We start from the raw sequence: 60,948 nt of genomic DNA, 5'->3' as shown, positions 1-60,948 counted from the left end.
GGGGATCTGCGTGGGGAGGACTCAGCTCAGCAGGACTCCTGCTGTGAGGCCAGAAGGCTTGGGTGCCAGCAGCTTCGGGCCTCTGGGAGGTCTTCTGCCCTGTCCTCGGGGCTGCAGGCCTGGGGGCCAGCAGGGGACTGGCTGGGCCCCCCTGCAGCTCCTGTCGCCAAGGAGGAGCGTGTGTGGCTGGAAGAAAGGCCACATGGCCGACAGTGGCGGAGCCAGGCCTGAACCAGACTCACATCCCAGTTGGGCCATCGTGTGGGTCTCGGGGCAGCCGTGTCCCCTGAGCAATGCAAGGATGGGGGCAGTGCCAGATGGAGAGGCGGCGGCTCCAGGCCTGGGTTCTGTGAAAAGGTGATGCTTTATTATCAAAATCCGCCCCAGCACCCCCCGAGGCTGCACGTCAAGCACATGGATCTGTGGCCGGCTCTCCGGAAGGACAGCCCTGTGTCACCTGAGAGCCACGGGGCCGGATGCAGTGGTGGTGGTGGTGGCCGTGGCCGGTGTGTGCCTTCACCGGGGGAGGCCCTGTGGTGGGCTGGGCCCTGGGGTGCCCTGCGTGTCGGGAGGCCCAGTGTCGTAGCCCAGCTTCCTCATGTCCTTGGTCACCACGTTGAAGAGGAGAGTGACAAAGCCCTGGGAGTGGACGCGGGTCACTAGGGAGAGGACGCCAGCCATCAGCCAGGTTGCTATGGGGATGGCTCAGCCTCCATGGTCTCTCCTGCCTGGCCCACACCCCCCACCAGGAGGTACAGGGGCCGCACCTGGACAGACAGTGGGGTGAGGGGGTGTGGGGGGTAGGAGGGTGAGTGCTGTTCCACCGAGAGGCCTGGGGCTGCTCCCACAGTCCGCCCAAGTGCCTGGCTGTTCCTTGGCTTGCATCCTGTCCCTCCCATGGCAGGGACGGGGGTTGGGGAGGGTGATGGTGAGGAGACCAAGCCTTACCTTCCCGGCCTTCCCCCTGAGCCACCACCTTGGGGTCTGTGTACTCGGGCCGCCGTCCCATGAACCAGCTGGTTAGACAGGAGAACCTGGGTGAGCAGATCCTCGACCTGGCTGTCCCTCACACCCGAGACCTAGGCTCCCTCCTGGCTTTAGAAACCAGCAGCCCTCCTCCACCCCTGCCCCAGGGCTGGGTCCTGGGCCGAACCTTCCCACGCCAGCTCCCCCTGCCGTGTGTGGCATCACGGAGGCCCGGCAGGCTTCTACTAGGCCTGTGCTGTTCTTGGCCCCCCCATCACAATCACCCACAGCTTTGAGGGAGATGTGGGGCTGGGGGCACAGAGGGGACAGCGGCTGGGTGCGGGCAGCGTGACCCCCTCCGTCCTCCCAGGGAAGGAGGGCCCTGTCCCGGAGTTCAGCATTGGCATCCTTGGGGTGGGTAGAGAGGTCAGCTCTGTGCTCTCCACTTCCCTCTCCATAGTGTGGAATCCAGGACAAGTCACTTGCCACCTCCGAATCCCTGAACCCCAGTTCCTCTCATGTGTACCCAACGGTACTGAGCTCACGGGGCTCCCGGTGAAGGCACTTGGTCAACTACCAGGTGAAACATCAATCCTACCATTTACAGTTCTCACTCTGAGATTCACGATCCTCTGACCCACAGTCACAGGGGAGGGCTGTGGCACTGGGGGCCCCCAACAGGCCCGCTGTCAACCTGCCCCTCCCAGGGGCCCCACTCTGTAACCACCCCCCTTTCAGAGGCTAAGGGCAGTGCAGACACTTGCCTGAGGCCACAGGCAGCCAGAGCCAGGGCAGCTCCTTCTAGAGCAGCAGCCTCGCCTCCAGCGCACCCACTCGAGCCGGAAACAATCTAGGTGCACATTCCTGGCTGGGTGGGCCCGGCAGACTTGGGTGTGCACCCGTCCAGGGGAGGCCGGGAAGGCAGCTGCGGGCAGGGGGCTCCCCGCGGGCACAGAGGCCCCTCTGTGGTCTGTGGAGGTCCCCGCAGTCCAAGAGCAGGCTCTGCCCTGTCTTCTTCTAAAGTGGCTGACCTGGGAGAGCTGGCAGGGCAAGGCCACCCTCCCAATGAGTGCCTGGCACCCTCCCTAACCAGGAGGTCCTTGGCTCCACGCTGCAATCTCCCCTTGGCTCAGGCCACCCTGAGCCGCCCCTGGTCCCTAGCTGAGCCCTCCAACGAGGGTACCAGTGCCCACTGGTGCTGCCCAGGGGTGGGGTTCTGGCCCCGGTCTGTACTGGACAAAGCAGTGACTGTCCCCTGCTGTCTGCAGGCTGCATGGACAGCCACTAAGGAGGCTCACCTCCAGAGACAGAGGGGGATTGGAAGTTAGGGTTCCAGCCAGGTCGGGGTGACGGGCCACCACCTCTCTGCCTCAGTTTCTCCATCCAAGGAGTGGAGCTCTCCAAGTCACGGGCATAGGAAGCAGTCACTGTGAGCCAGGCACCCCACAGTGGTGCCCCGGCCAGCACAGCGGGGTGGGCTAAAGCCCCAAACCCTCCCATACCCACTGATGGGCACAGCCCTGTTTTCCTAACAGCCCAGCGGGGTGGGTGTTGTCCCCTCAAGCTGACACTGGCTCAAGGCACCTTCCCATTACGCTGGCCTCTGGAGGGGCTTTTGGGGGTGGTGGGATTCCCCCCCTTCCAGGCCTCCGAACTCAGGCTTCCTGGGCCCAGGCCCAATGCAGTCCCTGTGCCCAGCAGACCCCTGGCTGAGCCTCACTCCAACACCTTGGGTGGTCCTCCACTTGCCCACATCTAGCTGTGAGCAGAGGGCCCATTCCTGGCTGACCACATGAGGAGCAGTGGTGGCTTGTAGCCGAGCCAAGCTGACAGGAGCTTCTGTACCCAACCTTGGGACAGCCAGCCAGCCAGGGCCGGGCTGGCGGGCCCTTTAAGCTCAGACTCGGATGTAGTAAGGGGCAAGAGGCTCCCTGCCTCCCTGGGGTCTCCCCACCTTCGCCTTGCTTGCCACCCCTTGGGCCTTGCTTGTGATGCTTGCAAAGCCTGGAATGTTCCTTCCCCAGATTGCCCACACTGGCCCTCACTTCTGCTCGACTTTCTGCTCAGATGTGAAGCATTTTCAAACAGATGGAAATTGCCCGTCAGGATTATTATTACAGTTCTGTTTGGCTCTTATTGCCGTATCCTCCTGTGTCCCACCTCTTTAATATCCTATTATGTGACAGGCTTATCCCCATCTGACAAGACTATTGGCTCTGACACCAAGGTTGGTAACAGGACCTAGGGTAAAGGTGTGCAGCCTCAGGCAGCTCCAACAGCGGCTGAAGGGAGCCCTGTGGCCCTGAGAAGCCCCATAGCACCCGTGTCCACGTGTCCCCAAAGACAGTGGCTGGAAGATCCCATAGGGTGACCTGGCGAATATGCCATTGCTCTGCAATGGTGACGTGCAGAAAACTCACCTCGTAAACTTTTGCAGCTTAGATGTGGATTCTGGGACAAACATGGGGATGGTCCTTTTGTGCCTGAAACAAATGTTCTCATGGACAGATGTGCTGAGTAGCAGGAGAGAGATGGAACTTCCCGAGACTCCAGCTAGCAGGAGCACTCAATCAGGCAGGGCCAAGTCCGAGCCAAGGACAGCCTCCCAGGCAGGAGTGCTGTGTGCAGGGGGTGAGGTGGAGGAAACCGGGCCCACCTCGCACAGCCCAGAGTTCGGGGGAGTCTAGTGGCTTTTAAAGGGTCTGGAGGATGCTGAGGTGTCCAAATCCTCTACCATCTGTGATGTGGGCAAAGTCCCTGACCATTCCCTGGACTACTTCCCCTCCTCCCCCAAGTGCGGCCACCTGCCCCCATCTGCCCTCATTTTTTTAAAAATTTATTTATTTATTTATGATAGTCACACAGAGAGAGAGAGAGGCAGAGACACAGGCAGAGGGAGAAGCAGGCTCCATGCACCGGGAGCCCGACGTGGGATTCGATCCCGGGTCTCCAGGATCGTGCCCTGGGCCAAAGGCAGGCGCTAAGCTAAATTGCTGCGCCACCTAGGGATCCCTCCCATCTGCCCTCAGAGCCTGGAGTCCCGCCCCTCTCCGCCCGAGCCCTCCTCTCCACTCGCCTTCCCTCACATCTTGCACTTTCCATCTCAGCAACAATACTCAGGGCATCTGGCTGTTCCTCCATCTCCCTCCACCTTCTCCAGACAAACTCCTGACCTCTGTGCCTCAGATACCCTGTGTCTACACTGGTCACTGTGCTTCGCACAAAACAGCCGCATCTCTCCATCTGTGGGGGCTCCCAAGGAAGGGCCCAGGTGGTCACACAGGATGCCAGCAGGGCCGGGCACACAGGGGCACTTGGGGGGCGGGGGGCTCGTTCGTGGGACAGAGCCGGGGAGACACAAGAGGAGCAGACTGAGCATCTGAACCATAATCGCAGACCACCTATGCACTCTGCAGCTGGACCCAGTGCTCCCTCCTGGGGCCTCTGACACCCCCCCACCCAGCCTGCCCCCCAAGCTGAGCTGCCCAGGCCCCTGGGGACCACAGTGCACTCCCAGCCCCGCTGGGGGTGCCCTGGTCCTAAGCCAGATGGCCCAGCAAGGGCTGGACTGTGGCTCAGGGGCCAGGTCAGAGCCACCACCTACCTGCCAGGTGAGAAAGGCACGTGCACTGCCCCGTAGCCTCGGACCACATCATTCCCAAACACATCTGGTCCATACACACTGAGCACAATCTGTGGCCCTTGGGAAAAACAAGACAGGGGGTCAGCAGGTAGGGAAACTCGGGGGAAGGCAGGGTACAGAACAGGGATGGCCTAGGGGCGATGGGCTGCACAAGGGGTGGACGTGGGACACCCCCCTTCTCCCTGGAGGGCTTCTGCTGATCCAGAATCTGGGGAGGTGGGTGGGGATAGCAGTTGGGGGCACATCCTGCCAGCTAGGCCCCCTGCTCAGCCCGGATGCCCAGGGAGTCACAGGGCCAGGATGCTGTGCTGATCCTGTACCTTGACAAATGCAGGGAGTACCCACCCCCGAGGGCACTCTGCTCCTCTATTCAAGGCACAGGGACCCAGCTGGGAAGTGAGCAAAGGGCCACCTCTTGGGAGCCTCCTTTCTGATGGGGTGGGGAGGGGGTCAGTTTCCAGCGCCTACTGCATGGGCTTGTGGGCCAGAGCGGCTGACTTCGGGGTTCTGTGGGAGAGGTCAGAGGGGAAAACAGACCTCCCATGCACTTTCCCTTAAGTTATCACACCAATCACACGCGTTCCCCGTAAACACTGAGGTATATCAGGTCCTTTCCTCTGGGTCAGTCCTCTGAGCATAGGGGAGAAACCACTTCCCAGGTGACAGGTGAGGCGGGGGAGGCCCAGGAAGCCATCCTGCCAGGCTGACCCTGCGGTCTAGGACATGCCTCAGGCAATCCCCTCCCCTCCTAGCCTCCTGGTTCCCTCCCCCCTAAGACTTGGAGATTAGCGACTGCTGCAGAGGGGGTGCTCAGCAAGTGTCAGGGACAACAGGTGTGTGTCCTTCCCATCACTCCCCCTCCCCCAGAGGCAGCCACTGTTTTGACTTGATGAAAGCACTGCTTTTAACGCTTCCCTGCCAAAGAATGCATCCCAAACACAGATTTGGTTTTATCCTTTTTAAAGGAAAGATTTTATGTATTTAATTTTGAGAGTGAGAAAGAGCAAGTGAGCTAGCAGGGGGAAGGGCAGAGGGAGAGAATCCCAAGCAGACTCCACACTGATTGTGGAGCCCAATGCGGGGCTTGGTCTCAGGACCCTGAGATCATGACAGCAGACACTTAAGCTAATGAGCCACCTAGGTGCTCTGGTTTTACCTATTGAAAAAAAAAAAAAAACTTTATACAGATGGAATCATACAGTCTGTGTACTGGTATCCAGCTTCTTTAGTTCAATGTTTGGGAGATTCATTCGAATTGTGTTGTGTATGAGATGTCACTTTTTTTTCAGTGCTAGAGAACATGCTAGCTATGGACAGACCACGAGGACATGGTTCACTCCTGTGCCGATGGACATGTGGGTAGTTTCTCCTTGGGGGGCCCCCGGATGGTGAGACTATGAGCTCTCTGCCACTCTGCTGAAGCTCTTGCCCCATGTGTGCACGTTTCTGCTGGGCATGCCTATCCACACAGGGTATGCATACATTCGGTCTGAAAACAGAACATGGAGCTGTCTCCCAAAGGGCTCAGGGGGCGCCTGGGTGGGCTCAGTCAGTTAAGTGTCTGCCTTTGGCTCAGGTCATGATCTCAGGGTCCTGGGATTGAGCCCCATATCTGGCTCTGCACTTAGCACTGACTCTGCTTGTCCCTCTCCCTCTGCTCTTCTGCTCTCTCAACAAAAAAAAAAAAAAAAAAAAAAAAGTCATCCCTTACTTGATATCATGGCTCTAGTGTTCTATGCTCTCTTCCTAAAGTTTTCCTGCCATCCACCTGGAACTGACTTTGGTGGATGTATGGTACAAAGCAGGGCACAGGGTTTCACGTCCTGTGCATATCCCGTGGTCCCAGCACCGTTTATCAACAGGATCCGCTTTCCCTTCATGCCTCCCAGTGCCCTTTCTCAGGAATCACCTGTCTACACAGGCTTAGGTCTGGCTCAGAGCTCTCTTTGGATCATTTGCCTATCCTTGGGCCTAAACTACATTGTCTTCGTTATTCTGCTTTATAACTCATCTGAAGTTCAATATGTAGTACATGTTACATTTTGATATTATTGTGAAGAATTTCTTTTTAAAATATCACTTTTAGGGGCACCTGGGGGCAGTCCCTGCTCAGCAGGGAGCCTGCTTCTCCCTCTGCCCCTCACCCTACTCGTGCTCTCTCTCAAATAAATGAAATCTTAAAAATAAAATACCATTTTGAATCACTTTTTATGGACAAGAGAATACATATCCTATTCATTTTTATACAAAAAGCCACTGGTTTTTTACTATTTCATATCGGGCATTCATGCCAATTTATTATTTCTAGTAACTTATCTGTAGGTTATTCTGCAAATTCGACACACATAATGCCACCTATGAAAAGCAACAGTTTTATTCTTCCTAATTCCTATGCTTTTGTTTGTGGTGGTGGCAACAAGGAAATCTTTCACCATTTCACTTAGAAAAGGTGATGTTTGCTCTAAGTTTTTTGTAGACAGTCTTTATCCAATTAAGAAAGTCTCTTTCTACGAGTGCTTGGGTGGCTCAGTTGGTTGGGGTCCAACTCTTAATCTCAGCTTAGGTCTTGATCTTGGGGTCATGAGATAAGGCCCTGAGTTAAAAAATAAAAAAGTTTCCTCTATTCCTAGTTTTCTAAGTGTTTATCATGGATAGATGTTGAGTTTTATCATGGTTGCTTCATTATGGGGATGATTATGACTTGCCTTCTTTTAAAGCACTGAATCACGTTGGTTGATTTCAGATATTATATAAGCTTTGTACCTCTGGAATAAACCATTCTTGTTCCATCCCTTTTACACCCTGCTAGATGTGGCTTATGATTATTTAGTTTGGGGGGTTTTGCAACCATGTTCCAAGGTCTGGAATGATCCAGAGCTGGGCTGCTCCCACTTCTCCCTTCCTCCCAGGGTGCAGCAAGCACTTCGAGGTCTTGAACCATTTTCCTGATTCTTGTGCCTCGAGCCCAGAGCAGCTGTCAAAAGCCTCGATCAACCTCTGGATCACCTCTGGTGGAGTCAGCTAATTCTCCAAGGGGCAATGTGAGTGAGATCACATCTCTAGATTTCTGTTTTCTCCTAGATCTTGGCTGGGTAAATCTCCAATACTTTGCTGGCTCTCTGATGCCTTCAAATAGTTGTGTTTGTTTTCACTTTTTATTTTTGAATATTTTATTTATTTATTTGAGAAAGAGTGAGAGCCAGAGAGATCACAGAGGGTGGGGAGGAGGAAGCAACAGACTCACCGCTGAGCAGAGAGCCCAATGTGGGGCTCAATCCCAGAATCCTGAGATCGTGACCTGAGCTGGAGGCAAATGCTTAACTGACTGAGCCATCCAGGTGCCCGTGTTTTTACTTTTTAATACTATATTCGCCTCTCCTAGGCTTCCTCAGCAGCAGGAGACTGGGCCATAATCTAGTCCTGCTCCAGGAAACCTACGGAAGCATTCTGACTTGTGGATAATGACAAGATGGCAGTCTCAGCCCAGGAGGACCTCCAGGCAGCCCGTTCCAGACCCCCCACGCCCAGTAAGCCTAGGCCCCAAACTACATGCCGCAGAAAGGTCCAGACTATGAAATCAGATGGACCTGAAATCCAATCCATGCTCAGCTACTAGATAGATGGCCAAAGGCAAGTGATGTCACTTTTTTTGCATCAGTTTCCTGATGTGGAAAAAGAAACCAAGAGCAATCTATCCACCACATAGGATTAGGAAGCTAGGATAAGAGCACATGGGGTGAGTATTCACAGCCCCTCTGGAGCTAACCCAGGCCTTTACATGCAGTAGGCGCTTATTAAGTAAGAGTGAATAACTACCAGGCAAGACACACAGTAAACACTGCAAGCAAGGAGGGTTCTGGGGAGGAGGTCAGAGATGGCAGAGGGAACAGCACAAACCAAAGCTCAGAGAGGCGGCTCAGGGGTGTGCACAGGAGGTGCACGTGGCTTTGGTTTGGCTGGAGCACAACACGTAATGGCAGGTTGAGGGCCACCAGGGTCAGGCCTGCCGGCTGGACTACAACATCCCAAACCCAGGCTCTGCCTTCCCCCAGCACAGAGGCTGGAGCCTCACCTGACACCCCCTGAGCTTCCTAAAGGTCAGCTCCACCACCAGTCCATGAGCTGGGGTGGGGGGGGGACACATGGAAGGAAATGGCCAGGTGGCAAGAGAGCACATGATGATGCTGGTACACAAGGGCCCAGGAATTGGGCAGAGAAGAGCTGAGAGCGGACAGTGGCGGCAGGATAAGGCCCAGCTGGCCCTGGGGGCACCTCCCCGACCCGGTCCCTGCTGGGGTGGTGGGGGAGGTGGGGGCAGGCCCTGCAGACTCACAGCCATAAGGGTTGGTGCTTTTAAAGGTGACATCGATGGGGAAGTTCCACACCAGCGCTCGCCGCACATCTTGGCTCTTGGATGTGATCTGTGAGATGCCCTCCTCCAGACCCTGTGAGGACAGTGACTGTGACATCTGCTGCTGACGCTCCAGCTGCCACACCCCTGCCCTTACCTCGGTGGCCAGGTGGGAGGGCTGGTTTTCTCCCTGTCTTCTGGCAACACACTGTCTTCCGCATGACGGGGACTCAGAGCTAATGGAGCAGCTCCTAGGTGTCTCCAGCTTTTATTTGGAGCCAGACAACCTGGAGAGCTGCCTGGGCGCGAGTTCATTGGGCGTCCCCTCAGCTGAGGAACTGGCCCTGGCAGGTTGTTCCCTCTTCCAGCCCCAGCCCTTCACATCGGAGCCTGTGTGCCTATGATTCTATCAAGAAACTGTGCCAACTTGGCTTCTTCCTCCACCCGCCAACCCAGTTGGAGCTCCCCTGCTGAGCAAACTCCTTGATCAAGCCGTCCATACTCACTGGCTCCAGCAGCACCAGTGACCCCAACGTTGCTCTCTCTGTGGACAGTTCTCTGTCCTCAGTTTACCTGACTCTACAGCAGCACTGGACACAGCTGGTGGCTTTCTGACGCACTCCCCCTGGGTGGATTCTGGGACACCATATGTCTGACTTTGGGTCTTTCCTCCTCACAGCGGTGAGGGTGGGGGCTCTCAATGTTGCTGTCACCACTTCCTCCTTCATGTGGAAGCGTCGTGGGGCTGATTCCCAAACCTGCATCCCCAGTCTGGTCCCCATCTCGGGCCTCCAGGGCAGCATGGCCCCACCTCCACTGCTGACCCTGCACCTCCCCCCGGGTATCTGGGGGGAAACCTCAACCTCAACACATGCCAGGCTGAGCTCTGGAAAGTTCTCCCATAACTGCTCTACCCAGTCTTCTCACCGAATGGCAGCTCCGATCCCAAGTGCCCAGGCTAAAAAGCTTGGTGTTATTCTGAACTCTTTTCTCTCACACCCCACATCTGTCCAGGAGGGAACCCTGTTGTTTCCATCTTCAAAATATACTGGAAATTCAACTGCCTGTCACCCCCACCCCACCCATGGCTGCGCCTTGTCTGCACACTGTCTTCACTCCTCTGTTTCTGGTATCAATCCTTGGTCTCTCTGCTTTGGCCCTTGCTTCCCATCTACTCTGAACACAGAAGCCAGGATGCTATGGAACACACAAGGGGGGTCACTTTGTCTCTGTCCCAGACTCTCTGAGGGGGTCCCATGTCTGAGTGAGGCCGTGGTTCTTTTACTGACTCACTGTGTCCTACAAGGCCTGTCCCATCCTCAACCCCCCTGCTCCATCTCCAGCCACTCTCATCCCTGCTCATGCTCTTCACTGGCTACACAGGCCTCCTCCCTGTGCCTTGGGCATGCTGGGCACGCCAGGCACGTTCCCACCTCAGGGCCTGTGCACCTCTGCCCTTTCTTGTTGTTGTTGTTGTTGTTGTTTTTTACCTCTGCCCTTTCTGCCTGCACAGTTCTCCCTACGGACCTCCGTGTGGCTTGTTCCCTTCCTGCCTTCACCCTTTACCCAAAGTTACCATCTCAGGGAGGCCTTCCCTGGCCACCTTACCTAGACTCCAGCTTCTCTCTACCCTCCATTCCTCCCTTCCTGACTTTACTCTGTCCCCGGCACTTTTTCCTAGAACATATTAGAACATCAGTACTTATTGTCTACCTCGCCCCACGAAACTGGGACTCTGGCCTGGCTGTCTGTGGAGACAGATTGCTCTGAGGCCGGTCTTGCAAGCAGAGCTTCTATTCGGCCTCTTGACTTCCCAGAGTCCTCCTCATGGGCTAGGAGAGGGACAGAGGACCTACCGCCCAGATACTTCCAGGCTGGCCCTCAGGGGTCTGTGCCGCCCACACGTTCCTCTTTGCTGCCAAGTGCAAGTTCCCAGGACAGGGTGTGTGAGCGACCGCAGCTTTGATCAGGAGCCTGAAGGTGGCTGCTCCACCTTCTCTGCTCCAGCTTTACCAGGAACAAAGTCATGTTTGGAACCCCCTGAGCTCGGTGTCTACCTCTCAACAGTTTCTGAACTGGAAGACGAAGGGGTATGGTGGACATCGACACCTTCAGAAACCCCATTAAGCATGGAGGCTGTGAGGGAGGGAGGCCCAAGAGCCCAGCTTACCGCCGTGGGGGCCCAGTCCTGGCCGTACACAAAGCAGTACTTGCAGTAGAGATCATCATACTCAGGAAACTGTAGGAAGAAGCACACACAGGTTCTGTTTACAGGGATTGTGGAGGGGGAGGCACCGCGGTGGCTAGCTAAGGGCAGCCAATAGGGATGCTGACACTGGGTGCCTGGGGTAGAGTCTAAGAGACAGCCGGGGATGGGGACACGGAGTTCAGTGGAAGGGTTGGGGCCTGAGATGTGGGAGTCCAAGGGACAGTCCCAGGCTGCAACCACCCTTGAGCCTTTGCCCAGGCTCCACCTTGTCTGACATGCCCTTCCCATTCCTTTTTTTTTTTTTTTTTTAAGATTTTACTTATTTATTCATGACAGACACAGAGAGAGAGAGAGGCAGAGACACAGGCAGAGGGAGAGGCAGGCTCCATGCAGGGAGCCCAACGTGGGACTCAATCCCAGGTCTCCAGGATCATGCCCTGGGCCGAAGGCAGCGCTAAACCGCTGAGCCACCGGGGCTGCCCTGCCCGTCCCATTCCTCCATCTGGCAAACTCCCTTTCATCCTTCAAAACGTTCTAAGGTCCACCCCACCCCCAGCTCTGTCAGGCCCTGGTCCTTCCCTCCACCAAAGCTTTGATACCTCCTTTATTTCTGTCAACCCTGTTTGACTGTGAAGAGGGAACAAGTGCAATGACCTTTCTGTGTCCCCCAGAGCCTGGCACAAGGGGGCACAGAAGAGATCTAGGGAACATTGCCGAAGTGAAAGGATGCTATCAGGACATGAAGTATACACAGGGCTGGAGCTCAAGGCCTGGAGAGAGGGAGGAACCCAGAACTGAGCAGGAGGCACAGTGGGAGTGGCATGGGTGCTGACAGAGCAGAGAGGCATGATCCAGCCCAGCCAAGGGCCCCTAATGGGACAGAACAGAAGAAGGGAAGGCAGTCTTGGACGCTAGGCCAGGGGCAGGTGGACAGGGTGGGAACACGGGAGCATTATCCCGATGAAACAGGGAGGCAAGAGAGACCTAGTAAGAGGTCCTGGCAGAGCTCTGCCCAAACCATCTCACTTAATCCCCACAATACAATAAATACCATCTTCCAACAGCCTGGAAGGGTAACGAACCAAAGTTTTGGTGTCAGGCAACCTGGGTTCAAATTTCAGCTTTGCCACTCCCTTTGGGCAAGTGTCCCCATCTGTAGAATGGGGATGCTAGTAACACCCACTTCCCAGGGTTGTGGTGAGGGCCGAATGCGCAGTGCTGGGCACCGAGTCCGGCACGTGGCGAATTCGTGGTGCACTTATATGCATGTGAATACGACAAATGGGTCTCCCCAAGTGTAGGCGACGGGGAGCAGCGTCCGCGTCGGTCAGACCCGACAGACCCTCCCCGGACCTCTCCACCACCCCCGTCGTTGGCGCACATTCACCAGGTCGCCTCCATCCTAACCCAAATGCAAGGACCTCAGGGTTCAGAGTGCAGAGCGCTGGGGGGCCGGGGCCCAGCAACCCGGGCGAGTCTCCGCTCCTCCCCTTACACCCGCGTTAGGCTCCTGCCCGGGACTCCACGGAGCGGACACGAGCAGAACCAGGGCTCACAGGCCTGGTCTCTCAGACGCTGGTTCCCGTCCCCCGCCTGACCCGACAGACGCGCCTCTCCGGGGCCACGCAGCAGCCCGGGAGGTGGCGGGACGGGCCCCCGCGGGTGGCTGGGGGGAGGGCGGGCGGGGGTCCCCGGCCGCTCACCTGGGCGCTCTCCACCTGCCCGTTGACCATGAGTAGGAAGACGCTGGGGCCCGCGGCCGCCATGGCAGGGCTGGGGGCGCAGGAAACGACCCCCGCGGCGCGCGGGGCTGCTAAGAGGTGCCGGGTTGCCCTGGAAACCGACGGCGTGGCGCGTGGGACACATTTCGTGGGAAGGCACCTTCGCGAAAGAAAGCACGGGTGCGGCAGTGCGCAAGCGCAGCCGGCGGTTGGGGGCGGGGCGGGGCGGGGGGCGGAGCTGGAACGGTCCGCCCGCGGTGTAGAAGCTGGCCGCGCCGCCGCTCGGGTCACACCCGCAGGGCGGAGGCGCGCCCTGCCTCCCGCCGGCCGGAAGCCAAGTGGGGCCGATGCCCTCCGCCGCGAGGTGGCGCTGTGGCGCTACCGGGGGGACGGCGGCGGGGACGCGCGGAGGGGAGCCTGCGCGGTGCAGCTGGATCGCCGCCGCGAGTGGAGGTGACGCGCGCGAAGGCCGCGAGTCGGGCCGGGGCTGGGCCGCCCGGGTTCTGCGGAGTCCCCGGTTGGGGACTGCGGCGGGTCCCCTGGGGCTTTGAGGCCCCTGCCCCCCACCAAAAGTGTATTAAACAAACTGGGGAGGGCCTCAAACAACCGAGTTACGGCTCCTCGGTGTGAAAGGGAAACGGAGGCCCACGGAGGAGCAGCACCTGGCATCCCAGTCTTCCAGCCGTCGGAGGAAGACTGAGCCAGAACCCACGGCACTGCCCGGTTAACCCCCTGGCCGCCCCGAGTGGTCATAGCTTCGGTTAACACATCGATCCGGTTCGTCTTAGCACACACTGTGGTTTGTATTTGCACGTTGATCACTATCCTGACTCCCCTCTCTAGGCAGCCCGCTGTTCCATGAGCCCAGCGGCCACGCGGATCTTGAGTTCTAGTTCCCTGGCACATAGAAGCCCTGGTAACAGTGCTGCATGAATGAATAATTGAATACATGGCCACTACTCAGAGAGGAAGCAGATTCCCAGGGGAGGTGGCTGGGCCACAGTCACAGCAGCAGGTAAGTCCCCGAATCAGCATTCACATCCAGGACTAAACAGGCTAAAGAGCCTCACTGCCTCCTCTGTCTGGTCCCAGGCCAGGTTGTCAAAGTGGCATTAGAGACCTTATCTCTGATCCAGGAAGGGATGCACAGGTGTGTAGACTTCCAGGAGGCCATGCCCCCAGCAGGGACCCCAGGGGGTGGTCCCACCGTAGCCAGCTGCTAGCTTGGAAGCAGACCAGGGGGGCTCCCTTCAGACACCTGTGCAGGAGAGGGAGGGAAGAGTCAAGGCCAGCCTGGACCACTGACCTCTTCCGGAATGCTGAGCAAGGATAACTGATTAGGGGAGGGGGCTGTGGGTAGTCTGATGGGAGATGCTGCGGCTGAGGAGGCCAGATGGGTGGGGTCCCCACCGCAACAACACACACAGCTCAGAGTGTAGGTCTGCTCTCCAGGGACTTGGTCATACTCCCTTCCCCCACTCCTCACACCCTCTTTCCACTTAAAATGCTTTCTCCCACAAATTCTACCTGTCTTTACTCCTTGTCACTTTTGAAGCTCAGTATTATACAAAAGTCACTTTTCAGCAGAATGCTTGTGGTTATCAAGTAACCAGGGGCTCCTAGTGGTTTAAAACCCAGCTATGTCAGGGGCGCCTGGGTGGCTCAGTCAGTTAAGCATCTGCCTTCAGCTCAGGTCGTGGGGTCATGGGACCGAGCCTGGTGTCGGTCTCCCTGCTCAGTGCTCCCTCCCCCTTACCCACTCATGCTCTTTTTCTTTCTCTAATAAATAAATAATTTTTAAGAAAAACCAGCTATGTCAAAGCCTACCCTACATTCAAGCAGGACCTAAAGGGGGAGTCTCCCCAAGGGGTGGGAAGCTCCTAATCAGGCATGCACATTAGCCATCCAGCCAGACAATGTGGAATGGGAGACCCCGGGTAGGATGGGAGGATGGACAGGCCTAGCTCTACAGAGTCTGGTGGCCTCAGGAAGGACTGCAGGGGAGGGGGCGCCTCAGTGGGGCTTGGTCAGGACCCAGCTGGAATCCTTACCACCAGTTCAGGTGGGCCTGCTGGGGGGGCTTGGTGCACTGGGAGCCCTCAGGCAGGCTGACCTTCAGGTCAGGACAGTCAGGGTGGAGGTGAAAGGTGTCTTTGCAGGTGTGGGTGTGCGGTGGCTCAGCGGGAATGTAGAGATCTGCTCGGGGAGGTTGGGGAGGGGGGTCACGGATGGGCAGACCCTCAGCCAGGACCAACATCCAGCAGGTTGGCACCATTTCCTGCCCTGCCAGTTGTTGGCATGCTGCAGAATTTCCCTCTCTGGGGGCACCTGGGTGGCTCAGTGGTTAAGCATCTGCCTTTGGCTCAGGTTGTGATCTTGAGGTCCTGGGATTGAGTCCTGTCAGGTTCCCTACAGGGAGCCTGCTTCTCCCTCTCACTCTGTCTGCAGCTCTGCCTGCTTGTGTGTTCTCTCTCTCTCTCACTCTTTCAAATAAATAAATAAAATCAGTTAAAAAAAAAAAAAGCAGTTCTTTGAATACTTACGTGTTTTCATGCTTTTTCCTCTGTCCAGCACACCATCTCCCTGCCCGCCTAGAGAACTCCTATTCAACCTTCAAAGCCCACCTGTGTGAAGTCTTCTCTGAACTCCTCTCCCCATCGCCTTACCATGTTCCCCCTCGGGGAGATATCCTCACCTTCCTGCCCAGAAGCCCATTGTAGTCAGGGTATCCAGCTTTGCTTCCTTTCTTTCAAGACAGGGAACTCACTCTTTACTAAGGCAGCTGGGTCTCTGTTAGGTGCCCCACCCTGTCAATCTGGCTCCACCTTCAGGATCTTTAGGGGTAAGGCTCCATCCACATGGAGCTCCTCCCTGCAGGCCAGACACCCCAGTGCCCATCACCATCTGTATCCTGCACCCACATTCCTGTGACTCGAAGTCTGGGTTGCCAGTTTTAAGAACTTAGACTCTCAGCCTTCAAGGGATCGGTGGCCCCAGCTCTTTCCCTCCCTTTCTGTTCCCAGCCCCTGCCCGCAGCCCCTTACCAGCGGGAAGCAGCCCCAGCAGAGGCAGCGTTTGTCCAGGGGGCCCTGGATCTCATCCCCACATCCCTACTCCTGGTCTGACCTCCTTCCTGTCACCCCAGGCCATTTAGCCTCTCCAGCGCCCCTACCTCACCACCCAAACAGGGCCCACGTCACCTGGCAAAGGGGAACTGGCCTGGGGAAGAGGGAGCTGCCATGACAGGGCTGGCAGGGGGCAGATGTCCTCTTACAGACCTAGGCCCGGCCAGGTGACCCAGGGACTCAGACCCTACCCCACCTCCAGTCTCTGGTGACCCAGAAGGCAGCTGGCCAGACTTCACAGCAGCAGTGATACTCCCTCCCTCTCTTGACACCCCATGGAGCTCTGAGGCACCCACACTGAGGGCCTCCACGGCCACTCCGCAGGAGCGGGGCACTGGAACCCCATTTCGAACAGTTGAGGTTCAGAGGAGTGAAGTGACTTGATGAGAGGGGTGTATCGGAAGACAAGCTGAATTCAAACTACGGTCCCCATGACTCCGAGCGCCACGTCCTTCCTCTCCTCGCCCTGACAGGTGCTCCTTCCTGGGCCCAGCTCTGGCTCCTCAGTGGGCGGCCACCCCGGGAACGCTGTGGGCTCCCCGCCACGTGGGGCAGAGGCCAGACCGGCGCCATCCCCTGCCCCCCAGCCTCGCGGGAACGCACCCCCGCACACACACCGCCTCTTTTTCTTCTTCTTCATCTTTTTTTTTTTTTTTAAGATTGTATTTATTTATTCATGAGAGACAGAGAGAGAGGAAGGCAGAGACACAGGCAGAGGGAGAAGCAGGCTCCATGCAGGGAGCCCCATGCGGGACTTGATCCCTGGACCAGGATCACGCCCTGAGCCCAAGGCAGCCGCTCAACCACTGAGCCACCCGGGCGTCCCCACACACCGCCTTACAAATTGTATGTATTTATGTTTCATTGAGGTGAAATTCACATAAAGTAACCATCTTAAAATTTTTTATTTATTTGAGGGAGAGAGTGTGCACGCACATGCAAACGACAGGTGGGGAAGAGCAGCAGGAGAGACACGCAGACTCCATGCTGAGCCCGATGAGGGGCTCGATGCCAAAACTCAGATCATGACTGGAGCCGAAATCAAGTTCAGACACATAACAGGCTAAGCCCCCCAGGTGCCCCTAAAGTAACCAGTTTTAAGCTATAACTCAGTGCATCCCAGTTTTCTTTCCACATGCTGTTCCTTCATTTTTTTTTAAAGATTTTATTTATTTATTCATGAGAGACACAGAGAGAGAGAGAGGCAGAGACACAGGCAGAGGGAGAAGCAGGCTCCCTTCAGGGAGCCCGACGTGGGACTTGATCCCGGGTCCCCCAGATCACGCCCTGGGCTGAAGGCGGTGCTAAACCTCTGAGCCACCCGGGCTGCCACGCTATACCTTCATGCCTGGAGTATCCCTCCCACCTTTGCTGCCTGAAAGCGTCTTACTGAATAACTTCAAGGTCCAGATATAGGTCCCCTCCTTCAGCCTGCCTTTCTTCTGTGCTCTGCCCCATGCTGCTCCAGGGGCTTTCTCTGGAGCCCTCAGCCCCTCAGCCACAGCCCTGCCATGAAGAGGCTGTGGTCCAGCTGGGTCTGCTGGACCACACTGAGAACTGCGTGAGCACCCATGGACAGAGGGCACATTGGAACACTCACTGATTTTTGAATGACTGCATGAGCGAGTGAATGAGTGCAGGTCTTTGGGGGACCCTTTGTGGGGAGCTGGAGCCTTAAGGGCCAGAGCTGAACTTTCAGGTTCCAGCCAGAGAGAGGATGTAGGTTCAAGTCCAGGGGAGCGGGGGTGTAGGGAGAAGACTCACGACAGAATAATCGGGTCTGGGTCTGGGCCAGAGCCCAACATAGAGTATGGGGCCTCAGTTTCCTTCTCCAGCCTATCTCCAATTTTCAGTGTGACCCTAGGCAAGTCATTGCCCTACTCTGGACCTCAGTGTCTGCATTAGTAAGAGCAGGGCAATGCCTGGACTATCTCATTCTCCTGTTGAGTCATCTGAAGGCTGGGATTGTGGGTGGCAGTGGGGAATCCCTGGCCTCTCCAAACCTGGCTCAGGGACCGGGCATGCTCTCCTAACCTCTCAAGTTCAAGGTTGGAAGCATCTGGAATAGCTTCTTTCAGGAGTTAACCAGTAGGAGGAGCTGGAGAGAAGTGAGTCAGGCAGTCCTGGGTTCTAATCCAGCCTCTACTAGACTCTCTGTAATCCAGACAGTCCAAAATCGACAGCATGGCTCGGCTATGTCATCAGGAACCCAGGTTCCTTCTGTCCTCCTGCTGTACCTTCTCAATATATGGCTTTTGTTCTCATAACCACAGATGGCTGACTCGGCTCCCAGGACAGTGCTGTGTTCTGGGCCAAAGAAGGGGGGAAAGACAAGGGGGCCCCAGAAAGATTTTATGTAGGACGGGATACCTTCTACAAACCACTGATTGGATGATGGCTCTCATACACACCCCATTAGCCAGAACGGCTTTAGGAAAACACAACAAGCATGGAAATAAGGAAATAATGGAGCCTGCTTTGCCTCAGGCAATTGTTGAGGATGAGGGTGGCATTTAGAATACTGAAACTCTCGTGGGTGCACCACCCCATGCAATCTGATGCTCAGTTGATCAAAACATACCCAGCCAACCTGCCTGGACACCTGCTGATGGGCCGGACTGCTTCGTGCCAGCAGAATGCCAGCCTGGGTTGTAGGTGTCTGGATCCATAGTTATCTGATTTTCTACTGCTTTGTTTTTTTTTTTTAATTAAAAAAAAGATTTTATTTATTTATTCATGAGAGACACACAGAGAGGCAGAGACATAGGCAGTGGGAGAAGCAGTCCCCTGCAGGGAGCCTGATGCGGGACTTGATCCCTGGACCCCAGGATCACAACCTGAGCCAAAGGCAGCTGCTCAACCACTGAGCCACCCAGGCGCCCCTTTCTGCTGCTTTAAAGACAGCTGGACAACTTTGTCACCTCAGGTGACTTTTCAGGTGACACTATGTAGGTCAAAGAAAGCCCATTTGTGGCTGTTGACATTTAGTGCCTCGTCTTTGGGTGGTGCTGTGGCATATGTTCCCCCACTAGCTTGTGGGAGGGGCAGCAGGTGCTGGTTGCCCTTTGTGGTCCCGGGCACCACTCTTTCCCTGCGCCCTCACCCCCCAGCATCAGCCCAGGAGGGAGGGGGAGGAAGGAGAGGGAGAGGAGCCAGGAAATGTGGGAGAGGCTCCCTGGCAAGAGAGACTGCTGAGAATGAAGAGACTCTAGGATGACATCACTTTTAAATAAACCAAAGTCACCAAGGCTGGGAAAGGGGACAACAGATGGATGATTTTTTTGTTTTTTAATTAAAGTGTCCCAGATGACAAAGCCATGCAAGTGTCTCCATCCAGTGCCTGAGAAGAATCTAAGCAGAGCCTTCCTCTACTTGATGAAAATTTGGGATTTTTAAAAATGCTGGTAGGGGAACCTGGGTGGCTCTGTTGGTTGGGCGTCTTTTTGGCTCAGGTCATGACCTCAGGGTCCTGGGATCAAGCTCCACATCGGGCTTCCTGCTCATCGAAGGGAGGGGGGGGTCTATTTCTCTCTCTCCCTCTGCCCCTCCCTCTGCCTGTGCTCAGGTGCTCTCTCTCGTTCTCTCTTTTTTTTTCTCTCTCTCTCTCTATCAAATGAATAAATAAAACCAAAATACAAAAAACCAAATGCCAAGGTCATGAGAGCCAAGAGTTATGTCTCACTCAGTAGGTATTTACTGAGCAGTTCCTGTGTGCCAGGCACTGTGCTGGGTGCTGGGGATGAAGGTGAAGACAAGACAGACACATCTGCTGCCCTCATGGATGGACTTCCTGGTGGGGGCGGGGAGGGGAGACAACAAAACAGCTATTCACCAGACAGGAACAGTGCAAGGAGGGAAAAAATCAAACAGTGTAAAGGGCTGGAGAGTGAGAGGGTTATTGTAGACAGGTGCATAGGGAAGGCCTCTCAGAGGAGGAAAGTTGGAGCAAAGCCCCCCAGAGAAGGGAAGGGGTGAGTCATGCAAGGACCTGGGAATGAGCGCTTCCAGACAAAGCACAGTCTGTGCAAAGGCCCTGAGGTGGAATACGTTTGAGGAACAGAGAGGCAGCCTGGAGGCTGCTCACACTGACTTGCATTGAATCACAAGAGACAACTGTGCACAACTCTGCCTTAAGGGATGTCATGTGGGTAGCTTGAAATCAGTCATAGGCGGAGTGTTTACACCACAATGTAAATTGCTAAATGGTAAAATCAGGGCTTTAGATTAAAAAAAAAATTTTTTTTAAGGCTCTACAACCATTAGGGAGCCCAACATAGGGCTTGAACTCACAACCCTGAGATCAAGGCCTGACCTGAGGGACACCTGGGTGGCTCAGATCGTGATCCTGGGGTCCTGGGGATCGAGTCCTACATCGGGCTCCCCGCAGGGAGCCTGCTTCTCCCTCTGCCTGTGTCTCTGCCTCTCTCTGTGTCTCTCATGAATAAATAAATAAAATTAAAAAAAAAAAAGGCCTGAGCTGAGATCAGAAGTAGTACGCTTGACTGACGAAGCCCCCTAGGGCTTTTAATCTTTTGTATTTCATTTTCATTGTATTTTCTCCAAGAGCCACTTTACCAGCAGGGGGGGGTGGGGTAGGAGATGGGTTTAGAGAACTCACCAGGGCCTCAGAGTGGTGGATGGTTTTGAGGCGAGGAAGGATGTGAGGTGACTTGGGTTTTAACAGAGTCTCCGGCCACCATGCAGGGGAGAGACCATGGGCATGTGGGGTGTGGGGGGACCTAGGTCACCAGGGAGGAGGCAGGTGTGGCCATCAAGGTAGGGTTGCCAGATTCAGCCAACTAAAGCACACAATGTGTGCAGTATTTCGGAAATCCATTAACCAAACAACGATTCATTGCTTATCTGAAAGTCCAGCATAACTGAGCATCCTGTGTTTTATCTGGCAGCCCTACCTGTAGGTGCCAGGCAAGAGAAGGTTCTGGAAGGCTTGCTGCTTAGTCCCTGGGCGGGAGCGTCGCTGTGGCCATTCCCCCCTCCCAGGGTGTGCAGAGCAGGATCCCACCAAGCTCCCCCTGTCCCAGCCCACACCCACCCCGTGCCCATTTCCTCCAGCTTTTCCCAGCAGACCTGACAAGGCAGGAAGCAGATCCCAGATGGGGGGCGGGGCTGATCCAACAGGAAACCAGGTGAGCTGTCGTCCACACACTGGACTTGGCCTCAGACCTCAGGGAAGCTGGTCCCTCTACCTCTCTTCCCTTCTTACCAGTGGGGCAGCCAGGGCTGGGTGATGGACTTGTCGTCTGGGAGGAGGAAGCTTCTGCAGGGACATGATCTGATCTGTGTTCTCCAAAAGATCTCTTTGGCTGCTGTGCACAGACAGCTGAGCAGGCAAGGGAAGCCGAGAGGATCATGGGTGGCCACTGCAGTAGCCCTGGTGACAGACCAGGGTCGCTGGCACTAGGCTGTGAGCAGGGAAGGCTGTGTGTCTGCTCCTCCAGCTCCCCTACTCACTCAGCTCCAGCTGCAGCTCCCTCACTCTTTCTCCACCACACTAGTGATGCTCCTGCCTCAGGGCCTTTGCACTTGCTGTTCCCTCTGCCAGGACTGCTCTTCCATCCAATCTCCACAGGGCTCATTTCCTCTCCTCCTTCAAATCCTTGCTCAACTGTCACCATCTCTGTCTGGCCCTCAAATTTTTTTTTTAAAGGTTTTATTTATTTATTATTTATTTATTTATTTATTTATTTATTTGAGACACAGAGAGAGACAGAGACAGAGACAGGCAGAGGGAGAAGCAGGCTCCATGCAGGGAGCCTGACATGGGACTCTGTCCCGGGTCTCCAGGATCAGGCCCTGAGCGGAAGGTGGCGCTAAACCCCTGAGTCACCCGGGCTGCCCTGCTTATGACCTTCTAAGACACTGTATAATTGAGTCAATTTATCCTGCTAAAATCTGAGTTCCTCAGAGTTCCTCTCTCCTCAAAGGAAGAGATTTATGTCTGTCTCATGGCCAAAGCCCCAGAACTGGGAATGGTATCTGGCACACAGTAGGTGCTCCGTGTCATGGCGTCAATGAGTAAAGTTTGGATTTGGGTAACCTGTTGGATGAGGTAGATTGGTGGGGGAATAGGTGAGAGGGGAGAAGTGTGAGGGAGAGGGCGGGGGTCACATGACACCCAGGTGCCTGCCCTGGATGGAGGTGGCTGTGAGCTGAGGAGCATCAGGATAGGGAGCTGGTGAGCATGGTATGAGTCCCAGGAATTGGAGGGTTTGCGGGGCGTCGGCAGGGGGACATCTGCAGAGCACTGGCTGTTAGATCTGGAGCTCGGAGACAGACCCCGGCTGGAGCAGGGTTGAAAGCGGTCAGCGCAGAGATCGGGAGGAGCAGAGTGAGGAGGGGACAGGTGCCGAACCCTGAGATGCCAACATTCTGGAGAAGAACAGAAGAGCAGCGGGAGGGGGAGTCAGGAGGGGCGAGTTCCCATGAGGTTGGTCCCTGGGTCAGTCTCCCTCCCAGGTCTGGGATCTTTCTGAGGACAGGGCGGGTACAATTCTCTATCCCACACCCAGGGTGATCACAGGCAGGCCTTGGGAATGTTCCAGAATAGGCAAGGTCAGCCCCAGTGTGTTTGCCCAGCTGCTGGGTTCCCCGGAGGCCACAGAGGATCGCAGCCCCCACGGTTGGACCCCAGAGCCTGTGACAGTGCTGATGACATCTCCCCTCACCCCACTGTCCCCACCTAGGTCCCCGGGCAGCCTGGGTGGGTTGAGTGGTGAAAGCAGGGGTGAGGAGGGGTGCCAAGAAACCACAATGGAGCCCTCTGGCTGTGAGGTCAGCCCACCCACCCAGGCCTTTGAGGCCAGGGACAGCCTCTTCCCGCAGGCCTCCCGCTCTCCCCTCCACCAAAACCACAGTTGGCGTGCAGGCCGGCATGGGGGTCGTCCCTCCCCTGTGGGAGTGCCCACGGCCACACTGAGCTCAGCTCTGTCACATCCTGTGGCCTGGTGCTGGGCCCCTGGCAGCAGCCCCCTCATACCCCTCCTGATCCCCCATCCCCAAGTCTGGGAGTTGACAAGCCTGCGCCGCATGGATTAAACATTGGCCACTCCGGTCTCCTGTGTGTAAGGCACTTCCAGGCAGAGATCATCCCTTCTGGAAGGAAAAATAAATCAAGATGAAATCAGAGAGAGAGAGAGACAAACCATAAGAGACTCTTAACTATAGGAAATGAACTGAGGGTCACTGAGGGCGGCAGGCGGGATGGGGGGTATGGGGTAACTGAGTGACGGGTATGAAGGAGGGCACCTCTTCTAATCAGCCCTTGGTGTTACACACAACTGATGCATCACTGCACTCTACCTCCAAAACTAATAATATACTACATCTTAATTAATTGAATTTAAATAAGATTAAATTAAATTTTAAAAAAGAAGAAATCATCCCTTCCTATTTTCCTCCTGACCTATGGAGTGGAGACAGTGTGTCCTGGCCACCATGTGCTGAGGCAAAAAATAGACCAATACAAGCACTGGCAGAAGGAAGGGGTGTGTGTGTGTGTCTGTCTGTCTGCATGTGTGTGCAAGCCCCCACGTGTGTTCCCAGAGCGTCTGTCCCAACAGCTTGCATATCCCTGCATGCGTATTGCTCCTGTGTCTCTGCGTGTGTCTCTGCAACCCCTGTGCATGTGACTGGCAGTGTGCCTGCCAGAGCGTGTCCCTCCCTGTGTGGGTACTAGCATGTCTGTGTTTCCGTGAGCCTAAGTAGACAGGCATGTGTCACGGTGTGACTGAGCCTGGCCGTGGGGCTTGGCGATGCTGAGTGGAGATCCGAGGCTCAGGCCGAAGCTGCCAGCCAGCACCTGCCTCACACCCGGCCCTGCTCGTCACCCGGGAGACACAGGCTCTGGGCCTTGTGCCGCCTTGGCACCTGCTGCCTCTGGGAAAGAGCCTGGGGGTCCCAAAGGCTGGGAGGGATGAGGAGGGCGGTTGCACTGGGGAGACTGTGGACCCCAAGTAGGGGGATCTAGTTCCCTGCCAGGGCTGCCAGCCTTCAGGGGTCCCTAGCAGAGGCCCATCTTGGTCTTGGGCACGAGGGCACCTCCCACCTGCCCTCATGACCAGTAGATCTGGCTTTTCCCCTTTTACCTACGAGCTACCCACTCAGTATCTGCTCTCCACTTCTTCCTTTCTGACAAACCCCCATCTGTGGGGCAGCAATGTGCCTATGGAAGCACTGGATTTCTGAGCCTCCCTTGCACCTGGGGATGGCCTATGACGTGGTTCTAAGACATAAGTGGTGCACATCTGCTGCGGGCTACCAGGAAGGTGTTTGCTCTCTGATGATGGGGGACAGGTGTAGCACCACGTCCTTCTCCCTCCTTCATTCTGTCCGGAACATAAATGTGATGGCTGGATTGCAGCAGCTGTCTTGTAGTCATGAGTTAAGAGGGAAAACATCATAAGGACGATGGCAAAGTGGATAGAGCCTTCGTCCCTGACAAGCTAAACCAAGGTCAACAACATTCTTTGGATTTCAGGGCCCCTGGTGGCTCAGTTGGTTCAGGGTCCAACTTTTGCTTTTGGCTCAGGTCATGATCTCATGGTCATGGGATTGAGCCCTACGTCAGGCTCCGTGTTCAGTGAGGAGTCTGCTTGAAGACTCACTCCCTCTGTCCCTCCCCCTACTCCTGTGGGGGCATGTGTGTGGGTGCACACACTCTCTCACACTCTCAAATAAATAAATCTTTTTATAAAAAGATGCAAAGTACTTTGAGTTTCTCATGATGAAAGAGAAATACATCTTCATATGTTTATGCCATGGTTGGTGCTTTTCTGTTACCTGCAGCCTGGTGCAATCTTAACTGACGGTTCCAGCTCTGGGAGAATGGGCCCGCCTGTCCTCCCCACGCCCTAGCTCAGAATCCTTCCCACCTCCAGCTGCTGCCACTAACACCAGGGCCCATGCTCAAATCAGGCCTGGGATCAGTTATAATTTAGACCAACTCCACATTTTTGGTTTTGGAGAGACTCCTCCCTGCATGATGGGAAAATAGACTGCTACCCTCATTACAAAGAAGGGGAGACAGCTTCAGAGAGGGCTGGGGTTAGCCTAAAGTCACCAGCTGAGGGCATCACAACTCGGTCCTTACTTCTGATGAGTTCCATGGGCTCACAGAGGGATTGATTGTCCCCGACTGCCCCCCACCCACCTGTCTCCTGGGTGCCTGAAATCCCCCCCTGTTGAGACCAGGCAGTGTCCTTTGCAGGCTCATCCATTAAACTGGCTCCCTATACTTCTGGTGGCAGAGGGGTGTGCATGGGAACATCTGCGATTTCTGCTGGCCCAGTGTCCATCCCATCTTCCTGAAGTCACAGGTTTACTTTGGGAAAATGGGCCTCTGCCGCTCACAGTCTGAGGCTTTTGGCTGGGGCTGCAGTCCCCTCCCCTTCCAGAGGGGGAAGAGGAGACAACAGTCTGGCCAAACAGCATGCAGGCACACCTCAGAGAGATTGTGGGTTCCACTCCAGACCACTACCATAGAGCAAACATCATGACAAAAGGAGTCAAATGAGGGCACCTAGGAGGCTCAGTCGTTAAGTGTCTGCCTTTGGCTTGGGTTATGATCACAGGGTCCTGGGATTGAGCTCCACATCGGGCTTCCTGATCAACGAGGAGTCTGCTTCTCCCCCCACCCCTCACTCTGCTCATGCTTATGCACGCACTCTCTCTCTGAAATAAATGAAAAAAATTTTTTAAAGATTTTATTTATTCATGAGAGACAGAGAAAGAGAGAGAAAGAGAGAGAGAAAGAGGCAGAGACACAGGCAGAGGGAGAAGCAGGCTCCATGCAGGGAGCCCGATGTGGGACTCGATCCCGGGACTCCAGGGGAGTCCTGGGCTGAAGGCAGGCGCTAAACCACTGAGCCATCCCAGGGATCCCAAAACATGAAATCTTAAAGAGAGAGAGAGAGAGAGAGAGAGACTTCAAAAGCACAAGTGACAAAAGACCAAAATAGGTAAATTGGAATTCATTGCCTTTAAAAATTTCCAAATTTTGAAAACTTTTGTGCTTCATATGATACCATCAAGAAAGTGAAAAGGCAAAAAAAAAAAAAAAAAGAAAAAAAAGAAAGAAAGTGAAAAGGCAACCCACAGAATGAGAATATTTGTAAATTATATCTCTGATAAAGGACTTATATCCAGAATATATAAAGAACTCCTGTAACTCAACAATAAAAGGGGAAATAACATGGGACACCTGGGTGGTTCAGTGGTTGAGCATCTGCCTTTGGCTCAGGTCATGATCCTGGGGTCCTGGGATCAAGTCCTGCATCACGCTCCCTGCAGGGAGCCTGCTTCTCCCTCTGTCCACGTTTCTGCCTCTCTCTCTGTCTCTCATGAATAAATAAAAAAAATTTTTTTAATCTTTAAAAATAAAATAAAAATGAAGGATTTGAATAGATATTTCTCTCCTAAAAGACAAATGGCCAATAAGCATATGAAAAATGCTCAACATCATTTATCATTAGGGAAATGCAAATCACAACCATAGTGACATATTACTTCAGGACCCCTAGGATGACTCTAAAAAAAAAAAAAAGAAAAGAAAAGGAAAGTAACAAGTGGTGGTGAGGGTGAGGATGTGGAAAATTGGAACCCTCAAATATTGCTGGTCAGACTAGCTCTATACCCAAGAGAAATGAAAACATATCCACAAAAAAACTTGTAGATGAATTTCACAGCATCATTGTTGACAACTACCAAAAAGTGGAAACAAACCAAATGTCCATCAACTGATGAATGAACCAGATGCAGTCTATCCATAAAATGGAATATTTTCAGTGTTAGAAAGGAATGAAGTTCTGATACATGCAAAAGGATGAACCTAGAAAACGTGCTACGTGAAAAAAATCAGCCACAAAAGGTCACATACCGTAAGATTCCATTTGTAAGGAAGGTCCAGAATGGCAAGTCCAGAGTCAGAAAGTTGATTAGCAGTTGCCAGGGGCTGGGGAGGGGAAATGAGGAGTGACTACTAATGTGGCCTTTTCTGGGGGGTGAGGAAAACATTACAAAACTAGGCTGTGCTTGCACAACTTTTACGGGCATACTAAAAACCACTAAATTGTACACTTTGAAGTTTTATAACACATGTATTTTTTAAAAGATTTTTTATTTATTCATTTGAGAGAGAGAGAACAAACAAGGGGAGAGGCAGAGGGAGAAGCAGACTCCCTGTTGAGCTGGAAGCCCGATGTGGGGCTCATCCCAGGATCATGACCTGAGCTGAAGGCAGACGCTTAACCATCTGAGCCACCCAGGCGACCCTTTAGCACATGAATTTTACCTCAAAAAGGCTGTTATAAGAAAAGAGGCACCTCTCTGCTTACTGATACTTAATGATCTTTAAGAAAATTATTTAGTTTGCTACCTTGTATATATTAAGGAGGCATTGGATAAGAATGTGTATTTGTGTTTGCTTGTGTTGACTTTGTAGAGACAATAAAAGCAACCACCTGGAGTTAGGACCAAGATTTTTCACTTAAGCTTTTTTTTTTTTTTCAAGATGTACTTATTTGAGAGAGAGAGAGAAATGAATACAAGCAGGGGAAGAGGCAGAGGGAGAGGGAGAAGCAGATTCCTCCCTGAGCAGGGAGCCTAATGCAGGGCTCAATCCCAGGACCCTGGGACCACGACTACAGCTGAAGGCAGCCACCCAGGCACTCCACTTACACCTTATAAATTTTGAGCCATGCAAAAATGATTTTTTTCTTAAAGAAATGGTCAGTTGTGTTAGCTGCAGCAGAGCTCTGTAAGGCAAGGACTGAGGAACGTCTGTTGGATTTGACTATAGTCGATTAAGGACTTTTCCGGGACAGAGTCAAGGCCAAGTGGCAGTAGAGACAAGGCAGCTCACAGTGGATTGAAAAGTAGATGAGAATCAGTTTTTGCCAGAAAATGTTGAATGGCCTATAGCTTGTATACTCAGCCTCGCTGAAATATTCATAGAGAAGTAATTAAACATAGTTTTTTAGTCTCTTGTGAGATTTTGTTTTATTCCCGGATGGGACGGGATCATCACGCAGCTGCCCACTCGGTCCCCTGAAAAGATGTGTTTGTGTGTCTTGCTTCTGTAGGCCCTCTACTTACACTGAGGGTCACCGCAGGCCTTAAACTGCACGGATTTCAGAGTTAGGGAAGTCTGTCTACTGTGTCCCCTAAACAAAGGCCATCAAAGAAATATTTTCAGACCTCAGTGACAGAAAATGTTCTTTCCCCAAGTATGCTTTCTTGATTAATATCCAATGCAAACCACATAACAAGATACTTTGGCTTTTTGCTCTGTTGCGAGAAAAATCAGACACAAATTCATAATTCGGCCTTAACTGAGGAGACCCAGATGATCCTTTAAAGTCTAAATATTAGCTGGTTTTCCAGAGGCTGACCTAATACTTAATGTATTTTAATGTATAATCCCAATAAACTTCTGAAAATTCAGTATCCCACCCCCAAAATGTACAGCAAAGGGTTACCAAAAAGAAACTGTCACCATTAGAAGAGGAGGAACTTCTGAGCAGTTAACTTAATTCAATACAACTGGTGTTAAATTTGGGAAACTGATTGAACTATAAACTTAGCATGTGAAAAGGAAAACACAACAGTGCGGAATAATAAAAAAAAATTTTTTTTAAAGATTTTATTTATTTGACAGAAAGCAAAAGCAGCGGGACCAGCAGAGGAGAGGGGAAAGCAGGCTTCCCTCCAAGCAGAGAGCCCCATGCGGGGCTCGATCCTAAGACCCGGGATCACGACCAGAGCCGATGGAACATTTGTTTCTTGTTTGTTTTTTTAAGGATTTTATTTATTTATTCGTGAGAGACATAGAGAAGAGAGAGGCAGAGACACAGGCAGAGGGTGAAGCAGGCTCCATGCAGGGAGCACGATGCGGGACTCGATCCCAGGACCTCGGGGTCACGACCTGAGCGGAAGGCAGACGCTCAACCACTGAGCCATCCAGGCGTCCCCAAAACAAAGATTTTTTAAAAGTCTCTAGGCTTGCCAAAATTCATTTCTGGTCTGGACCCACTTTTCAGCCTCTAGTCCGTGATGTTAAGGAACAGACCCCGGACCTGGCACTCAGAGTCTCTACCCACCGAGCACTACTCGGGGCCAAGGAAGAGCCCCGAGCCCCCGTTCCTCTGCTTCGCAGTCTCCGTACCTTCGCCTCGATTCCCCAGCTTTCTTCTCACGTGGCGGCACCACCCCCTTTGCTCCAAAAGGCTGCTCCTCACTGCACCACCTGGAGCTCCCCGCTGCAAACCTTGCCTCCGCGCAAAGGTTCGGACGGCCCCGCCCCGAAGTCGCCGCTGCCTTCTCAGGGAAGGCTCTACCAATCAGCCACCGGGCCGTGGAGCGGGGCGGGCACCTGGACCCCGCGCAGGGGTAGAGGCCGGACGCCCCGCCCGCTGTCCCCCTGAGCTCGGCAGCAGCCCGCGGCGCGGGAGCCCTGCGACGGAGCCACCCAGCGGAGGGACCACGGCGGAGGCCGGGAAAACCCGAGCAGAGGCCCCGGCCGCCGGAAGCTCAGCCGCCGGAAGTCAGTGGCGGCTTCAGGCCGGGCGCTCTAGAATCCCGGAGGCCCAGGGTCTCTGTGGTTGGATGCGTCCGATCACTCTCTACTCTGGGTGGCGCCTTCCCGGAGCTCCCGGGACCGATGGGGAAAATGAGGAGGTGGTGCATAATTCCTCGGGCGATGAGGACTGACAGGGGAGCAGGGGCCTCAACGAGGGGGATTTCTTGAGCCGGCCGACGAGGTAACAGACCCACGCGCCGGAGCGCCGCCGCAGCCCCGGGACCTGCCGCAGTCAACCCCGCGGATGGCGGTGCGCACGCACGCACGGGGGCGTTGCCTTCCATTAGCGCGGCGCCCGGGGCTGCTAGCGCGCATGCGTCAGAAGACTGAGCCGGGCGGGGAGCCTGCGAAGCGCCGAGCGCCCTTTGGGCGGCTCCTGCGGGCAAGCTGGACAGCGGCGGGCGCGCGCGCGGGCGGGCGCGCGCGGGGGCGTGGTTTCCTCTGCAGGTGGCCTCGGATTGGACGCAGCAAGTCGGAGGGGTGGGAACCTCCGCAGAGAGCGCCCAGCGATTGGCCAGGGGCTGGAGGGAGCGTGATCTTGGGAGGCGGGGCGGGGGGACCGGCGGGGCAGAGCGCGGCGCTGAGGTGGTGGCGGCGGCCTTGAACAAGTGAGCGAGCGACTCTCGGAGTATCCCTCCACGGGGAACGGGAGCCCGGGGACGCAGGGAGCGCCGGCGACCTCCGAAGGCCGGGAGGACGCGTCGGAGTGAGGTGCCATTCGGTGAGTGTTGACCGAGAAAAGCGAAGTGCCCCGCCCCTCCCTTTCTTCCTGGACCGCGCCTGGCGGCGCCTCCCCCACCTCCCACCCTGCATTCCACCCTGGACCTGAGCTCTGGGTTCCAAGTCCGGGTGTGGGACGACTACTACGTGCCAGCCGCTCTCTTTCGCTCCCTACCTGGCCCCCGCTGGCTGAGGGAACTTGGAAATTCCCTGGTCCTGCTCCCCAGCCTCCCAGATGGGAAACTGAGGCCAGGGAGCGGGCGGCGGGCCCCTCCTCACCAGCGTCTCCACACAGACGCCATGGCTGAACCCCTGAAGGAGGAAGAGGGCGACGACGGTTCTGGGGAGCCCCCCGGGCCGGTGAAGGCGGAACCTACCAACAACGCTGCCTGTGTAGCGGCCAAGAACCTGGCCCTGCTCAAAGCCCGCTCCTTCGATGTGACCTTCGACGTGGGGGACGAGTACGAGATCATCGAGACCATAGGCAACGGGGCCTATGGGGTGGTGTCCTCCGCGCGCCGCCGTCTCACCGGTGAGCTTCCCCGTTGTGCACCGCTTACAGATGTGGAAGCGGGCCCCAGAGAGTGAGAAACCTGCCCCGTCTCAGCCCGGAAGGAAAGCTGGGATCCAAATTCTGGATCAAGTCAGCAGATACCGGTTAGGTGCCTCCTGGATGCCGGGGTCTGTGTTGGGCTCGGTTCTCTGAAACTGCTATGGTGGTTTTGCCTATTTCTTTAGAAGAGTGGCAATCTCAGACCAGAATGCAGATCCTGTCTTTGGTTTCTAAAAGTCTTTGGAGCCAGAGACTGGTGTAAGGAATTGGTGGTGGGATGGGTAAGGTCTGAGATGGACAGAGTGTAGGGAGGTAGTTGAGCACAGGCATTAGAATCGAGCCTACCACTAACTCCAACAAGTTGCTGAGCCAGGTTTTCATCATTTTCAGCTTTGAGCCGTTGGTATCCATCTCAGGATAGATGTGAAGGGAAAATCTGATAACATCCGTAAGGTGCTTAGTGCAGGCCTTGGCATGTAGTAGGTTCTTGCTATTCAGTATATGGTAACAGCCTTCTAGAAGGAAGATGTTGAAAGGGGCCTTTTGCCAATCTGCAGCTACTCTAAGGTACCTCATGGTATCTGCCTTTTCCCTGCTCCCCAGGCCAGCAGGTGGCCATTAAGAAGATCCCTAATGCTTTTGACGTGGTCACCAATGCCAAGCGGACCCTCAGGGAGCTGAAGATTCTCAAACACTTCAAGCACGACAACATCATCGCCATCAAGGACATCTTGAGGCCCACTGTGCCCTATGGGGAGTTCAAATCTGTGTAAGGAGCAGGGACGGAAGAGGAAGGCAGAGGTGGGATCTGAAGTTTTCAAAGGGCAACTGAACCTAATGTAAGGCAGGCTGGGAAAGTTCCCATTATTCCAGGACCAGTGTCCCTTAGGGCTTTGCTGGGGACAGCTGCAGTTGCTCAAGAAGAGTGCAGGTGGTTACCGGTGGTTACTGTTTTATAGAATCTTGGTAGGTAGAACCAATATAAGATGTTCATATAGTAACTGCACTCTTCTACTCTCATAGCAGATATTGCTAGTCAATCATAGAGCATTTTCTTCAAAAAAATGGGTAAGCCTTCACAGTTTTCAGAGTCTTTCAGGCAGCTATACCAAACAATGGAGATGGCCTCCAAACTAAACTTATTGGCCAGCCCTGGTTTAGTCCAACCCCATCTTTTCTTTGATGGGGAAACTAGATCTAGAGAGAAGAGTGACCTAACTTCATGGAAACATTAGAGAAAATCTAGAATCTTCATACCATCCCATTGGCCCCTGCGGCACGTGAAGATGAGGCTATTACCTGTCGAGCCGGGAGGCTGGAGTGAGGCTGGAGTGTGGGCGAGGTAGCCATGCTTATCTTTCTTGTCCCCTCTAGCTATGTGGTCCTGGACCTGATGGAGAGTGACCTGCACCAGATCATCCACTCCTCCCAGCCACTCACTCTGGAGCACGTGCGCTACTTCCTGTATCAGCTGCTTCGGGGCCTCAAGTACATGCACTCGGCTCAGGTCATCCACCGCGACCTCAAGCCCTCCAACCTGTTGGTGAATGAGAATTGTGAGCTCAAGATTGGCGACTTTGGCATGGCCCGTGGCCTGTGCACCTCGCCTGCTGAACACCAGTACTTCATGACTGAGTATGTGGCCACACGCTGGTACCGTGCTCCTGAGCTCATGCTCTCACTGCACGAGTACACACAGGCTATCGACCTGTGGTCTGTGGGCTGCATCTTTGGTGAGATGCTAGCCCGGCGCCAGCTCTTCCCAGGCAAAAATTATGTACACCAGCTGCAGCTGATCATGATGGTGCTGGGTACCCCGTCGCCAGCTGTAATCCAGGCTGTGGGGGCTGAGAGAGTGCGGGCCTACATCCAGAGCCTGCCACCACGTCAGGCTGTGCCCTGGGAGACAGTGTATCCAGGCGCCGACCGCCAGGCCCTGTCACTGCTGGGACGCATGTTGCGTTTCGAGCCTAGCGCCCGCATCTCTGCAGCTGCTGCCCTTCGCCACCCCTTCCTGGCCAAGTACCATGACCCTGATGATGAGCCTGACTGTGCCCCACCTTTTGATTTTGCTTTTGACCGTGAAGCCCTCACTCGGGAGCGCATTAAAGAGGCTATAGTGGCGGAGATCGAGGACTTCCATGCACGACGTGAGGGCATCCGCCAACAGATCCGCTTCCAGCCTTCCCTGCAGCCTGTGGCCAGTGAACCTGGCTGCCCTGATGTTGAGATGCCCAGTCCCTGGGCTCCCAGCGGGGACTGTGCCATGGAGTCACCTCCACCAGCTCCACCGCCGTGTCCTGGCCCTGCACCTGACACCATTGATCTGACCCTGCAACCACCCCTGCCAGCTAGTGAACCAGCCCCTCCGAAGAAGGAGGGTGCCATCTCAGACAACACCAAGGCAGCCCTCAAAGCCGCCCTGCTCAAGTCCTTGCGGAGCCGGCTCCGAGGTGCCTTGCGGAGGCAGCAGCTGGCCAGGGAGCGGGGTTGCAGAGGGGTACTCCCAGTTTGGACAGGCCGCAGACTCTTATCTTCTCCCTGCCAACTTCTCTGCAGATGGCCCCAGTGCTCCTCTGGAAGCTCCTGAGCCTCGAAAGCCGGTGACTGCCCAGGAGCGTCAGCGGGAGCGGGAGGAGAAGCGGCGGAGGCGGCAAGAGCGAGCCAAGGAGCGGGAGAAGCGGCGGCAGGAGCGGGAACGCAAGGAGCGGGGGGCCGGGACCTCTGGGGGTCCGTCCACCGATCCCCTGGCTGGGCTGGTGCTCAGTGACAATGACCGCAGCCTGCTGGAGCGCTGGACTCGCATGGCCCGGCCCGCAGCCCCCACAGCAGCCCCAACCCCAGCCCCAGCCCCAGCCCATGCCCCAGTCCCAGCACCCGCCCCAGCTCAGCCCAGCAGTCCTCCTGCTGCCCCCCCACCAAAACCAGCAGGCTCCCCCACTGGTCCTGTACCGCAGCCTGCTTGCCCAGCCCCTGGGCCTGCTCCTCACCCCGCCAGCCCTCCGGGGCCTGTCCCTGGCCCAGCTCCACTCCAGACTGCCACCCCTAGCCTCCTGGCTCCCCCTGCACTTGTGCCACCCTCTGGGCTGCCTGGCCCCGGTGCCGTAGCTGTGCTGCCTTACTTCCCATCTGGCCCGCCCCCTCCAGAGCCCGGAGGGGCCCCTCAGCCCTCCACCTCAGAATCCCCCGACGTCAACCTGGTCACTCAGCAGCTGTCCAAGTCACAGGTGAGAGGCTGTGGAGAAACCTGGATCTGGGCCCAGGGAAAATGGGTTTGAGAAGTCCTTGCTGTTTGGTGGGGGCGGGGGGACAGGAGAGGCTTCAGTGTACCTTTATTCCATGAAAACTGAGTGGCAAATGGGGTTTTATCTCTGAACTTGTCATCTTGCTCTTAGAAGGAGCTCAATGCCAACGAACCGGTTGGGAGATGACTAAGATGCTTCCTAAGTTATGCCTGGTCTGCAGACAGGCCCTTGACTGGCACTCAGCAATTGTCCAGGCTGGTGCTGTCCCCAACGGCTGTCCAGGCAGAGTCACTGACAGGGTCGGGACAGAGTTGCGGGATAACCTCTGTCTGCTCTTGATACTGCCTGTGTTGTAACCTGCTGTCGCCTGTTGCAGGTGGAGGACCCCTTGCCCCCAGTCTTCTCGGGCACTCCAAAGGGCAGTGGGGCCGGCTATGGTGTTGGCTTTGACCTGGAGGAATTCCTAAACCAGTCTTTTGACATGGGAGTGGCTGACGGGCCACAGGATGGGTAAGATGGCTGGACCAAGCTTCTGGAATGGGCCTGTGGGTAGGGTTTCCTGGTGCAGGAGGAGCTTGCCTGTGGGATGGGCAAGGAGCCAGCCTAGGCTAACAGGGCCTCTCCCCTCCGCTCTCCCTGCTTCCCTTTTTCCTGCAGCCAGGCAGACTCAGCCTCACTCTCAGCTTCCCTGCTTGCTGACTGGCTGGAGGGCCACGGCATGAACCCTGCCGACATTGAGTCCCTGCAGCGTGAGATCCAGATGGATTCCCCGATGCTGCTGGCTGACCTGCCGGACCTCCAGGAGCCCTGAGGTCCACAGCCTGTGCCTTGCTGCCCGGGGCGGACCCAGCTACAAGACTCACAGGAACATTTCCAAGAGCTGGAGCCTTGGGCCCAGCAGTGGAAACTCAGCTTCGATTATTCTGCAGGTTCATCTCAGACACACTGCAGCCTTAAGCAGCCACCTGAGCCACCGCCAAGCCACGGCAGGATCAGGAAACCTCTACTCCCTGAGCGATCCTTTTCAGTATTGTATTTTTATTATAATTATTATTATTATATTAATATTGTGACGCCATTTCTTTGCCATCAAAATGAGCCCTGTGAAATATAAGATTCCCTTTAGGGCCTAACTCTAGGTGTCTTTTTAGAGTTGAGGTCAGGGTGTTGTCAGTAGGGGAGCAAGGAGGAGCCAGGTTCTTGTATTTGAGACCCAAGCAAACACGATTGCATGCACGACAGACAGCCAAAGCCAGTTCATTCAGATCCTGAGCTTTATTGAGATCTTCACTCCCCACCTGCTTACAGCCCCTCAGAGGTTGTCCTCTGCCCACCCCCTACCCCCCCACCATGTTCAGACCTCAACTCTAGGGCCGGTGGGGGGACCTGGTATCTATGCCTACCTTGACTGTAGCTGTTTTTAGAGTGGCGTGCAGTAGCTGTGGTGACATACGGATTTAGCATTGAGCTTTGGGGGGCTGGGACAGGCGGGTGGGAGCAGCAGAGTAGGGCCATGAGGTGGGGGTGGGGGTCCATGGTGCTCCCCACTAGGGAATGAGTTGTGGGAGGGAGGCCAAGGATGGGGAGATGCTCTGAGGACAGTGGGGGGGCATGCTGGGGTGTGGCAGCGATGGCCACGCACGGGTGGCCTGGCATCCACGACGCCAGCTCAGTCTAGCATACTGGGGGGTCCCCAGTTGGAGGAGTCCACAGCAAGGAAGCTCACCAAGGTGGTACACAAAAGCCACAGCCTTGGAGTGTAGCTCCCGGCTTTCCACCTTTGGGGGAGGGCAGAGGCAAGCTAGAGTCTCGTGGAGCCCGGTCAGGTCCAGGGGGGAATGGCCGTACCTTTCCGAGGGGCCCCAGGAGAGCTGCTGGCCCCATAGCTATAGGTGAGGTGCGGAAGGCCTGGCTTTGAGATGGACACCCTGGGTGTGACAGGACCCGCTGGGGCTAGAACCACAAGGCCCCCACCATGGGAAGCAGGTGCTAAGAGAGCAGCGGGCAGGGGTGGGGTGGGGTGCAGAGGGGGCCCTTGTGGAGACCAGGAGCAGCCAGGGGAGGCTCAGGGCCTGATGGGGGCCAGCCCCTCAGGCCCGGCGGATTTTCATCTCGGTGCGCTTGAGGGAGTAGTAGAAGCCCTTCCACTGGGCCCAGTTGATGCCATTAGCATAGGAGAGGTGGGAGCCACCCAGGTAGAAGCCGTTGAGGTTGGCAAAGTGGCAGCTGCGGAACCAGAAGGCTCCTGAGGAGAGGGCCGCGCAGTTCTGCACAAAGAGGTCCTGGTCCCGGTCGAAGGTGGAGAACTTCTGGCCGCTGTGGTAGGACAGGGAGTCGCCTGGCAGAGGGGTGGAGGGATGGGGCTGCTGAGTCAGGGAGCCAGCCCCAAGCTGGCGTCAGGTGGGGGGGGCGGGTGGAGTGTGACAAGAGTGATGCTGTGAGAGGCATCACGTGGCAGCCTGGCAGGATGGGGCGCCCTCCCCAAGCTGGCTTTTGCATGAAGAGAAGCAGCTGCTCCTCATAGGGCTCCCTGGAGTAAGTGGACACGGCTTCTCCCAGGGCCCAGGTCCAACCTGGGTGGGAGCCAGCACGATCCTTCGGGGACTCGACAGGGAAGGAAGGGGTCGGGGGCCCAGCGGGCAGTGCCAGCCCTGCCTTCTCTCCCGATGGCCGCTGGTGAGGCAGGCAGCAGGGGATACCTGCCCCGCCGTCCTCGAAGCCTGCCACGTAAAGGGTGTAGCCATCCTCCTCGGCACTGACCGCGTTGGGCGAGATAGAGAATTCGGCATACTTGGCGGAGGCCGTGTTGTTCTCAAAGTCCTCCAGGTCCACTCGCAGCTCGTACTTCTGCTTCAGCGTCAGGAGGTGCAGGTTCTGCAGCCCTGGGGGGGTAAGGGGGTGGGTAGGGGGCTCCTGGTTAGCAGAGCCTTGGCTCCTGGCTCGGGGCAGCTCCCGGCCCATGGGTGTCCCCTGCCTCCTCCTTACCCAGCCAGTACTCCCCGTCGGCACGGCCGAAGCCCAGCTTGTAGTCGTTCCAGCCCCGGAAGAAACTCACTGAGCCATTGAATCTCTTCTGGAAAACCTGGAGCAGAGGACAGGCCTGGACCATCAAGAGTCCCAGGGGCGGGAGCCTCACCCAGGCTGGTGATGCTGAGGGCGTTTTGGTAAAAGACTGAGCTGGGCCCCGAAACAAGGCACACGCCCCTCAGTGAGCAGCTCCTGGGCGCCAGGCGCAAAGGTGAAGGGAGGAGTTGTTCTAGAGTCAGGCTCCTGGTAGTCAGTCCTGGCGGGGGCTGTGTGACCTTGGGCAAGTTATTCACCTCTCTGGGTTTCAGTTCCTCTGTACAGGGTCCCCGTCTCCCAGAACCATTGCAAGGATATAGGCACTAACCTGCCTCAGGCACCTAGAATTCAGTGTTGGCAGCAGCTCACACGCTATGCTGTGGCTATTATGAGCTCCATTTTAGAGATGGAAAAACTGAAGTGCACGGAGGTTAAGCCTAGGTGCACGGCGAGGACCAGAACCAGGCCTCTGTTCCCCCGACCCACTCACCGTCCACTTTCCGCCCGCAGTGGTCATGTCACAGAAGACCGGCACGGGCACGCTGGGGCCCGAGGGGTAGATGAGGTACACACCGTCCACCTGGTACCCCTGCGCGTAGACGTCATCACAGTCCAGGGGCTGCGGAAGGCAAGGCTTCTCCAGAGCTGGGGGCAGGGGCAGGGAGGGTGAGGGGAGGGGGACCAAGGTGCAGCCGGCCCCTCAGCACCCTGCAGTTTGCCTCCATCTCTAGGGTCACCAGAAATCAAGATCTCCTTTGGGGTGTGGGGGAGGATGCTCTTAGATCATCTCCACCTGCCCCAGGGTGGAGGAGAGGAGATGGCCTCCTGCAGGGCTCAGCCCTGAGGCCGGACTCCCAGAAATGATGGTTCCCAGGAACCTCTCCTCCCCCAACCTGCTGGCTGGGCCGCTTACCGTCTCCCCGGATCCCGGAGATCTGGGGGGCGCAGGGGGGCGTGCAGAGAAACAGCAGCGGCAGGGCCAGAAGAACCTGGGACAGGACGTCAGGGTCACCTACTGCAGCCCTCCTCGTGCCTCCTCCAGCCCCAGAGCCCCTGGCGTACTCTGCACTTGGCCCTCATGTGAACCGCCCCCTGCCGGGAACCCCTTGCCTGTCCTTTGGCCCCTCTTTCCCCCCCTCTTCCCACGCCTGAGAAACCGGTCTCTGGGACAGGCTGGAGCCCTCCTGGCTTCAGAGTTTCAAGTGGATCGCTTCCCAGCGCCGTATCTGGTGCGGGTCCTCTTCCCGCAGCGGCTCAGGCCCACGGTGCCCAGAGTCCCCGGCCCCAGTACCTTCATGCTGCCAGTTCAGCTCGGAGCGGCTGGGTGTCTGCTGCCCCAGACTGCGCCCCAGACTGCACCCGCCCACAGTTATGTGCTGGGCCCTGGCCAGGCGCCCCGGCCCCACCCCCTGGAGCTGCAGAGCCCCCCTCTCCCCTTCCCGGCACCGCACCAGCATCTGCTTCCAGGGTCAGGAGAGCCAAGGGGGCCCGGGGAGGTGGGGGAGGTGGGGCCGGGCCCGGGGGCCACCTGCGTCTCATTAGGTTTGTCGGGGGCAGGGCAGTGGGGATCTCACTCCCCGCTGAGTCACACTGCTCCCTGGGGTGCCTCTACACCCACCACCTGGACCTGTGGAACCCCTGGCACCCCCAACCCAGCCCCTGCTTCCTGATCCACCCCCCAACCCCCCGCCCTACAGATGTCTGTTTATTTTCTCCTTCCCTGGCCTGTGTTTCATCAGTCTTTGGGGGAAGGCTAAGGAGTGGTGGGGAGGGTTCTTGGGAGGGGAGGCCTGTTCTGGGGGCTCAGAAGGCTGGGGAGGCAGCTTCAGAGCTCCTGATGTGGGAGCCTGTCTGGGGCTGGAGGGGGTTAGGGGCAGCGGGGGCCAGGCAGTCTCCTGGCAAGACTGGGACATTTCTGAGCCATGAGCGCAGCCTGCAGGCGTCCAAGTGCTGTCTGCCCCAGCTCGAGCCAGGGCCTTCTCCAGCCCCCTTCCAGCCCCCCTGGCTCTGGCCGCCGAGGCCCCCTTCCCCCTCCCACAGAGTTCCCCGGTGATGTGTCTGCCTCACACACGGAGCTTGGGGCCTCTCCTTTCTCTCCACCTTCCCCTCCCCCTTCCTTCCCTCAACCTCTGCACTTTGGCCTCCATCCCACCTCAGACTCCCTTCTAGATCCACATAAGTAGTGTCCTGTCTTAGCCCAGAAAGCTCTCCCTTGCCTCCTGCCCCCATTGAGCCAGGGGTGCCTCCCAGCCTGCCCTGAGGCCCCACTGTCCCTATCTCCACCTGGGTTCCAGGCCTCCTCCGAGCCTTCTCGGGGTGCTCGCTGCCCCCAGCCCCTTCATGGATGTCTTTGCTTCTGTTCTCTCCCCTCTACCCCCCATCCTCTGCACAGGCTGCCAGGACAGTCTTTCTAGAAGGCCGTCTGTCACCACCTGCTCGCAGCCTCTGGTGGCTCCCTTCGGCCTCAGGGCTGAGGCTCCGGTTCTCACCCTGGGATGTGAGAGGAATTTTAGGTCTGGCTTAGGCCTACCTTAAGGACCTGATCCCAGACTGCTTGTGACTTGAAGTACAATCTAAACACCAAATTCCTTGCCATGGAGCCCCCACTACCCCCACCCCCACCCACCCCACTGCCCTTGGCTCAATTGTTCCTTGAGGGCCCACCTGCGGGTCTACTCTGCTTGGCCATGAGTGCAGATGGGCAGGGTCAGTGTCATTTCTGCACGCTTCGCACACATCCCAGAGCCCGTCACGGGCACTGATACCCAGATCAGATGTCTTCTGAGCACCAACTCTGTGCTGGCTGCTGGGGATACAGCCCCTAAGGAGCGGCAGACGCAGGTGTTACTGGATTGCAAACGTGACGTGTATTGTGCAAGCTCCTCTGTGGAATGGATGCACCACTGCAGAGCCCAGCAAATAGTGGCCCTGGCTTAGGTTCCCTCTCCTCAGTCCTAAGTCAGCAAGCCCCTTGGATGAGTCCAGGCAGCTTCCTTGGCTTGATTCTATAATCGCTGGTAAGAGTTTGCCTCCATCGTCGCATCACGTCCTGAGGATGCTGGAGCTGGGTTGCCAGCATCCCTGTCCAGGCGGTGCCACCTGTTAGCTAGGGGCCTCGGACAAGTTATCACTCTGTGCCTCAGTTTCCTCCTCTGTAAAATGAGGATGGTAATAGCATCTCCTCCAAAAGGCTGTGATGAGGATGCAGGACTGCCTAACGAGTGCCTACATAAGCAACAACACACAGCTATGCCTACAATCAGTAACTAATAAATAGGAGCTATCTCATCGTCAGGAGCCTCGTGATCGTCCTTACATGAATGGATTGTCTTCGATGTGATTCTTATCCTTGTCTGTGGAAGAGTTAGTTGCCTGCCTCTCAATATCCAATCTCTCTCAGTCCTAAGTGGTAATAAGGCTGATTGTCCAGCCTCCATTGGTGGGACCACAGGTCCGATTTTTGGCCATGAAGCTGCAAACAGAAGTTTTGTAAAGGCAGGGAGCTATTCCATCTTCCTGCTGTTTGTCCTGTCGCCGGGCACGATGGCTGGAGTTCCAGCTGCCATCATGAAAAGTGAGGGTTAGGGCCCCACCAAGAGACAGTAGAAGGTGAACGCCCCTGGCTGGCTCGGTTGGTAGGGCATCTGAGTCTTAAGCTCAGGGTTGTGAGTTCGAGCTCCATGTTGGGAGTAGAGGTCACTCAGAAAAAGACAAAGGTGGTGGAGGGTAATCAGGGAGGAGCTGGGTGCCTCGGGACTTCGTGGAGCAGGTCCAAGGCCAAGCTCTGAACAGCCCTTCCCTAGGCCCCACTTACGTAGAAGAGAAACTTTCATCTAGCTTAAGCCTCTGTTGTTTGTTCCCGGCTATGCACAGCTGAATCTAATCCTAATACATCTCTCCTTTCAGCAAATGCCAGCTAATTTTAGCACTGGCTACAAATAAGAAAATGATGAAAAATCAGTCATCAAAACAAATAATAAAATGTGTAAAATACAACTAATAAGCAAATGCAGGGACAAAAAAATAAGCAATGAGGTTTCAATCATATTTTGCCTCTTAGTTGCACTTTTTTTTCCTCTTCTTCTTTCCCGACCCCACAAGCAGGTATGTAGGTGTGGCAAAGTAGGCACTCTGTTTGCTGAATGTTTTCTCTTAGTTTAACTCTTCAGAGAAAAAGGTTTGGTGCCACAGCCTAAGAGTCAGCAACACCTCTGTGAAGATGCTGTCTGAAGGAGATACTCTGATATAGTAAAAAGCAAACAAACATATATTTAGTTAGCAGGCATGTTTGTTGGCTGCCCGTGGTGGGAATCTTCCCATGTTTGGGCGTCCCCCCTAACTGGAATGCAGGTGCTCGCTCTTCCAGGCCTGCTTACAGGTCTGTTGTAGGCACGTGACCTTGGAGTAGCCAATCAAATGCATTACCTTGGGCTTCATTTGGGGAGATACTGATTTAAGAGGCAGGAGGATGAAGAATTCACTCCTGGGATGGTAGTGACCCCGGAGGCCTCTGGCTTCTAGGTTCTCTGACTGGTTGGTGGTGACTTAGCAAGCACAGTGCTGAGTCATAGTGGCTCTGGCTTGGGCTGCAAAGCCCTCAGCTTGGTTCTTCACTCTTGGCCTTTTTCTGCCCATGATCTCTTTGAAAAAGACCCCCCAGCAGACACCAACTGACCAACTTTGTCAAGACTTTCAGGGCCTGTGAGTTGAGGAGAACTAGCTTGACTGGGGGCGGGTGGGAGCTGAGGCTGCGCCAAGGCTCTGGGAGGCAGGTGGTCCTCAGTGGTGGTCTCGTCATGGCGACAGTGTGTCAGGATGATGTTACTCACTGGACAGGCCGTGTCTTTGCTTGAGAGCCAGATTCCAGGAGGGGGAGCATCCGACCCCCTGGCCTTGCTTGGGTCACTTGCCTACCCACTTGGCATTTGCCTTGCTACCCCACCTTTCTCTGTCCTGCTCTAGTGGTGATGCCCCGGGCATCACTGTGTTCCCATGGCCCCTGGCCTCTGGCTGGATTTGGCCAACAGGCGGAATCAAGAGGAGGTGGAAGAAGAGAGAGGTTGGGGTGTTTCTCCCTCGCTCCTGTCATTCCCAGGACCACAGTTTCAGCAAAGGCTGTCCCCACCAACAATGACAGCTCCTGCCATAACCCACTTCACTGGCCCAATACCTCCGTTTCCTCCCCTTACCCCTGCAGCCTGGGATGGTAAGCCCCCCACCCACCCATCACTAGTCCCAGGGTGCTCCAGCACCCCATGCTGGCTTCCTAAATGCCCACACCCACGTAAGTAGTCCCTTCATTAAATTCCCTTAAAAATGAGACAAAACAGCCGAGTCTGCCTTTGTTTCTTGCCAGGACCCTGGTTTCTCCAAGGACTCATCTGGTTTTGCTCTATAAGCCCAGCAGCCAGTGGGGTATCTGAGGCAACAGCTAAAGACAAGGCCCCCATACAGTCTCTGCAGGTGCTGGGGGAGAGGCTGTTGGGAAGAGGGCAGGGTGTGTGGGGCCATTGGCCCAGGGACGATGTGTCCCTTGAGCACCTAGTAGGATACGTCGGGCACCGTTTAATCCCTATATGGGCAGCAGGGAGCAGACGCAGCCCTCTTGGAGCTAGAGAGGGAAGACAATAAGTGAAATGATGACAAGTAGTAAGAAAGAAAGCAAGGGTGGGGGCAGGGGCTGGGGTGGGCAAGGAGGCCATAGTGAGAAGGGGTGATGGCTGGCTTGGGGTCCACGGTCCATCATGAGCTCTCACTTCCCTCACTCCCCATATTTTCCTTCCTTGTAAAGGGCAAAATTAAGAGGGATTTGTGCCTGTCCCCACTTTTTTTGGTAGTTTAGGGCAAGTTCAGTGGATGGAGCTCAGAGCATGGCCAAGAGAAACAGCAGGTTGGAGATGAAAGGAGGGTATTGAATGCCAGGCTAAGACATTTGAAGCTGACCTTGAGACCCTGAGGTCTTTGGAGTCAGGATATGTTCAGATACAATCTTCTCTTCCATTTTTTGTTTACCGCCTGGGATTTGTGTAACTTTGGGTGCTTGATTTTATTTTGATGTGTGAGAGGCGTGCATGCAGGATCCCAGGCAAGAAGCACACAGATAAAAGGTTGGTTTTTGTTTTTTTAAATAAATGAATGCATGCACATAGTTGGGGGGAAAAAAGGCTGAAAAGCCCTTTATTGCAAAACAGCAGTCCCCACCCTGGTGTTTGAGTCCTGGGGGTGGGTCTTTTCCATTTCATTATGTGGCCACTTGGGGGCCCTTCCACACTGGAGGCTGTGTCCTCATTCTGAGAATGTGTTGCTCCATTACCTCTTCTTTAACTGCTTTCTTCTTCTCCATGTTCTTTGTTCTTGCTCTCCCTTTTTTAATCTTTAAAAAACAGAAATACTGCGTGCTAGGGCGCCTGGTTACTTATTTTTAAGTAATCTCTGCATCCAACATGGGACGCAAACTTACGGCCTCAAGATCAAGAGTCTCATGCTCCACCAACTGAGCTAGCCAGGTGACCCTCTGTTCTCTTTTTGAGAATTTTATTAGTTGGATGCTGGACCTCCCCAATTTTTTTTTTAGGATTTTATTTATTTATTCATGAGAGACACAGGGAGAGAGGCAGGCAGAGACACAGGCAGAGGGAGAAGCAGGCTCCTTGCAGGGAGCCTGATGTGGTACTCAATCCCAGGACCGTGGGATCACACCCTGAGCTGAAGGCAGATACTCAACCGCTGACCCACCCAGGTATCCCTGGACCTCCCAGATTGATCCTTGTTTGTTCTTATCTTTTGCCTGACATTTTCTATCTCTGTGTTTTTAATTCTGATTTCTGGAACACACCCTTCCGGTCCACCATTCTTATTGACTAAAGAATTAGCTTTCACGTTATTTTTATTTTCCAGTTCCTTCTTGTTTTAAGGGTTTATTGGGAAGCATAATTTACATATAGTAAAATCTACCCATCATAAGTGTACAGTTCAAAAATTGCTCCTTTAAAAAAAATAGTCCGTATTTTTTAGAGGACTTTTAAGTTCACAGCAAAACTGAGAGGAAGGTACAGAGGTTTCCCCTATACCCCCTGCCCTCACAATCATCCCCTAGCAGAGTGGGACATTTATGACAATGGATGGGCCTACATTGACTTATCATCATCACCAAAAGTCCATAGTTTATATTAGGGTTCATTCTCGGTGTTGCACATTTTTTTCGTTTAAAATTTGTTTATTTGTGGGACGCCTGGATCTACCTTTGGCCCAAGGCATGATCCCGGGATCTGGGATGGAGTCCACATCAGGCTTCTTGTGGGGAGCCTGCTTCTCCCTCAGCCTAGGTCTCTGCCTCTCTCTCTCGCTGTATCTCTCATGAATAAATACATAAAAGTATTTTAAAAAATAAAATAAATAAACTTTATTTATTTGAGAAAGAGCACTCAACAGAGCGATAGAAAAATTAGAGAAGTGGAGGGAGGGGCAGAGGGAGAGAGAACCGTCAAGCAGACTGCCCGCTGAGCATGGAGCCCAACACCAGGCTTGATCACAGGACCCTGAGATCAGCTGAAACCAAGAGTTGGCCGCCCAACCTCCTGAGCCACCCAGGCACCCTATTGGTGTTGTGCATTCTGTGGGTTTGGATGGATGTATAATGGCATCCCACCATTAAAATATCATATAGAATAGTTTACTGCCCTAAGAATCCTCTGCACTCCACTGATTCATCCCCCCACCCCCGGCAACCTCAGATCTTTCTATTGTCTCCATAATTTTTCCTCTCCATGATATCATATAGGATGTAATCTTCTCAGAGGAACTTCTTCCACTAAGCGATATGCATTTAAGTGTTCCTCCGTGTCTTTCATGGCTTGGTCGCTCATTGCTTTTTAGCATTGGTAAGATCCCATTGTCTGGATATACCACAGTTTATCCATTCACTTCTCGAAGGACATCTTGGCGGCTTCCAGGTTTGGGCAATTGTGAATGAAGCTGCTATATTTGGGCAAATACCAAGGAGTGTGATTGCTGGGTCACGTGATAAGAGTATGTTTAGTTATGTAAGAAATTGCTGAGCTGTCCTCCCAAGTAGTTGTATCATCTTGCACTCCCACCAGCAATGAATGAGAATTCCTGTTGCTTCACATCCTTGCCAGCATTTGGTAGTGTCACTGTTTTGGATTTTTGCTCTTTAATAGGTGTGTAGCTTTTGTTGTTTTAATTTACAATCCCCCCCAAAAATTTTTTTGCAATTCCCAAATGACATATGACAAGGAGCATATTCAATAAGAATATTCATATGCTTATTTGCTGTCTGCACGCCTTCTTTGGTGAAGTGTCTGTTCAGATCTTTTGCCCATTTTTAAATCAGGTTGTTTTCTTATTGTTTATTTCTTATTGTTTTCTTATTGTTGAGTCAATTGTTCCTTTTTAATAGCATGCAGTATTTTTTTAAGATTTATTTATTTATTTGAGCGAGAGAGAGAACATGAGCTGTGGTTTGGGGGACAGAAGGAGAGGGAGAAGCAGAGGGAGAAGCAGACTTCCCACTGATCAGGGAGCCCAATACAGGACTTGATCCCAAGACCCTGGGATCATGACCTGAGCTAAAGGCAGATGCTTAACCAACTGAGTGACCCAGGCGCCCTAGCACGCAGTATTTCTGTTTTCATTTTGTTTTGCTTTGTGAATGCATATCTTCTCTTAGTTCTTTGAGGCCTCAGATTAGAATTGTGATGTTTTCTTCTGTTTCCTGCATTATCTCTATTTTCTCCATTTGTTTGTTTATTTGTTTTTGTTACTGTCTCATGAGTTTGAGGCTTTCTTCAAACACCTGCTACTAATTTATTCCAATTTGGAAGAAGGCTCTGAAACTTGTTTCGGAGCTTTGTGGACCAGGTGGGCCTGTGGCCAATGGGTCAGAAGTGTGCTCTGCTCCACAGAACAGAAAACCCGACTATAGTGGCACAACTTGTTGGAGATAATTTGTGTTTGTTTTAACACAACAAACAAACAAGATACAAAAATGGGCAGAGCAGGGCTACTTGAGTATTGTAAATTTTTTCATTTCCTTACTGTATTTTCAGCAGGTTTTGAAGGAAGAGAAAATAAATGTTGTTGTGCCCAAGATTGTGAATCCAAGAAACCACCAAGGAGCTGACACCGAGGCAAGCGCACGAGGGTTTATTAGCAAGCTCGAGCTTGGGTCCAAGTGTACCCGAAACAGCGGAGCAGGGACTTGGGCCCCGAAGTGGGTTACAGCTGGGTTTTTTATAGGCTGGTCTAGGAGATTTTCAGAAGGGGTGGAGGAATTTCTCAAGTTCTGTTTACATTCTGATATGGGGCTTAAGGGCATTGAGCTCTGTTCTCATTCTAATATGGGACTTTCTACTACGGGCTGGGCTCTGTTGTCTTTCTGATATGGGATTCTCTGCCAAGGACATTGGGGACATTCTGCAGTTTTTCCCGTAAAGTTCAGCTCTTATTCACAGGGGCCTAAGATGGCTGTACTTGTGCTAATGCTAAACTTTAGGTGGGATGGCCTTAATTTTTCTCGGCCTCCACAAATGTGAGACATAAATCCACAAGATTTAACCTCCTGGATTACTTACACACTTCATCCTGGATTACTTACACACTTCATCTTATTTTAATTTCTTATTGTAGGCCCAATTTTCTACCTTTTATAAATGAAGAAATTGAGGCTCAGAGAGATGGCAGGACCAGGGTTAGAACCTGAAGCTCATTATTTTCCCATGTTCCTGGGAGCTCCAAGGGACTTGTGGCCCCACAGGACAGGAGAACATCAGGTTCTTGGGGCACATGTGGGAGCAGGGCAGGCCACATGCGACATGGTCAGAGGGAGATCCAGGTAGGGAGAGGACAAGGTCTCAGCCCATGGAGGATCAGGGAGGCTTTTTAGGGTACAAGTGGCTGGCACGACACATCATTTTTCTGAGGTCCTGCCCTATGGTGCCCCTCCCTGATACCTGGCTTCTATTGCCTTGCTTCCTGTACCTGCCTGCCCGTCAGCTCCTCAAAGACAGGAGCTGGCCCAAGCCTATCCCCTGACACTTGGTACCTGGCAAACACCAGTGAGCTACCTTGAGGTGCTGATGGCTGGGGTGCAAGCTGCTCTCTGTCCAGATGCCAGCATCTGATGAAGGAAAGAAGCCTAGGTTCCGGGATTCCCCAGGAGAAGGAAGGAGCAGAGCCATGGAGGGGGTAACAGGGAGGGGATGGGGAGTCTAGGGGCCTGGCAGAGGGAGGGTGAAAGAAGGAGAGTCGATGCTGGGGGTCAGCTCATAGCACAGGAAGGCTGTAAGGCTGGGACAAAGTGATGTTGCTTTGTAAACCGAAGTGCCCTACACATTGGAGAGCCTCTTCCTGGAAATCTCTTTGTAAAAACAATAGAATGGAAGAGCATGGGTTTGAGAATCCTGGACTCAAGTCCCAAGTGTCATTCCTACTGATGTAAAGGACTGACAAACACTGAATTCTATGGGACACCTGGGTGGCTCAGCGGTTGAGCGTCTGCCTTTGGCTCAGGTCATGATCCTGAGGTCCTGGGATCGAGTCCCACACAGGGTTGCCCACGGGAGCCTGCTTCTCCGTCTGCCTGTGTCTCTGCCTCTCTTTCTGTGTCTCTCATGAATAAATACATAAAATCTAAAAAGTACCCCACTGAATTCTATTTCTAACAAGTTTTCTCGTTAGCATCCTGTCATACACACACAACCTCTTGCACGATCATCCCTTCGATCCTTCCATGCTTGGGTCTTTATGGAGCATGGGTTGAGTGGCAGTCACCATGCTGGACAGCCCTTATAGCAGTGAAAGATGTGGGCCCCACCCTGGTGCTTACAATGCTGAAAGTTTAGGGAGACAGAAATGAAATAAACGGTTCTGCACATCAACAATTTCCTTCATTCACTCGATGGAGCCCTGACCAAAATGCCACTCTTGTAGCAATGGGGGTACACCAAGGAACAAAACAGATGACTCACCTGACCTCCAGTGGGGGAACAGACAACAAATATGACACATAGGTGGCTTATATATACAGGTGCTGGGGAGTATAAGAGAGAGGAAACAAACAGTTTTTGATCAATGTGGAATTGATCGAAGGGACTAAAATTTTAGATTTAAGTGGGACTGGGGAGGGCTCATTGAGAAGGTAAGATGGGATTAAAGCCAGGCTCAGCAAACTTTTTTTGTAAAGCGTCAGATACTAAATATTTTGAGCTTTGTGAGCCATACAGCCTCTGTCACAACTCTTTAATTTTGCCATTGTGGCACAAAAGCACCCAAAGACAATCCACAAACTCAGGAGTAAGACCATGTTCCAGTAGAGCTTCATTGACAAACAATGGCATTGGGCTGATTTGGGCCAAAGTGTGCCAAGCCCTGGAATAATGACAGAAAGGAGGCGAGGGAGGGAGCCATGAGGATATTTGAGTAAAGGTCAGAGCAAAGGCAGCAGCATGTGCAAAGGCCCTGAGGTGGGAGTGCACCAGCATGTTTGAGGGACACTGAGTCTGCTGGACTGGCTGGAGCAGGGAGGACAAAAGTGGGAACGTAGTAGAAAGATTCAAGAGAGGATGGGCAGATTCTCCAGGGCCTCGTCCACGAAGGAACTTTGGCCCATGTAATTATAAACTGTGGGAAGGAGGGGCTGTAGAGGATTCCAGGGCCGGTGCATAACTGTCTTCATCTGAATACACCAAGACTAAATGTCTAGTTCCTGCCTGAGTTAGGACTAAGAAGACATTCTTCTCTTTCCAGCAGAGACTTGGTCATGGCCTAGGCCCCAAGAGACTCACGAGGGTGAATAAAACCAAATGCCCTCTCCGGCCCTCCAGACACGCAGGCACCCCTGCCTGGGGCCAGGCATTGGGCAAAGGGGTGTGTGTCATCCAGGCCACCTGTGCGTCCCCCAGGGACTGGGTCTCCTTGATCCAGTGGTGTCATTGCCAGGTGGGGGTCTTGAGACCTCCCAGGTTTGCCCTGGCTGGATGAGGGTGATCTGGGCTCTTACACGCTCAAGGGCATCACACGCTGACATTTCTAATACAGCTGAAGCCAAGTTCAGGGAGTAAGAGTCTGATCATCATTTTTCTTTCTTATTGACGTGTAACAATCGTACAGGAAAGGGGGCAGCACGTGCCAATTTAAGCGTGCAGCTTGAGGAAGCCTTACACGGGAAAACAGCTGGATCAGCACCCCAAGGTCCGGAGAGAGAATATTCCCGGCCCCCCGGAAGTTCCCACTCGCCTCCAAGTCTACTCGCCCACCTAGGTAGCCACTGTCCTACCTGCTCTCATCTTACACTAATTTGCTCATTCTTCAACTTCCTCTGGAGGGAATTATTCAGCATATATTTTTTGATGTCTAGGTTCTTTTGCTAAATACAGAAGCTTTTTAAAAAAAGATTTTATTCACTTATTTATTTGAAAGAGAGAGAGCACAAGCGGCAGATGGAGGGGGGACAGGGAGAGGGGAAAGCAGGCTCCCCGCTGGGCAGGGAGCCCGACTCGGAGCTCTATCCCAGGACCCCGCGATGACCCGAGCCGAGGGCAGAAGCTTCGCCAACTGAGCCCCCCCAAGTGCCCCCAACACAGGAGCTATTTGTTGTTGCAGCTCTGTGTAGTGGTTCTCAAAGTGTCATCTGGGGGCCCCTGAGGGACTCCAACACCCTTTAAGGGTGTCTGAGAGATCAAAAGGATTTTCACAATAATACTAAAATGTCATTTGTGGGGCACCTGGGTGGCTCAATTGGTTAAGTGTGCAACTCTTGGTTTCAGCTCAGGTGGTGACCTCAGGGTCTTGAGATGGGGCCCTGCGTCAGTCTCCACACTCAGTGTAGATCGCCCCCTCCCTCCTCCTGCCCCTCCTGCCTGTCTTTCTCTCTCTCTCTCTCAAATAAATAAGTCTTAAAATGCCATTTGCCTTTCCACTCTGGTTTTCTCACGAGTGTACGCTAGAGTTTTCCAGAGGCTGCTCAATATATCTCAGTGGACTGAATGAAGAAGTGGACAAGAGAACGAGCTGCTCTTGATTATGCCAGATAACAAACAGATTTGCAAAAATGTAAAACCAATGCCATTCTTGTCACTAATTAGTGTGTGTATATGTATGTGTGTGTTGGTAAATACGGTTATTTTTATAAAAATAGGTTATTGACATAAATACATAATGTATATGTAATTGTTATTTTCAACCAGTGGAAACATCTATTTCTTAAACTTTAGAGTTAATTCCTAACCTGGTGAATGTCAGTGGCTATAGCCCACAGATATGAAAGCTCTGTGTGGTCCTCCATAATTACTGAGTGCCATGGGGTCAACATGTTTGAGAATCTGCTGCTTTACGGTATTTCACTGCATGAATATGTCATGATTCACCCATTTACCCGTCGGTGGGCATTTGGGTTGTTTGCAGTTAGGGTTACCACGAATAATGCTGCTGTGAATTTTTGTGCTTCTGCCTTCTGTGGACATAAGCCCTCCTGCTCCTCGGGTATTTGCCCAGGTGTGGAAGCTAGACCACGGGGGGTGGGTGTTTAGCTTTGGGAGGGGCTGCCACACGATGGTCGCACAGCTCACACCCCCGTGGTGACGCAGGAGAGGCAGCTGATGGCAGTCTTGAGCGCTGCTGCTAACTCGGCACGTGGTCTGGCCGGAATGATGGCACCGCAACTCGCAGTGGTTGTCTCCGAGCCGTTGTCCTGGTGTCCCCCCAACACGCGTGCCGTGGCCGGCCTTACACGCGGGCTCCGAGTCATCACAAGTGACATGAGGGGAGGGGGTGAAGTCCGGCCTGTGGCCTCAGAGGGACTGCATGCTGGGACAGAAACGGGGGACCTGCTCCTTCTGGAGAGTTGGGGAGGGTAAAGGGAAATCTGTGCAGAGACTTGAAGAATGAGTAAAGGTGGCCAAGACCGAGGAGGGGAGCCTGTTCCAGGCCAGGGAGCCTCTCGGGTGAGAAGCGCGGAGGACACCTGGGGGCCTGGGACAGAGTGAGCGAGAGGAGGAGGTGGTGGCGGGCCCCGCAGGGCTGCGGCGGCCACAGACAGCAAGAAGTTCAGACCATCCAGGGCAGCATAAAGCTGTTGGAGAATTTTAAGCAGGAAGGCACATCTTTAAAAAAAATTTTTTTTACTGGGATTCCTGGGTGGCTCAGCGGTTTGGCGCCTGCCTTTGGCCCAGGGCCCGATCCTGGAGACCCGGGATGGAGTCCCCTGTCTGGCTCCCCACATGGAGCCTGCTTCTCCCTCTGCCTGTGTCTCTCTCTCTCTCTCTCTCTTTCTATGTCTATCATGAATAAATAAATATAATATTTTTAAAAATCTTTACTTACTTTTTACTTTTATTTTTAAGTTAGATTTTTTATTTTGAGATAATTGTAGATTCACATGCAGTTATATGAAATACTACAGAGAAATCCTGTGCATCTTGAACCCAGTTCCCCCCACCCCACCATGGTAACGTCTTGTAAAATTATAGTTCAATATCACAACCAGGATATTGAGAGCGATGCAGTCAAGATGTACAGCATATCCACCACTGCAGGATCTCTCCCACTGCCTTCTGAAAATGACACTGACTTCCTTCCTCGGAACCCCACTACCTCCTTAACCCCCCAGGGCAACCACCAATTGTTCTGTTTCTGTAATTTTGTCACTTCAAGGATGTCATATAAAAGGAATAATTCCAATCAAATGGAATCATATCACCTGTTGGAATTGACTTTTTTCATCCAACGTAATTCTTCAGAGACTCATCCAGGTCATTTCATGTAACAATATTTCTTTTTTTTTTTTAAGATTTTATTTATTTATTCATGAGAGACACAGAGAGAGGCAGAGACACAGGCAGAGGGAGAAGCAGGTTCCATGTAGGAAGCCCGATGAGGGACTTGATCCCGGGACTCCAGGATCAAGCTCTGAGCCAAAGGCAGACGCTCAACTGCTAAGCCACCCAGGCGTCCCCGTATCCATATTTCATTCTTTTTTAGTGATTAGTAGTATTCTGTGACATGGGTCCACCACTTTGTGTCATCATTTACCTGTTGAAGGCCATTTTAATTGTTTCCAGTTTGGGACTATTATGAATAGAGTTGCTATATGTGTACAGGTATTTGTGTGAAGATAATTCTTTTTTATTTTTTAAGATTTATTTATTTGAGAGAGAGAGAATGACAGCACAAGCAGGAGGAGAGTGAGAGAAGAGGGAGAGAGAGAATCTCCAGAAGACCCCCCTCCCCACCCAAGGAGCGTGGAGCCCACCACGGGGCTCAATCTCACGACCCCAAGATCATGACTTGAACCAAAATCAAGAGTCGGATGCCTAACTGACTGAGCCAGCCAAGCACCCAGAACATAATTCTTTATCTCTTTGGGAGAAATGCTCAGGAGCACAGTTGCTGGGGTCATATGGGAGTTACATGTTTAGTTTTTTAAGAAACCCAAACTGGTTTCCAGAAGGGCTGTATCAGTTTACATTCCTATAGCACAGCAACATGTGAGTGATCCAGTTTCTCCACATCCTTGCCGGCATTTTGTATCGCTATTATCTTTTATTTTAACCATTCTGATAGATATGTAACGATCTCTCTCTCTTTTAAAAAAGATTTCATTGGACAGCCCTGGTGGCGCAGTGGTTTAGTGCCGCCTGAAGCCCAGGGTGTGATCCTGGAGATCCAGGATCAAGTCCCACTTCAGGCTTCCTGCGTGGAGCCTGCTTGTCCCTCTGCCTGTGTCTCTGCCTCTCTCTCACTCTCTCTGAATAAATAAATAAATAAATCTTAAAAAAAAAAGATTTTATTTATTTATTCATGAGAGACACAGAGAGAGGCAGAGACACAGGCAGAGGGAGAAGCAGGCTCCCTGTAGAGAGCCCGATGTGGGACTTGATCCCAGGACCCCGGGATCACAACCCGAGCCAGAGTGCTCAACCACTGAGCCACCCCGGTGTCCCTGTAACGATATCTCATTGGGATTTGAATTTGAATTTCCCTGATGGTTAGTAATGTTTATCTTTTCATGTGCTTATTTGCCACCTGTCTGTCCTTTCCAGTGAAATGTCTGTTCATGCCTTTTGCCCTTGTTATAATTGGGTGGTTCTCCTTTTCACTGCCAAGTTTGGAGAAATCCTCATCTATTCTAGATAATATTCCTTTGTCAGATAAATGACTTGCAAATATCTTCTCCCACTCAGTCATTGGTCTTTTCATCCTCTTAACAGAGTCAGTCTTTCATAGAACGAACACTTTACATTGTGATTAAATTGAATTTATCAAATTTTCCTTTTATGGATAATGCTTTTGGTGTCTTCATGTTTCGTAACCTTTTGCCTACTTCTGGGTCCTGAAGATTTTTCCTATTTTTTTCCTAGAAGTTTTATAATTTTACATTTAGGTTGATGATACATTTTGAGCTACTTTTTGTATAAGATGTGATGTTTAAGTTAAAGGGGTTTTGGTGCCCTTTTTTTTTCTTTTTTGTCTATAGATATCCAGTCACACCAGCATCATTTATTGAAAAGTCTATCTTTCCTCCATTGTATTGTTTTTATACCTTTATGAAAAATCAGTTGGGTATATTTGTATGAGTCTTTTTCTGGACTTTCTAGTGTCCTATCTCTTGTGTCCTATTTATCTATATGTCTGTTCCTCTGCCACACAGTCTTGATTACTGGGGCCATACAGTAAGTCTTGAAATTGGATAAACTAACTTTATTTTTATATTTTCAAAAATTCTTTTCACTATTCTAATCCCTCTGCCTTTCCATATACGTTTTCAAATAACCTTATTTGTGTGTACAAAAATGTCTTGCTGGGATTTTTATAGCAATTGCACTAAAATTAGATGTTAATCTGGGGAGAACTGATCAACAGCTTTACTATGGTGAGTCTTCCAATCAGCAAACATGATGTGTCTCTCCATTTGTTTAGACCTTTGATTTCTTTTACTGGAGTTATATAGGTTTCAGCATACAAATCCTGCAGGGGTTTGTTGAAGTCACGCTTAAGTACTTTTTAAAGTGATTGTAAGTACTCTAATATTCTAAAAAATATTGTACTTTTAATTTCCACATGTTCATTGCTAATATACAGAAATATAATTGATTTTTGTATGTTTTTCTTATATCCTTTGACCTTGCTGAACTCATTTATTCCTTCTAGGTTTTTGGCTTTTTTTTTTTTTTCTTTTTGATAGACCCCCTTGGGATTTTCTACATATACAGTCATATCATCTATCATCTGCAAATAGGGACAGGTTTATTTTGTCATTTTGTCCTTTCCTACCTATACACCTTTAAATTTCCTTTTCTTGCCTTATTGCACTGGCTAGAACTTCCAGCACTATGTTGAGTGAGAGTAGTAAGAGCAGACATTCTTGCCTAGTTCTTGATCTTAGGAAGGAATCATTCAGTCTTTCACCATTATGTTTAATTTTATCTGTATGGTTTTCATAGATACTCTTTATGAAGTGGAGGGATTTTTTTCCCTGCATGCCTATTTTTCTGAGACCTTTTTTCTTCTTTTTTAAATATTTTATTTATTTATTCAAGAGACACACAGAGAGAGGCAGAAACATAGGCAGAGGGAGAAGCAGGCTCTCTGCTGGGAGCCAGCTGGGCGACTTGATGCCAGGACCCCAGGGTCACGACCTGAACCAAAAGCAACTACTTTGGTTGCCACCCAGGGACCATGAGCTTTTTTTTTCCTTTTAACTCAGAGTTTCACCAGGTGTTGAATTTTGTCAGATGCTTTTTCTGCACCAATTAATATGATTTTTAGTCTGTTTGTATGATGGATTGTACTGATTGATTTTCAAATATTGAACTGATCTTTCATCCCTAGAATAAATTCTACTTTGTTATGGTCAATAATTCTTTTTATATATTGTTGAATTCTATTTGCTAATATTTTGTTAACAACTTTGCATCTGTTCATGAGGTATATGGGCCTGGATATTTGTTTTCTTAGAACTGTCTTTGGTTTTGGTATGGGCAATACTAGCTTTATAAACAAACTGAGAAATGGTTCCTCCTCCTTCCACTTTTCTGAGAGATGTATAAAATTCATGTTAATCCTCCTTTAAAAGTTTGGTAGAATTCTCTAGTAAGACCACATGGTCCTAGAGATCTTTTCCTTCCTGAAAAAAATATTGTACCACTTCCTTCTGTCTGCATGGGTTTTGAAGAGAAATTTGCTGTCCTATTAATTCTTTTCCCTTATAGGTATGTGTGTTGCTTTTCTCTGCTTTAAATATTTTTCTGTCTTCAGTTTTCAGAGGTTTAATGATGAAGTGTCTTGCCTTGAATTTTGGGGGTTTACCTTGTTTGGGGTTTGCTCCTCTTCTTCTTCTTTTTTTTTTTTTTTTAATTTTTACCTACTTATGATAGTCACACACACACAGAGAGAGAGAGAGAGAGAGAGAGAGAGAGGCAGAGACATAGGCAGAGGGAGAAGCAGGCTCCATGCACCGGGAGCCTGACGTGGGATTCGATCCCAGATCTCCAGGACCGCGCCCTGGGCCAAAGGCAGGTGCTAAACCGCTGCACCACCCAGGGATCCCACTCCTCTTCTTTAATCTGTAGGTTTATGTCTCTTGTCTTATGTCTTCCCAATTTGGGAAGATTTTAGCCATTATTTCTTTGAGTATCTGCTGCCACTCCTTCCTTCTCCTCTCCTAGGACTCTTGTGACACAAATGTTAGATCTTTGGTTATAGTTACACAGATCCCTGACTCTGTTCATTTTTTTCCCATCTTCTTTTCTTTAAGTTGTCAGTTTGGGTAATTTCTGTTGTTTTATCTTCCAGTTCACTGGTTCTCTCCTCTCTGTCCACTCCATTCTGCTGTGGAGACCATCTACTGAGCTTTATATTTCAGTTGTATTTTTCAGTTTTTAAAAAAAAGTTATTTATTTATTCATGAGAGAGACACACACAAACACAGAGAGAGAGAGAGAGAGAGGCAGAGACACAGGCAGAGGGAGAAGCAGGCTCCCTGCCGGGAACCTGATTTGGGACTCCATCCCAGATTCTGGATCCCGGGATCACGTCCTGAGCTGAAGGCAGATGCTCAATTGCTGAGCCACCCAGGCATCCTGCACTTTTCAGTTCTAAGATTTCCATCTGATTCTTTTTTTTTCTTAAGATTTTTATTTATTTATTTGACAGGGAACGTAAGTGGTGGGTGGAGGAGGGGCAGAGGGAGAGGCAGAAGCAGGCTCCCCACTGAGTATGAAGCCAGATGCAGAACTGAATCCCCTGATATCATGACTTGAGCCAAAGGCAACCACTTAACTGACTGAGCCACCCAGGTCCCCCTGATTCTTCTTTATAGCATTTATTTACTTACTTACTTATTTATTTACTCTGGTGAGGTTTTCTATGTTTTCATTGTTTCAAGTGTGTTTGTAATTGCTTGTTGAAGCATTTTGTCATGCCTGCTTTAAAATCTTTGTTGGGTTGTTCTAACATCTCTATCAACTTGCTGTTGGCCTCTGGCCTCGATTGATTGGTCTTTTCATTCACTGTGAGGTTTTCCTGGTGTTTGGTATTGAGACAGAGAAATTGAAAGGACCTCATTAAAAAAAAAAAAAAAAAAAAAAAAGCTTATTTTTATTTTGCTCCTTTTCCAGCTCCTATTCTTACTAGGATCTGCACCCCTGCCTTATACAGGCCTTACAGAATAGAAAATGTATATCCTCCTTGTAAAGGTCAAGGAGTTAGTGATTTCTTTGGAGTCTTCCAACACAATAAACAACATCAACGGAGTGACGGGCAAAGTTGTCATGATGGTTTTCCAAGACAACTGACTCATCTAGAAGTGACTTATGGAGAACACCTAAACATTTATCTTTGTTCCTGGATTACTGAGAGGACATGTGCCCCAGACCACCATCCTCAATAAAAAGACTCACTCTTTTTTCCTTTCTGAGTCTCCCAGACGCTATGTCTGTATCTGCACTCTCTTTACAACTTTAATAGACTCTGTTCTCATTTTCTCTTGGTTCATGTTTGATTTCTAGCCTGTGCAAAGCCAAGGACCCTCTTGGCTGGTCCTGCAGACCCCCTCTGGGTCCTTGGACCCAGCCAGCCTGCATCAGTATGAGGAGTGATTTTCAAATGAAAGCTGGAAATTTTCTGATTATGCTATGAAACACTGGGTCCTATTTAAACCTATCTCAGCTGGCTTTCTCAGACACCCCTCTGGCAGGGAAAGAGGGGCACTGCCTCAGTATGCCACATAAAGGGAGAAGTCCAGGTTTCTCTTTCTGCCTCGTTGATACCCCAGCAGGGGCTCCCTGTGACTGCTGGGTGGTTCAGAGCTTCGGCTCCCCATGTGGTCTCTACTAACACTTCGTGGTGGTGGGGGAGCGCACTTGTTACTGGCTGAGAGGAAAGTCAAGCCTCCCTACTTGGCCTTCTCTGACACTAACCAGGTGAGGTAGGATGTCTGGGCCCTCCACCCAACTGTTGCTGGTGTGAGTGGGGGTGGGGCTCCATCTTTTCTGTGTTGTCTGGCTGGAGTATTTATTGTCTAAAAGTTCCCTGTCTCGCCAAGTTGTCCCTTTCCTGGGGCTTTGGCTAGAGAGACAGGGTTTGGGGAGGCTTTTTTTGTTTGTTTGCACCCACTGCCATTTCCAGATTGCTTGTTCCTCAACTCCCAGTCTGTGACAGTAAGACAAAAAGAAAACCCAGGGCATGCACCTTTGTGTTGTTCCTTGGGTTTTCAGGTGCCCAGCCTGTCTACTTTCTTTTCTCTACCTTTCAGAGTCTCTTTTGTGTATTGTTAAAAAGAAACCACAGAGCCAAAATGGAGTCACTATGTTAAGCCCCACCAAGAATACCTAACCTAATTGCAGTTGCAGCCTCTCCCAGGAGTAGAATTTTAAACCAATCAGTTTGGAACTTTCTGGTCAGCACTAGGGAGGTAATCTGCCTGAGAAGACCCCCTGCCTTCCCTTAAGAGAAGGTGACTTTGCCTGAAACAATCTTTTCCTTTGCTAGTAACAGCCTGTCCCACCCATTACCGCCTTCCATTTTGTGCAACAACTTGGAGTACCCTTCTATTGGTTATGGGCAAATTGTTGAATAGAGCCATTTAGATATTTCAATCTACATAGTTGAATTTTTGTTCTTGAACAGTAGCTAATGTCCACAGTTTCTTGTATTTTGCACAGGAATAAGAAGACGGGTATCTAACCCATCTTCCTGCAAGTAGAAGTCCCTTAAACAAATTACAATGAGGTGTGACTTCCATGCAGTGCAGCAGACCTATCTTCACAGACATGTACACCCGCTCACCACCACCTAGATGAAACATTTCTAGCAGCTCCGCAGGCTCCCTGGTCTCTGGAAGGGCTCATTTTTACTTACATTCCTTAAAAACCCTGGGCTGACTGGGGCGGAGGGTGGATTGGTGAGAGGCAGGGAGGGAGTGGGCTTCTCAGGACAGTCCTCTGCTCCCCGTGGCCACTGTGAGTGGATGGGTTGGGGGGTGGCCTGTGGCCTGGGCTCTGTGGATCACTCCCAAGTCTGTTCAGGCCTCTCAACTGACAGCATTTCTCCTCTCTAGCACTGGGACCTCGGGTCAGGTGGAGAAGCCCAGGTTGTCTGATCAGGGTTTGAAGGCAGGCAGAGGCGGAACTCCTGCTCGTTTGCCCCCAGACTCATTGTCAGAAAGCAAGTTAGTGGGGGGAGATGTGGGCACAGTGAGGTCAGCCAACAGGCTTGCTTCCAAGGCTAATTAATAGCTAGCATTTACTGAGCACCAACTGCATGTTGCACTCTCTGCAATAACCCTGCACAGGAGCAGTTATTATCTTCAGTTTTACTGCTGGGAAACTGAGCTTGAGTGAGGGGAGTGATTTGGCCCAGGATGCTGGGTGGAACCGTGATCTGAACTGAGGCCTGTTTGATGCCAAAACCTGGGTGCTACCCAGAGTCCCCCACAACTCTGCTGGTCTGGTCCAGCTGAAGAAAGGTTTAGGCCAGCTGGCCAGTGAGGTCTATACACAGAGGTCTGGACCACAGCTGGCCCCCGGCTCTATCCAGCCTGGCTGTCTGCCTAAGTCCAGCTGCAAGGCGCTGGGGGATCTGGGGCCAGCTGGGCAGAGTCTGTGATGGGAAGTTTGCTTCTCAGGGGCCAGCTGGCTACAACTCTCGGCTTCTTGGCTGACCGCCTGGATGCTCCAGACCTGGGTAGGCGGCATGGGAGTCGGAAAGGGGGTGGTGCAGGGGAGCGGAGGGGTCTGGAGCCAAGTCTAGAATCTGATTTTGGGGGGATGATGCAGGAGGGTGGGTTGGCTGCCAGCAACCAAGGACTCCTGCCAGCCAGTGCAAACCTCCAGAAAGGCGCTTGTGGGGCTCCTGGCATCACCACTGTCACCTCCCTCTTCCTCTCCCGCTGTCCCCCACATCAATTAGTGCTCCCCAACTATATCCCGCTTGACCCCGCCTTTGCAGCACACCTTTCTATTTCTTAATATTTTAATTTTGGCTTCTCTACTTTTTCATTACACTCAGTAAATGTCTGTTGGGCCACCCCAGTCCTGTCTGTTTCAGCTGCTGAAACTTCAGTGAAGGAACTGACATGAATGTTGAGGAAGTTATTTAACCCCTCCAAGCCTCAGTTTCTTCATCTGTAAAATGGGGGAAGGGTTAATCCTCATGGTCAGGGGGTTGTGAGGAGTAACAAGAGGTGGCTCTAGTCTCTAGGTGCCTCCTGCCCCTCCTGCCAACCCCCACAGACTGGCTCCCTGCTTCTCTCTCCTGATTTTCCACACCAGCTGCCAGAATGAGGCTCCAAATGCTCTACTGAAAACTCCGCTCTTCTGGTTCCCAGTTTTATTTTTAGGGGACAGAGTCTAGTTTCCTTAGCCTGATAGCAGCCAGGGCCTTTCTGGCTCTTGCCAGCCCCTCCAGGCTTCTTTCCTCACCCTCTCCACCTTCACATGCTAGTTATCCACTTGGAGGCCTGTTATGAGCTGAACTGTGTTCCCTCAAAATTTATAGTTGGGTATTAATCTCCAGTGTCTCAGAATGTGACATTTGGAGGTGGAGGTTTTTTTTCATTTTTTCTGGGTTTAAAAAATATATGTAATTTTCTATCTTTTTTGAATGGCGATAGACCTTTTTATTTATTTTTTTAAAGTTTATTTATTTAAATTATCTCTACACCCAACATGGGGTTTGAACTCACCACCCTGAGACTAAGAGTTGCATGCTTTTCTGACTGAGCCACCCAGGTGCCCCAGAGATGGAGCCTTTAAATAGATAATTAAGGTAAAATGAAGTCACTGGGGTAACCCATCATCCAATGACTGGTGTCCTTACAAGAAAAGGAAATTGAGACACAGACACTCACAAGGAGAAGCCATATGAGGACCCAAGGAGAAGGCGGCCGTCTACAGGTCAAGGAGAGAGGCCTCAGAAAAAACCAACCCTGCTGATAACTTGATCTTGGCCTTCCAGCCTGCAGAGTTGTCAGAAAATTAATTTCTGTGTCTTACTCTCCACCACTTTTCTGTGGTGCTTTATGGCTGCCCCAAGAGAGTCATACAGGACCTATCACAGGCCAGTTCCTGAGAGCCTCACATTTAGACCGAATACATTTTTTGTTGCTCAAAGCATCCACTCTAAATTTTAAAAATATGCATCAACTTCCTGTTTTGGCATCACTTCATTAGTTAATATGTTACTAACCTCTCAAACTAGAGAGTGACAGGAATCCTGCAAGGATTCCTCTGCCTACAGTCCC

At 52.5% G+C, this 60,948-nt stretch overlaps 3 protein-coding genes and 1 long non-coding RNA gene across 9 annotated transcripts; 1 reads left to right on the top strand and 3 right to left on the bottom strand.

Annotated features, from left to right (window-relative positions):
• Positions 1-345: 345 nt before the first annotated feature.
• B9D1 (B9 domain containing 1) lies at positions 346-13,088 on the bottom strand. 3 transcript variants are annotated; one of them, XM_025428203.3, is made up of 7 exons: positions 12,873-13,088; positions 11,131-11,199; positions 8,943-9,054; positions 4,571-4,667; positions 3,387-3,449; positions 949-1,016; positions 346-659 (listed from the first exon to the last, which is right to left on the bottom strand). In XM_025428203.3, exons 1-7 carry the CDS (start codon positions 12,933-12,935, stop codon positions 517-519), a joined length of 615 nt encoding a protein of 204 aa, XP_025283988.1. In that variant the 5' UTR covers positions 12,936-13,088; the 3' UTR covers positions 346-516. The 3 variants fall into 3 exon arrangements, with proteins under 3 accessions (XP_025283988.1, XP_048966215.1, XP_048966214.1); XM_049110258.1 differs by having other exon boundaries at positions 4,571-4,659; positions 12,873-12,972; XM_049110257.1 differs by lacking the exon at positions 8,943-9,054 and having other exon boundaries at positions 3,387-3,519; positions 12,873-13,074.
• Positions 13,089-16,901: 3,813 nt separating this feature from the next.
• Positions 16,902-29,879, bottom strand: LOC125755121 (uncharacterized). Of its 2 annotated transcripts, XR_007410795.1 has the most exons (3): positions 26,910-29,879; positions 23,013-23,128; positions 16,902-22,405 (listed from the first exon to the last, which is right to left on the bottom strand). It is a non-coding gene; the product is annotated as an uncharacterized LOC125755121 (long non-coding RNA). The 2 variants fall into 2 exon arrangements; XR_007410794.1 differs by having other exon boundaries at positions 16,902-23,128.
• A 255-nt stretch (positions 29,880-30,134) lies between these two features.
• On the top strand, positions 30,135-35,192 carry MAPK7 (mitogen-activated protein kinase 7). Of its 3 annotated transcripts, XM_025428204.3 has the most exons (7): positions 30,136-30,330; positions 30,625-30,861; positions 31,486-31,651; positions 32,257-33,335; positions 33,442-34,109; positions 34,504-34,637; positions 34,785-35,192. In XM_025428204.3, exons 2-7 carry the CDS (start codon positions 30,630-30,632, stop codon positions 34,936-34,938), a joined length of 2,433 nt encoding a protein of 810 aa, XP_025283989.1. In that variant the 5' UTR covers positions 30,136-30,330; positions 30,625-30,629; the 3' UTR covers positions 34,939-35,192. The 3 variants fall into 3 exon arrangements, with proteins under 3 accessions (XP_025283991.1, XP_025283989.1, XP_025283990.1); XM_025428206.3 differs by lacking the exons at positions 30,625-30,861; positions 31,486-31,651 and having other exon boundaries at positions 30,135-30,330; XM_025428205.1 differs by lacking the exons at positions 30,136-30,330; positions 31,486-31,651 and having other exon boundaries at positions 30,729-30,861.
• Positions 35,193-35,383: 191 nt separating this feature from the next.
• On the bottom strand, positions 35,384-38,612 carry MFAP4 (microfibril associated protein 4). The gene is made up of 6 exons (XM_025428207.3): positions 38,482-38,612; positions 38,104-38,179; positions 37,681-37,835; positions 37,113-37,209; positions 36,827-37,009; positions 35,384-36,465 (listed from the first exon to the last, which is right to left on the bottom strand). The coding sequence occupies exons 1-6, from the start codon at positions 38,485-38,487 to the stop codon at positions 36,218-36,220; spliced, it is 765 nt and encodes a 254-aa protein (XP_025283992.1). The 5' UTR covers positions 38,488-38,612; the 3' UTR covers positions 35,384-36,217.
• Positions 38,613-60,948: the final 22,336 nt, after the last annotated feature.

This window comes from Canis lupus, chromosome 5 (genome assembly GCF_003254725.2).
Source record: "Canis lupus dingo isolate Sandy chromosome 5, ASM325472v2, whole genome shotgun sequence".
NCBI lineage: Eukaryota > Metazoa > Chordata > Mammalia > Carnivora > Canidae > Canis > Canis lupus.
The sequence above is the reverse complement of the archived record's forward strand: the minus strand, read 5'-3'. Positions and strand labels throughout refer to the sequence as shown.

Bases quoted from the DNA above. Each gene is read 5' to 3' on its own strand.
- MAPK7 (XM_025428204.3), top strand. From the start codon at position 30,630: ATGGCTGAACCCCTGAAGGAGGAAGAGGGCGACGACGGTTCTGGGGAG. The intron at 31,652-32,256 runs GTAAGGAGCAGG...TGTCCCCTCTAG, and splicing joins TATGGGGAGTTCAAATCTGT to CTATGTGGTCCTGGACCTGA. The intron at 34,638-34,784 runs GTAAGATGGCTG...TTTTTCCTGCAG, and splicing joins GCTGACGGGCCACAGGATGG to CCAGGCAGACTCAGCCTCAC.
- B9D1 (XM_025428203.3), bottom strand. From the start codon at position 12,935: ATGGCGGCCGCGGGCCCCAGCGTCTTCCTACTCATGGTCAACGGGCAG. The intron at 3,450-4,570 runs GTAGGTGGTGGC...CATTTGTTTCAG, and splicing joins GTGCCTTTCTCACCTGGCAG to GCACAAAAGGACCATCCCCA. The intron at 1,017-3,386 runs GTGAGTTTTCTG...CTGTCTAACCAG, and splicing joins AAGCTGCAAAAGTTTACGAG to CTGGTTCATGGGACGGCGGC.
- MFAP4 (XM_025428207.3), bottom strand. The intron at 37,210-37,680 runs GTGAGTGGGTCG...CCTCTGCTCCAG, and splicing joins CTGCGGGCGGAAAGTGGACG to GTTTTCCAGAAGAGATTCAA. The intron at 37,010-37,112 runs GTAAGGAGGAGG...TTACCCCCCCAG, and splicing joins CGACGGGGAGTACTGGCTGG to GGCTGCAGAACCTGCACCTC.